The sequence below is a fragment of the Neovison vison genome, chromosome 11 (genome assembly GCF_020171115.1).
Source record: "Neovison vison isolate M4711 chromosome 11, ASM_NN_V1, whole genome shotgun sequence".
Lineage (NCBI taxonomy): Eukaryota > Metazoa > Chordata > Mammalia > Carnivora > Mustelidae > Neogale > Neogale vison.
Genome location: NC_058101.1, coordinates 119,704,703 through 119,776,114, shown reverse-complemented (window position 1 = coordinate 119,776,114; position 71,412 = coordinate 119,704,703). Strand labels below are relative to the sequence as shown.

Sequence of the window (71,412 nt, the reverse complement as noted above, 5' to 3'; positions counted from 1 at the left end):
AAATTCCTATAAACTATAGATAGGATAGAAGCAGATAATCTTCTGATAAGTGTTTTAAATATCCAGCATCATCTATAATAAGAAAAAAACATTAAAATTTTAGTTTAAGACATTTATGGAGGAATATCTGCTCCTATATTACTAGGTGATATTACCTCCATATTTGCTTTTCTTGTATTTTAGGTATAAGGAATACTATTGAAATACTTTTGTCTAAAAGAAATATTTAGCAAAATAGTATTAACAGATACCACTTACTGAGTATCTACATTATATCACTCAATCCTCCAAACAATCATGATGTTAGGTGGTATTATTTCCATTTCACAGATGAAAATGATATTTAGAAAAATTGTCCCAAGGTTAATTCAGAAAGGGACAGAGCTGGGATTTGAATCCAGGTCTGCCTTGTTCATAAACCTCTTCTGTATTGTATTCCTTACTAAGGAGAAGAAGTTTTGTTACTTTAAGCATGCAGTTCGGAAGATTATACATCGCTTAAGGACTACTCACATTATCCATATTGATAGAGTTTATGACTTGACTTTAGGGCCATGTGTGGTTTAGCTAGCATTGTTGGAATTGAAATTTTGGCTCAGAGACATTTTATTTGGTAATATCTTAAGGATAAGTGGCAGCAGCCAATATTTGTCTTGCTAGCAGGTGTTCTGAAGCTTTTGAAAGCATTTCAAACTCAAACGGAAGCAATATGCTGGACTTACAGAGTAAGACCATAATTATCTACAACCTAAATATTTGGTAGCTAAAGAGGGCACTTGAAAATTCTAACCACCTTTAGAGGCTAAATGCTATATTTTCTTATAGTATAAGAAATGGTGGGTAGTATTACACTCTAACATATTTGTGAAGTTTTAATAAACTGATTTAAAAATGCATCCTTTGAAGAAAGCATTTGTAATGAATTTGAATAGGTTAATTACCTGCTTTCATCAGTACACCTTTCCTCAAACTATTAATTTATCAATATGGACATGACCTGAGACTATTAAACTCATAAGGTAAAAATATTTTTAAAATGTGTAATAGTGCTTGAAACGTATTTGGAGATTGTACTTACTGTATATAACTTCTGACATAGAGAATTATTTCTGCCAAAATAAACATTACAGACTATAGTTATTATATGAAGGTATTTTTGCTATAAGTTTTTCTTTGCTTCCACTCATGTCTCCAATCCTACAGTTAATTTATTGGTGTTGGGTTGTATTGGTGTAATCACGCGTACTGGGAGGTAGAAAATAATGTGGTTCTGTTACACCCGAAGTGCTGATAAATTGAACCCTCAACTGGGTTTTCTGCCACAAAGAGCTTAACTTCCCCCATCTGGCCTTCCGATGGCCTGATAAGAGCATTTGAAATGGTAAGAAATACTAAGTAAATGTTTTAGGGCAGTGAAATTTGTCAGAAGGAAAACTTGGGTGAAATCCAATTTCTTTCTCAAAATTGGGATTGGGACTATTTTGACTCAGCTTCTCTCAAGGTAGATTAAAATAACTAAATACTGTATAGACTTCATTGACATTAATTCAGATATTTAAAAAAGGAACATACCTACTTTTTGTATGTATTTTAAATGAAAGCAAACTTGGATGAGAAAGTGGGAAGTTTCAAGGTTTGTAGCCTTGCCATCCAGCAAAGCTGATGCTTCAGTGTTACGGAGATGTGTTGCCTTGCCTCGAAATCAGGCCATTTCTAGATGTGGTAGTTTCACAGCAGACTTTTTTCACTGCTTACCATGAATTGTCCATAAAACAACGAGGTTGAGAAAAAATTTACTGTTTGAAATTTATTAACCTATTATTGCATATATTTCTGTAAGCTGAAATTTTGTCACATACCATGGACATTATGAAAATAATACATTTTTAGATCTACAGAAATTGTGATCTAAAGAGCCTAGAGTTTATAATTCAGAAGTTCTAATTTGGGTAAGTCAGTTGGGTTTGACTATGCCATATGTTTTTATAGTTCAGGAGAATTATTCTTACCTTTTCTGAGATTAAATGTCACTTACGTTTATCAATAAAATCATAGAAATAAAGTCTTACCCCAATGAAACCCTAAAAAAAAAAAAAAAGATTTCTTCAGTCCATTAAATAGGTTTGTAGTTTACAATAGCTTAAAAGTTAATGTGAACTTACCCCGAGTTGGTTCAAAATAGAAGTGATTAACTGAAAGAAGAAAAGTCAATGATCAGTGCTAGAGCTGTCAGTGGGTTTATTTTTAACTTGGTCCACATGTAAGCTAAAATATTTTCCATATGAAAAATCTTTGTTTTGTTGAAAAATTAATTCCATTTTTAGTGCTTTATTTATATGGTGTAAATTTTAAAATAAATATACAATATCTAGATTTAAATTTCCTTAATTCAAAAAACTATTTTCTTATAACTATATTCACTATAATCTAAAAGATAGGATTGATGTGGGTGGTTAAGAAACTTGCTCTGTGGGGGCGCCTGGGTGGCTCAGTCAGTTGAGCATCTGCCTTTGGCTAGGGGCATGATCTCTGAGTCCTGGGATCGAGCCCCATGTTGGGCTCCCTGCTCAGCGGGGAGCCTGCTTCTCCCTCTCCCTCTGTTTGCCACTCCCCGCTGCTTGTGCTCTCTCTTTCTCCGTCAAATAAATAAATAAAATCTTAAAAAAAAAAAGAAAGAAAGAAAGAAAGAAACTTGCTGTGTGGGCGCCTGGTTGGCTCAGTTGGTTAAGCGTCTGCCTTCAGCTCAGGTCATGATCCTGGAGTCCAGGGATCGAGTCTCACATCAGGCTCCCTGCTTAGTGGGGAGTCTGCTTCTCCCACTGACCTCTCTCCTCTCATGCTCTCTTTCTCTCTCTCACACACGCACTCTCTCTCAAATAAATAAAATCTTAAAAAAAAAACCCAAAAACTTGCTGTGTACACATCCAGGCAAGTGCTACTTTTCTTAAATTATGCAAGCTCCCTATGTGAATGATACTTGAACCAAAATTTTAGGACAACTATGAATACTTTGCTTTGAGGGTCTCCTTAGACAAGCAGTTTCACTGGAAAAGTACTGCTTTGTAGCTTCCACAGGTCTTCCTGTTTTAATAGACCGGCAGCTTGCTGAAGAAATTGACCACTGAAAGAAGGCTAATCCCTCTATTTGCAGAGCTGTCCATCCCAGCACATATGCAAGAACATGTAAGCTAAAAACTGTCCCAATTTTCTCTTAGGCAAGAGTAATACCTGAGGTAGTGTTTGTTCTCTTGGGCCTGCTTTCTGACTTAACTAGGAACACTGGGAGAAAAAAAATCTTATGGCTCTGAAGATAAGGCAGTTCTATAAGTTATGCTGTCAGAATTCTTCACAGAATGAGTAGTGGCCAACAGCACTTTTTTTTTTTTTAAAGATTTTTAAAAATTTATTTATTTGAGAAACAGAGATCACAAGTAGGCAGAGAGGCAGGCAGAGAGAGAGAGAGAGGAGGAAGCAAGCTCCCTGCAGAGAGCCCAATGTGGGGCTCGATCCCAGGACCCTGGGATCATGACCTGAGCCAAAGGCAGAGGCTTTAACCCACTGAGCCACCCAGGCGCCAGCACTTTTTTTTTTTTTTAAAGATTTAATTTTCAAGTAGTCACTCAACATGGGATTCAAGCTCATGACCCTGAGATCAAGAATCACACACCCTACTGACTAAGCCAGCCAGATGTCCCAGCCCATAAGACTTTCAAGAAGTTCAGTAAAGGAAAGTATAAATAGGTATTAAGTGTTCAGATCCAGTCATCTGAATGGGTCATGTGTCTGAGGAGTCAGTATTTTCACTGGGAGAGACTTTAGAGGTAAACTATACTTTTACCCACGGTCACACAGATAATTTAATTGCAAAGGTGGGCGTAGAAGCTTTCTAACCACAGGCCAGTGGTCTTTCAGCCATGTTTGATGTAGAGGTGAACTTGCTATTTTTGTAATCATCAGTAATTATTCATGGAAGGTAGTTTTCTAAAACCTTTTTAGTTAGAAATATGCAAGAATTTTTACTGTTTGCCATTTGGAAATGGACTATAATGTTGCTTAAACAGAGTGGATTGTAGGGCGAGCACTAGCACTTGAACTAAAGAGACTAAAGTTCTTATTGGGTAGACTCAGAAGCTGTTTGAACTCAAGTTTCTGGGACACTTAAATATTCCTCAAGATAGCTGGCTTTAAATAGTCTCAACTTGGAAAATTTTTCTCTCAGGCACACAAATGATTTGGGCCCAAGTTTTTGACATTTTTACAAAACATGCATGTCTTTGATTCTAAGATACCACCGATTGTATAACGTACATTTTAGTTAATGATGGCATTTTAAAGAAAAAGATCTTAGAATAAAAGGATGTATCTATCGCAAGGTTTGTCTTGATTTCAGAAAATGGTTAAATATGAAAAGTATGTTTTTAGAGGAAATGGAATTTTTTAGTGTTCTCTTTTATAAAATCCACTCAGGTATTTCTCCTGAGTTTTCATAAACTAAGATTCTGAACAACTTATTGTATCAATAAAGGGCCTCATTAAGAAGTTGAATTTGTAAAAAAAAAAAAAAAAAAAAAAAAAGAAGTTGAATTTGTGCATTTCAGTTAAAAAAATTATTATCTTTGGAATTTAGATTTGATAATTTTTAGTGTATTATGTGTTTATGCTAATGCATTGTTAATGAAGAAATAATCAAGTCTATTTAGTTTCTCTAGAGCAATTTACCCTGTAGATCTAAGTCTTTTGACTCTTCAATTTCACCCTCATCCGTGATCAAAGAGGTGGTTTTGTCAGTTTATGGTCTGGATGAATTGAAGAATTGACTGTAGAACTGTCCATATGCACTGAGATTGTTTTTTCGCTTTGAATTTAACAGCTGGGCTTTATTTTGTTTCCAAATGAATCAGACTAATAAAGATAGTAATTCTCATCTTATATAAGGAGTTGCATGTAGCATTTTTTGAACTTTATACTTTAATAGGGCAGATATATTTACCGTTATAAGGTCATTAAGTGTCAGGACCTAGAATAAAGGAAATAATCAAATAATGAAGGAGTTGTAATTCAGCATTTTGTCTATCTTGTCTATGTTAATCATTTTATATTAGATTGATTAATGAAAACATGCTTTTTAGAATTCTGACATTTCTAAAAATTGTCATTAAGAATCATATTCATTAATATTTTGAGTAACCCCTCTCTCCCTCCCGCCAGACCTGCTGTCTCTGGAAGCATATAGTCCACTTTGTCTTTTGTGGTCTCCAGACATAGCAGGGACTTCTTGAAAAAGTCATTAAACTTACGCTTACTAGGTTGGGAAAAAGACTATATTTTAGGATCACTTTTTTATGAAAGAAAACCTTAACGAATGTCATTTCCCATCATTATAATAGGAGTATGATTAACAAATTTAGTTTTAATATGCTTTAATTTAGATAACTTATTTTTTGATTTATGACTGAATCAATCTTATCATATGTAATTGTCCTCCCATCCAGCAAAATTCTGTCAAAAATGAAATTTAAATAATCCTTTTATAACGTGGCCACAATCTTAAATCCAGTTTAAAGGATTTCATTTTAAAAGAATGCATTTTCCTCTCATTAATGGTAGATATAAGCATAAGATTTTAGAGGGGAAATAGATTTTGTAAGTCATTCATTTTCATTATTTTATATTCTAGAAGAAAGTAAGACTCAAAGGAATTCAAGATCACTCCAGAGTATGAAATGACAGAGTTTGCATCCCTAGAATATTTGACTTCAAATGATTTTTGTACTAGTTTCCTGGGCTCCTTCCACACGATTAAGGAAAGTTTCAGGTCTTAGGTATTTCAATCTGCAAGGGTATATGAGATTTGTATATAAAATAACCCAAACCTGATAAAATACCCATAACTGAAGGTCCAAAAGAGAATGATGACTATTAATTCTTGATATCAGGTTTCTCTCCAATTAAATCTAAAGAATTTTCAAGCTATTGTTTTGTTTCATTTGTTTCATTCATTTAAATACTTTCTTAAAGGAAATTTTAAGTATACTTACCTGATTTGGATCAAAAGGAAAAGGAAGAGGAAAAGGAAGAGGAATTGGAATCTACGAAAAAAGAGGGGGAAGAAAGTGAATTGTGAATAAAACAAAATTTTGTTTTAGCTTTTTTTCTCATTAACTCATTTATCCATCCATCCTCCATCAGTATTTATTGAGCAATTATGCTCTCAAGGAGCCCACTTTCAACTTGGTGGAGCTTAGAGTCTAACGGATTTTAAATTATTTGTTTCTCTCAAGAGGTATGTGTTTTGTTTTTGTTTTGTTTTGTTGTTGTTTTGCTTAGTTAAATCGAAAGCCAAGGAATCTTACGCATTAGATAGTGCTTGCAAATTTACCAGTTTTTCTGGAGTAGTTTTTCCTTTGCTTTTTAATACCACTCTGCCATCTGGTGGAAGTTTTCATTTCAAATACTAGTGATCTGTTGCCGCACAGATTTCCCATAAGATGTTAACCGAGATTCCTACATTCTGATTATAACCCAAAACTTCAGGATTTTGCATTACTTAAATCTTACTGAATTTCAGCCAAAAAAAAAAAAAAAGGAAAACAATGCTCTAACTTTGACTGAACCAAAATTAGCAATTAATTAGCAGCTGATGATAAATGCAAGTACTTAGAAATTTAGGATATGTGAAAACATTAAAGGGAAAGACTGTTCCATTGAGGACTGTAACTTCAGTGACAAATTTCCAAAAGCCTACTTAAAGTTGCAAAATAAACCGTTTAAATTAAATACAAGCAAAAGGAAGGTGTTTATTTCATTTAGATATAAAACTCATTTATTTCATTTAGATATAAAATTATACAAAATCATGTTTGTTTTCAAAATAGGTGGTAGACAAGAAGTTGAGCAAGATGCTATTTTAATATGTGTGTTAACTTTTCAAAAGCCTCATTGTACTGGTCATTTGCCCAAACTGTCCTGTCGCTCTCAGGTCCCTCTGGCACACTTACAGTTCCCTCTGCCTGAGGCATCCCAGCCACTCCTCAGCCCTTGTGACCTGGCTCAGATCACGTCTCCTCTGTGAATCAAGTCTTTGGATCCACAGCCCAAATCCACTCTGTATTTACATCTAGAAGCACTTATCAACATACATTTTTACACTGATGCATCTCTCTCATCCTACTGGGAACATATCTCATAGTTTTTTTATTTCCTACCCTCCAGAGACCCTATCATGCAGTAGACACGTGTAAATATTAATCAAATGAACGTAACCTATCTGTACCAGTGTAACTATTCCATAGAGAGTGAAGGAATTTCTAGTATGTATTTAGCACTCTCCGGCCTTTATTTAAAAATGTTACAAGAATCCAGATATTAGGAGAGATTGGAGAGGAATTAACAGGAAGAGCAAAATAATTATATTGTTTCACCTGTGGAGAGGAAGTTACAAAGAGCTCAAAAAAAAAAAAACTTTTGAGAAAAAAAAGCGGCAAGATGATTTAGGAAAAAATACTAAAAGAGGTATTTTCTTCATGAAGAGCAACTAGGCTCTCCATAGTCAAAGGAATTCAGTATGAACACTTTTTTGATGGTAAGTGTAGAGAGAGAGAGCCATTGGAAGAAGTCACTGAATATTCAGAGGGGGAAATCTGCTGGTTCTTGTCACATTCTGCCACAGGTTATGCTGTGTGGGGGTGTGAAGAGCTGATGATGTCTGGCAACCTGAAATTAAGCCTCATATAAGTGTATGAAAATTGGGGAAATTTAACAACCATCATTTAAGTAATAAATTTTTTTTTGGAATTTGAGATTCTTCAAACCCATGTTTACCAAGGGTAGTTGTGGAGGTGGAGGTGGGGGAAACAGGATCGGAGGAAAAAATGGCGGTCCTGGCAGTGGGTAAAAGCCAAATCTCTGTAAAAAGAAACATGATGTCAGTCATTTCAGACAACTGTCAACTTTAAAAATGATGAACACGGCACTTGAAAATACAATGAGAAGTTTACCTGTTCACTGGTACTTCCTCCAAATTGTTCAAGCTTGTAAAACAACAACAGCAACAAGGTGAAGCAACATGTGGTAATAGAGTGTTCGTTATAAAGAGATTTTATGAGAGTCAGTAACAGGCCACTGTTTGGCAGTGTGCCCACCAGTGGTGCACCTTCACTTCCGAAATGAAAAGCGGTTGCCTATCTAATGGGGAAAGGTCGAATTAATTTTGTCCAGTGATTTAGAAGGTGTACTTTTTGCCTTTAAGCTTACTTCCGAATAATGTTTTTATTTACATTTCGTAAGAGTCATTACATGTTGCATGTCTCTTTATCTTCGAATCAACAGTGCTCTCAGTTTCCTTCTTAGCATTCAGAAGTTCAAAGCGAAGGGAGTGTAGTACTGTCAATTTAAATTTTGTATCCCCAAACACAAATTTTGAATGCTCCCTCACTTTGAAAGCTCCTTGGTTAGAAAGAGTGCAGGAAAGAGGATTTCTTGTCTACTTGGTGTCCTACATGTTCAGACTACAGCTGACACAAATGACACTTGTAGAAATCATTTGTATGGATGTGCGAGGCATGGCTACAGTCAACATGAGATGGTTTGGGGTAAAGATACTGTAAATGAAGCTCAATTCAAACTGCATAATTAAGACTTAGGTCACTGTGAAATAGGAGTTCTATCTTGCTAAGTTTATTTGAGAGCTGCCTATTTTTCAGTCCTAGCTGGATGAGCCAGAGGAAATCTGGCTTCATATGCATTTTTATTATCTTTGCACTACTCTGAGGTCGCTCTTACGACTTACTTTACGGACTGGGAAGCCATGGGTCAGCCCCTTGCTCAAGGTCAGATGGCAGATGGCACATGGGACTGAGATTTGTCCTGAGAAGACCACTGGGCTGAAGACGAGTGATAAATTCCTGACTCTACAGTTTTCCTGGACTCTGCCTTTCTCTTTCATGAAATGAAAAGATACAGGAAAGGCTCAGAAATACTAGCCAGAAATACTAGCCCAGAAGTACTCTCTCTAGACTGGAAATGGAGTGGACAATGGAGGAGGTGTACTCACGGGGATGGGCAGGGCAGTGGCAGCGCTCAAAAGGCCAGCCAAGACAAGGAATTGCATTCTGAAGGAAGAGTCTGGAATTGAAGGGTTAGAAAATCATTTTAGTTTTTTTCTAAGTCCTAAATAGGCTGTTTAGTTAGAGGGGTTGAAGCAGTGGTCAAGCTGTATCTGCCTCCAGATACAGGTTTTGTCAAGCTTAGCCTAATGCCTTAAAAAACTTCGCATGCCTTTAGAGAAGACATGCATTCTCTGGCTGATAACACTGCGTACAGTTCCTACTCTTCCCTATAATCTCACAGTTTAACCTATACCTGTTTGGTCCCTGAAGTTATTTGAATTTGTAACCTCTACCCACCAATCTTTAAACACCAGCGTTTCATCATGCTTAGTATTGGGGACATATCATCACTGGCTCAAATGAGATTTTCTTCTTTTTTCTTTTTTTTAGATTTTATTTATTTATTTGAGAGAGAGAGAGAGAGAGAACAAGCAGTGAGGAGGGAGGAAGAATGGGAGGGAGAGAGAGTTCGAGAAGCAGATTCCCTGCTGAGCAGAAAGCCGGATGTGGGGTTTAACCCCAGGACCCTGGGATCATGACCTGAATTGAAGGCACTTAACCCAAGTACTCCTCAAATGAGATTTCTTATATAATATACAAATAAATCCACCTTGAGCTTCTACCCACATGAGACTTACTAGACCTTTACATAGGCTGGATGCTGTTACTGACAATTACAATTTCTCAAGAAGAAAACGATAGGGGGAAAATCTTATAAGGCATAGTGGGTTGATAGATATAGTACAATATGAGTAAATATGAGTAATTCAAAAAAGCAAATCAGGGGTGCCTGGGTGGCTCAGTGGGTTAAGCCGCTGCCTTTGGTTCAGGTCATGATCTCAGGGTCCTGGGATCGAGTCCCGCATCGGGCTCTCTGCTCAGCAGGGAGCCTGCTTCCCTCTCTCTCTCTGCCTGCCTCTCCATCTACTTGTGATTTCTCTCTGTCAAATAAATACATAAAATCTTAAAAAAAAAAAAAAAGCAAATCAGTGTGGTCTTTACTGGCCAGCAGATTCAGAAAGCAAGTATTTTTACTGTCTTAAATCACATTTAATTCAAATTGATTTACCATGTGAGTTTCAAACCAAAAAACAGTGCTCTGGAATTGAATTTTGAGAGAAAAATCAGATTTATCACACTCTCATTAAGACTTCAGCATCTGAAGCAAGGTATATCTCTTTATAAAAGTCACTCATCAACTATTTTATATATATTTATTTTAAACTCAACTATGACTTATCTTCATGCTAATTTACTTTGCCTGAATTAGGCAACTTATTTACCTTTCTCGTCTTTTTCAGGTTTCTCCTTCTCCTTTCTTCCTTCGGGATCTAAACCCTTGAGTTTTCTTCTTCGATCAGTGAGCTTGTTAGAAATCATAAGTTACCCGACACGAGAAAATTTTACCTTCTTTTACCTAATGCAATAGCAACAGCCCAGAATATACTGTGTATCTTTTTAATTACCTTTGCTTCAAATGGCCCTCGGAGCAATGAAGTCAAGGAGCAGTGTGATCTTCTAGAATCTGTATCCCCATCTAGTATTTAAGTCGTATTACTAATGCCTTTATGGTCATGGGTAATGTGAGTCACAAGATTTAAAGCTAAACTGAATAACTAGTTTCAGACTAGAAGTCCAACTGCTCAAGTATCTCACACAGAGATAGGGCTTAAAGACTGATGACTGAGAAAATAACTTCATCTTCTTGGTTGGGATTAGAGGAATGTCTTTATCACAAACAAACCACAGTTAAAAATTGTGACCACAATGGCCTGGGTGGCTCAGTGGGTTGAGCCTCTGCTTTCGGCCCGGGTCATGGTCTCGGGGTCCTGAGATCAAGCCCCGTATTGGGCTCTCTGCTTGGCAGGGAGCCTGCTTTCCCCTCTCTCTCTCTCTGCCTGCCTCTCGGCCTACTTGTGATCTTTCTCTCTGTCAAATAAATAAATAAAATCTTTAAAAAAAAATTGTGACCATCAAGAATATTAAAGTATGTCTACAATATATCATGTAGGGCGGCAATATACAAGGGAGACTTAGTGGACAGAAAATTTAAGGTTCTAAAATTTTTTACTATTAAATAATATTTGTCAGTCCAAAATGACCTTATTTTCAAATGAAACATTTTAAATAAACAGGTAGTGCCTTTATAATTAAGATCACTTTTCACTATTCTAAAACATTTAAAGTGATAATTTAGTTCTAATTAATACCTCCAAACATAATTTCAGAGTTCCTAACAAATTCATAAATTTATAACTATAATTAAGACTTCTCATGTCATTTCTCTGCAGCTATAAATAAAAACATTCTGAATTTTGGAATAATTTCTAAGCTTATTTCTGTAGCTGGAGAAAATTATATATAATATTTATATTTTGATTAATCAAATTGAACTTAATTATTTAGAAATGATGGGTGTGATATGGTCTGGTTAAGAACAAGTGACTCACAAAGCTAAGAAAATAGATAATATGATTTTGATGTTAATCAGAGAAAATTATCCTGTTAAAAGGCAAGCTTTTCCAGGAGTTCCTTCAGATGAAATTTCTTGGGCAGATTCTCTCAGTGACTACAATAGACAAAGCTCTTAACAACCACAATGACACATTTTTGATTATTTAAAAAAAAAAAGACAATTGCATTGATTATCTTTCATTTCAGGTAGGAAAATATGTACCAAAATCCATTTTATTTTCTTTTTAAATATTGTTAAGTAGAGTATAGAAGGTGTCAGGTTCTTTTACTGCTTTGGTTCAGACCTTGGAAAAAGCTCTATCATGATGTCTTATTATTTTTGCAATCTAGCCTTTACTGTATTAACAGTTATCAAAGAAGAAAGAGTTCAAATGAAAACACAAAATTTCTCTTACGACTGATTTCTTGCTATCAATTTACAGTAGTAATATTTATCTCTGACTACATTGGACATTAAGACACTTCAGAGCTTTTTTACTGCCTCCATTATCTTTACATTACTTTTATTTTGAGGACACGAAATGTGTAGAAATTTTGTGGGGTCCCCTTTCCTCCCAACAGCTGCAGGAAAGTTAGAATTAGTTGTATTGAGCAGTGCATAATCATATTTTAAACTGAACTTAGTAGAAAGCACTTGAATTTATTTCTTTTCTGTTTAAATTTACAGCATGACAAAGGACATTAATAAACATCTACCATTTAGCAATTGAGTATTTGTTTCCCATAGGAAACATCTCCCCCATCCACACTCACTTCATTAAAGTAGTAGGATCTAGGAAGCACAATTATAATTTGATTTGAAGGGTGAGTTCTGAGTTGGTCTTTCACATATGGTTGTTTAAATAAATGACTGGAAATAAATTTGAGTAAGCATTTAGATTTTTATTAGGACATCAAGATGCTGAAAATAATACACCTTAACAACAAAAGAACATTATACCATTTTCTTGAAGTATACATGATATTACGGACAAAATGACAAAATTTTCTTCAAGTTTTATGATTAGTAAGTATCTCAAGTGGATGCAGAGAGTGATGACTTAAACTCCTGTTCAAAAACAGTACACAGTATTTTGCATACGTTGACTTTATTTAAAGTTTTATTTCCAAAGCTAATGTTAAATGCTTGGTGCATACACTGTTAGCAAGCAATTACTCTCATTGTCTTCTCATATATTTTGCTAAATATAAATCTACAAGTATTGCAGCTGCATATATTTTCTGGAGTGGTCAGGAACACGGGAGGATGCTGGAATGTTTGAATTCTCTCAAATCTTTATTCAAAATAGGAGGTTTTCATCTATGTCTTCTGTAAAAAGCAAAAACAAAACAAAACACACTTTCAGAAAATAGCCAGAGTAGTAATATAAACAAATAATGTCAGAGCTAGGGGATTAGAGAAACCATCTAATAAGACTGTAGGAGATCTTGACGCTGGTAGGGCATCAGCATCACCTGTGAAGCTTTTAAAAAGATACCATATGGTTTCAGTTATATGTGGAATCTAAAAAACAAAACAAATGACCAAACAAAAGGCAGAAATAGAGAAAGAACTGATGGCTGCCAGAGGGGAGGGGTGGAGAGATGGGCAAAATGGGTGAAGGGGAGTGGGAGGTACAGGCCTCCAGTTACAGAAGTCACAGGGATAAAATAAAATGAGTCACAGGGATAAAAGGTACAGTGTAAGGAATACAGTCAATGGTACAGTAATAGCTTTGTATGGGGACAGAGGGTAGCTACACTTGCAGTGAGCATAATGGTAACATACAGACTTGTTGAATCCCTATCCTGCACACCTGAAATTAATGTAACATGATGTGTCAACTGTGCCTCAATTAAAAAAAAAAAAAAAAGATACGCCCTCAAGCTGTTAGGGTATGGAGTTGACCACCCCTCAATTAGACAGGGAACACTCTTGATAATGCAAAGTCACACATCGAGGCTTATTTCCAGCTAGCTGGGGTCCAAGTATCTGCCCGGCGCAGCGGGTTTCAACAAGGACCCCGAGCACTCAAAGCCAAGGGTTTATATAGCATTTTCAAGGCACTTTTTCATAGCTACATACGTATCTTGCGCCCCACTTTGACAGTGTAACTTTCTCTAACCTTTTGCTACCCCCGCGTCACCCTGGAGCCATCCTGGCGATTAAGTGAGTTTTAGGTGTAGAAGAAATTTAACTTTATTTACATTTCCTTCTGCCTCAGCCTCCTTCAGTTTTATGGTGGGGAGGGTGACCTTAGGCCTCGAGATACTGAACCATTTGTCTCTGGAAATTTGGGCCATTGGAAAAATAGCCTTTTTGTTGTAAATCACCAGGACTTTGGCAAACCAAGGGAGACTCCTGTCTTGCAGGATTGTGATCTCTGCAAGTTAACTATTTGTTTTTCTTTAACATTTGGTCCCTTGGCACCACCACCTAACCTCCCCGGGGGTATATGATTAAGTTGTTTTTTCAGGTTTTAGCTACTTTTTCTTATCGCAAGTTACGTGCCCGGTGAGGCCTGGCTGGTTAGAGACGCTCAGTAAAATGGCTTCCCGGCTTCAGGATGGCCATTCTTATGCCAACTCACTCTTACAGTGCAGGGTGCCAGCTTTTGCTTTGCCAAGATGGCTGTACTTATGTCAGGGCTAGACTCGCGGTGGGTACAGTTTTGTTTTTCTTGGCCTCCACACCTGAAGCTGGTTTCCAGGACTTGTTTTTAAGTCTCCTGGGGGAAGGGGAGCAGGGACAGTAAAATAGGTCCTTACAAAGCCTTAACCCTGGCCTCCTGAATCAGAACTTCCAGGGATGGACCAATGGCATGTATACATTTCAAAAGCTCCATTGGTAGTTCTAATGTAGGGTTGAGAAGCACTGATAAAGGCCCAGCCAAGAAAGAGCTGAGTATACTAACCTTCAAGGATTGTTAAAACATAATAGAAATAAGTAGAAGTATAGCACCAATTAAATCCTATTTCCAACCAAGTAATTATTATTTTTTGTGCATGCACAAGAGTGAGTTAGAGAGAGAGAATGCACGTACCAGAGTCAGGCAGGGGGCGGGGGCAGAGGGAGAGAAAGAGAGAATCTTAAGCAGCCCTCACAGACAGTGTAGAGCCCAACACGGGGCTTGATCTCACAACCCTGAGGTCATGAACTGAGCTGAAATTGACAGTCAAATGCTTAATGGACTGAGCCACCTAGGTGCCCCTCCAACAGGGTAATTATAAAAGAAGTTGTTGCCACACCTATGGAAGAAGACAGCATCCCTTAGGGTTTATGAGACCACTCCTTCCTACATGGCCCACCCTCACTCAATAATTGTTGAACAAATACTTAAGCAGATGAACTTGGAGTATATTAAACTAATACCCTGTCTGGAACACCAGGTAGTTTTCCTGCCCAATACAAGTCTGTGCCTAAGAATAGGAAACATTATAAACTTTGGCATATTTCTTTTGAACAATGGCTTCATTTTGTAAAATGGACATTTTAGGCTCACTACTTGTAAATTTACTTACTGTTGTGCTCATACTTTTTGTCTTCTTTTAGTTGTTTGGATGAGAGATGTCCCTCCTGCTGACTTTAGGCTAATTCTCTGCCTGTGCCCAGGACCTCTTCTGACCTCCGAAATTCTCCCCTAATTTTCCTCTTTTGCTTCTTTTTCTTGTATCTTCTACCTTTCCTTCCTCCCGGGGCCCTTTCTATTAGCATTTAAATATGCTGCATATCCGGCCTTGAGAACAGCACCTGGCTCTATGTGGACCATCAGTAAACATCTGTTGAATGAATGAATGGGCCAGTACTCAAGCTTATTTTATTCCCTGAAGTGCTTCTCTCAACTTTATATCCCTCTTTAGCTCTATCCTGCCTTCAAACAGCCACTCTTTACCATTTCTCATATATTCTTTCTCAGTCTATAGAACCTGGCTTCCATCTCTCCCATTCCTCCAAAATCGCTCTTACTAGGGCCACCCAGGATATCCTTAGGTCTGTGTAAAAGGAATATTCTTCTTAGTCTTTTATCTTGACATCTCAGCAGCGTCTGGCACTGTGATCTCTTCCTCCTTTTCAAAAACCTCCTTTGACAAGGCGCTATCCTGTTTTCTTTCTTCCTTTCAGGAGACTTTTCATTCTCTTTCGTGAGCTCCTTCTTCCTCCTCTATCTGTCATCCAGATGTTGTTCCTTGGTGTTCAACCCTAGAGCCTTCTCCATGTAACTCAACACATTTTTCTTAGGAAAGCAATTCTCTTCTATGGTGCTAATTACTTTCTGTATGCTCATAATCCTCAAATATGTACTTAAGTTCCAAAATCCCATCTTGAAAAGCTGACCCATGTATTTATCTATCAACTGCACATGTCTCCCACGTACTTAAAAGTTCAACATGTCATAAATGGAAGTTACCATATTCCCCAAATCTGCTTCTGTTCTTGCGTTTTCTATTTCTGTGTCTCTGTTTACCTGCCTGGCCTGAGCAGGGAACCCGAGTGTCATACTTCTCTTCTTCTCAATTTCTCTACTGTCTGCTCCCTGCCCCCACATATTTCCTAGCAAACTTTGTCTTAGATATATAGATATAGATATAAAAATATCTATAGATATAGATACAGAAATATCTATACACCTTGAATATGTTTATATTCTTGAATATACCTAGAATATGTTTATATTTTAAATACATCTTGAATAGGTTTCCTTCTTTTCCCCCCACTGTAACTGGCCTAGTTCAAGTTCTCATCAACAATGCCTGAACTTACCACAAGTCCTCTCAACTCTTCTCGGGCTTCTCCACGATGTAACCAAAAGAATCGTTCTTAAATACAGATCTAGTGAAATCACTCCCTTGTTTAAAACACTTTCATGATCCTCCAGTACGCTTAGGATAATGTCTTTAACTGGTTTAGTTGGACCTGCATGATCTGACTCGTTTGCTCTGTTGGTCTCACTTGGAAGGTTCTTCTGAAGATTAATGTGGATACACGGTATGTCATGGGCACTAAATAAGTAAGACTCCTTTACCTTTTAATTAAACCTCATTTTTACACATAAGGAAAATGAGACTTGCTGAGGTTAAGTGGTATGCCTTAATTCACATAGCTAGTGAATGACAGAGCTGGAATATCTGAGTACATCTAGCTCAGATAAAAGTCAGTTAAAATTCAGGAAAACACTGGCTAAAATTTATCTCGTCCTTCTGTGGATTTCTCAGCCACGAGGGAAGGAAGGACGTGCTTAGAAATATTTAGTTTTGTTTTCCCTAGCTACTTCCCAAAGCAGTAACTTGTTTACTTATTCTGACTGAATATTAAATATCTGCTTTATTGGTTGACTATGTGATAATTCTTTCCCTGCTTCAAAATAATGTAATCATGGCCAAACCACAGTGAACAAACAAGATCATTAGGAGCTTTTCGAGTCACTGAAGTCTAAGCCCTTCCGGCTCCTCCCAGACAACCACTCTGCACAGAGCCTGAGTGAGACTACACGCTGAAGAGCTGCCAGAAGTTTCAGAACAGTGAAGCACAACTGATTTCCTTAAATAGATGGCCTCTGTTCCAGTTCCATCACTCCGTTAAAATCAAGTGCAATATTAAAAGGCATACACAAATATGTCCTGTCCCAGCTAAGTTTTCCCCCTCTTGATAATGGTGGAGTAGAGGGAGTAGGGTGGGGTGGCTCTACTTGGGTATATTTTGTCCTTTTTTAAAAATTTAAACTCAATTAGCGAACATATAGTACATATAGTACTTCATTAGTTTCAGATGTAGTGTTCAATAATTCATCAGTTGCATATAACACCCAGTGTTCATCACTTCATGGGCCAGTTACCCCAACCCCCCCCCACCTCCCCTCCAGCAACCCTCAGTTTGTTTCCTAGAGTTAAGAGTCTCTCATGATTCCTCTCCCTCTGATTTCTTCCCATTCAGTTTTCCCTCCTTTCCCCTATGATCCTCTGCACTATTTCTTATAGTCCACATATGAGTGAAACCATATGATAATTGTCTTTCTCTGATTGACTTATTCCACTCAGCATCATATCCTCCAGTTCTATCCACATTGACGTAAATGGTAAGATTTCATCCTTTCGGGTCGGTGAGTAATATCCTATTGTATATATATATACCACATCTTCTTTGTCCATCCATTTGTCAATGGATATCTGGGCTCTTTCCACAGTTTGGCTATTGTGGACATTGCTGCTATACATGTTCAGGTGCAGGTGTCCCTTTGGATCACTATGTTTGTGTCTTTGGGGTAAATTCCCAGTAGTGCAAACATTGGGCCAGAGGGTACCTCGATTTTTAACTTCTTGAGGAACTACCATACTGTTTTCCAGAGTGGCTGTATGAAAAGCCCACAGCGAATACCATTCTCAATGGGAAAAAACTCAGAGGTTTTCCCTAAGGTCAGGAACACACCAGGGATGCCCATTCTCAGGAGCTGTTCAACATAGTACTAGAATTCCTAGCCTCAGCAATCAGAAAACAAAAAGAAATAAAAGTGCTTGGGATGTCACATCCATATCGGCGAAGCAGAAGTCAAACTCTCGCTCTTCGCAGAAGACGTGATACTTTATGTGGAAAACCCAAAGACTCCACCCCAAAACTGCTAGTTTCAAATTCTGTCCTTTTTAACACAGCAATTAGAAAAGGCAGTTTCAGCTATTTTTAGGAATATATTTGAATTTATAAGTACTGTGTTTGTAGATGTTAGAAAGGAAATTGGTATTATTAATGCCGGTCTCAGTCTTACTAGCTTGTTAATTTCCTATCAGTGTTAACAGGATATAAATAGTATGTCATGGCCCACCTCCAAGAGCTCCTCCCATATTATAGCAGGGTTGTCTGTCTGACCAACAGAATATAGAAGAAGTAATGTATGTTACTCATGAAATTAGGTTATAAAAGACATTATAGCTTCAGTCTTGGATTCTCTCACTCTCTGTTTTCTCTCTGATCACCCACTCCGGAAGAAACCAGATGTTGTGCTGTTAGCAATCCCATGGAGAAGACCACATGGTGAGGAAATGAAGCCTCCCAACATAGTGGCCATGTGGGTGGGCTTAGAGCAGATCCCAAGCCAGAACCATCCAGGTAAACTAATCTTAGATTCCCGATCTTGGAAACTGTGAGATTTTAAGCTTCTAAGCTTTAGAGTAATTTGTTTTGCAGCAATAGGCAACCAATACACAACAGTTGGTGCTCACAGAAATACACATTCTTTGCTCATTACAGTTGTGTTTATTTCACAGAACAAAATTGCAGAAGAAAAGAGCTAAGCTTTTCTGCTTACCTATTTATCAATAAGTAAATTCTCCTACTCTCAGCTCTTTTCTTTAATATCAAGGCATTCTACATACCAAGAAGAATATTTTTAAAGTGAAGGTCACACAAGTTACCTTTTTGGGGAATTCTGACCTTTGATGAGCTTACTTTTCTTTATTGATTGGCTGGACATTCATCCTACTTGTATGTTGTAAACATATGTATAAAACCCTTGCTTTAGCGATTTGATGTTTACTGTTGATTTACATTGTGCAAGTGGTTCTGATTTTTCATTTTTTGAACATCTATCAAATCTTGGTCATTAAAAGCATGCTTGCTCATAAAAATCAGCCTTAACTTAGGAAAATAAAAGGAAATACATTAAGACATAACCTAGCAAAACCAATGTCTAAAATAAGTTCCTCCATCACAGGAGTAAAGAAAGAACACTTTGATGATGATGATGATGATGATGATGATGATTTTCTTATCATCATTTATATTATTATCATTACAACTACTATTATTTTTGTCATTGAAGATGCAGTCATGGATTAAAGCATAATATCTGGACACATTCTATTGTGATAGGAGGCCCAGTCTTTAGTGTATCCATTATGAATTCTAAGATTTTTCTGACATCTCCCACTGGCAGAATCAGACTTGTTCTTTTACTCTTTACCTATGATTTTTAGAAGTTTGGACCAATACTCTGGTTAAGAAAGGATATAAAATCCTTCCTTTCTCAGATGGGTAGCCTTCTGATATTTGGCACAGCTCTCGGGATTGATGTCATTTTCTTTGGTTTAGCCAACTGCTAAGACTTCGATGTATGATAAAAAGAGTATCGTAACGGAAGTAGGCAAGAACCTTGCCATGACAGTGTGTGCACCAAAGGAGTCCTACCTGTGGTGCTGCCACCTTCCTGTCTGGAGGCTTCCATCTGAGGATGCTGCAGGACCTCTCTAGGAGGGCTGCAGGGCTTAGGGCTCTGCTGGAGAAAAGGACACCCCTTTCCCCGGGCTGATGATGAATTTACCTTCTTTAATTCCAAAGCAGTGGCCCCACTCCATCAGGGTGATGTGCTTATCCTTGTTGGGGTCACACTCCTCAAAGAAGCGGGTTATGCAGTGTTCCATGGGCACCAGAGATGCTCGCAAAGGAGCAAGCTCAGAATGAGTCAAGACTCTGCAATAAAGTGAATGACACTATGTTAAAGAGTAGCTTATATATTAAAGCTAATCTTTAGGATAACCAAGGCGTTTTTCTTCCACAAGGTTGATAAGTAGGCCAAATAAATAGTACACTCATGAAAAACTGCAAATGAAACAAACTATTTAGGGGTAAGATAGACAGTGCTTGGGATGTCACCAGGTTTCCTTCCTCACTGGAAGTATCCTCCCACCATCTTAAATTTACAGGGATGCCCCCACCAGCCATCATGTTTGTACAACCTGGCTCTTACCCACTGACCACAGCTGATTATTCTAGGTGTAGGCATTTGACCCAGGTTAGGCCAATCAGATTATCTTGGGAATTTAGGATCAAGAATGAGAAAGAATTGAAGGAGTCTCTGTTGCAGGCTAGGTCTTAACACCTAAACTTGGGAACCGTGGTGTGGCCATATTCTGTTCTTTTCAAAACAGTTTTGTGTTTAGACACCTAACCACATATTTTTAGGATTGCAGTGTTCTAAATCAGAGCTGGGAAACTTCTAAATTTGTTTAGAATTATCTTCGTACAGATAACTAAGACATTATGTCAGGGCGATGACCTAGTAATGGAAAGGTAAAGAGTTTTTACCTGTCCATAGGATGTTGGTCGAGTTCACCAAACTGCCAGTGCACAGGATATACATACATGTGGTAGTTTTTCTTAAAGTCCCTTAAGAGAAGGTCAATGGAATGGTCCCCAGCCAAGAGCCTCTTTTCATCCAGGTAAATTTTCTTGACCTGGTATTGGGAAGGGAGAAAATCATCAGGGAATCAGACAAGTGTAATGGAATTACCATTTGCTAAACTTTACTTAAAGAATAATAGTGACATGACAGAGAAAAATAGGCCCAGACCATCATATGAGACCAAATAAAATACTTTCTAATCAACACTATTGATTTTCTTAGTTCTACAGAGAATAACAGCTAACATTAAAAGAAAAAAAAAACACCAAAACCCCACAACCTGTGGTTTTCAGAAGAGATTTAAGTATTTTTTGATTTTTCTTTTAACCAGATACTATTCATCACAGTAGGAAAAGGTTTTAATGAAAGGGGCTGAACTGACTCACGCAAAATTACTGATTAGTAAAAAGTCTTCTCTTTCCCCTGGTGGCATACTCCATTCTTAGTTCTCTGTGTATTTTTGTCCAATGTGTGCTTACAATCAGTCTAGCTGTTGTGTGACAACACTTGGCCATTCTCATTAGAATTTCTCTGTTTTGTATCTAATGCTCTCAAGGTTTTCATGATGATGTATTAAAGAGAGAGGACAGACATTATTTCCAGGCAATTCATGTAAAACTCTCAACTTGTGATGTTACTCATGAACTAACTGGAAGCAATTTGAATAGAACTTCTACTTATTCCCAGGGCCTTCTCCACCAACCCTCCTCCTTGTTATCATGGATGAACTTCCTGTGCACTGAATATAAGCCCGACCTTTCACAGGTGCTCAGGAGCCTGCCTAACCCTTTTCACCTCTTCAAGAACACTCAATGGCAGCTGGGCACCTTTTCTACCCCTCATTAGTTTTTCCTTCTTTACTGGATTACTGGAGAGGCATACAAACATCCTCTACCATCTCCCACTGGTAGATGGGACTCCTACTCCCTTCCATCTGCACCCCCCATTTCACTTTTCACTTTTATAGCAAATGCTGTGAAAATATTGTCTGTATTTGCTGCTTTCACATCTTTTCTCCTCATTCTCTTTTGAACCCTGCCCACTCAGGCTTTTCTCCTCTCCATTCTGCAAAAACAGCTTCTGTCAAGGTCAACTCTGGGACCACCACATGCCAAATCAGTGGCCCACTCAGTCCTCATCTTAGAGCCTATAAACAGCATTTGACAGTTAATTCACAGCTTCCTTTTTGCTTAACTTTTTCTTCAGAGCATGTTTTATCCCATCTGACTTTTCTTACACATATGTTTGTGTGTTTATTTACATTTTTATATATGTGCATATATGTTCATATTTGTAATATGTATATACATACATACATCTACACACACACACACACACACACACACAATTGTTCAGAGTCTCTTTGTCTAGAATGTAAAGTCACAAAGGCAGAGATTTTGTTTGGTTTACTGCTGTATTTCCAGTACATAAATTAATTCCAGATACCTAAGATGCACTCAATAGCTGTTTGATGAAAGAATTTTCTCTGAGAACTTCTGGAATAAATATTCTAAACTTTAAAAACTTGCTATATTACTGACTTTGCAAGTAATATAGCATAGTAAGGAATTTCTCTTATACCATAAATCTGTATGGCCTAGGAAGGCAGAAAATATGTTTAAATTTAAATACTATGTCTGGCCCTGAACTTAGAAATGCTGAATTGAGGTTTACTTTGCTCAACCAGGGCTTGCTCTGGGCGTGAGTTAAAGAGTCCTTGCTCGGGCCACCGCACTTTGAGTAGGAATGGGGTGGTTTGGCTATGTCTCAAGCCTTGTGGCATGAATGGTGACCCCTACTATTCTGTTAGTATGAATGAACTTACCAGGTGCGGGGGGGAGGCAAAGTGGGCTCTTGTTGATATGCAAAGGGAGGTAGGTCTCTCTTCCCCCACCCACACATCTTTTTTCCTCAGACCCTTTAGGTAGACACTTAGGGATCTGGCCCCCGGATGACTTTGGATAACTTACTTTATTTCTCTGCTTCTCGTTTAGATATCCAGCATGTTCAGGGTTTGCCTCATAGAGCTGCATGAGGATATTCTTGAGCCAGTCTCTCATCCTTAGGGGAAACTGAGTCACTTCAAAGTCTGTACAAACAGGAATGGCTGTTCCAAGAGGAAAGAAAGGGGATTTTTAAAAAAGATTATTTATTAATTTGACAGAGAGAGAGAGAGACAGCGAGAGAGGGAACACAAGTAGGCGGAGTCAGAGAGGGGGAAGCAGGCTTCCCGCCAAGCAGGGAGCCAGTTGCAGGGCTCCATCCCAGGACTCTGGGACCATGACTTGAGCCAAAGGCAGACGCTTAACGACTGAGCCACCCAGGCGCCCCAAGAAAAGAGATTTTAACTTAACTCCTATCTTAAGGCAAGTCGTCAAAACAGGAAGTCTAACAACATCCAGTGGCTGAGCGCTCCCTTACTGTCTTACCAGCACAACAGTGTGCTTAACCATGGCGGCCAAGCAGGACTGCCTAGTGTGCTTTATAAACACCCCAGACACGGCTTCCATTCAAGGAAATTCTGATGTGATTGCTTCAGAGTGGAGCTTGGGCATCAGGATGTTTTAAAAGATCCAAAGAAAATTTTGATGCACAGGCAAGGCTGAGAACCACTGTTCTAGAATCAGAAAGTGGGCATGTAGAGGTAGAGGACACAAGAACTCTTCATTAGGAGAAAAAAGACAAAAGTGGAAGTTAGATTATTCTGTGGTAACAAATGATGTTCAATCTCAGTGGCTTAAAAGAACAAAGGGTTTGGTTCTTTTTCTTAGTTTTATTGAGATGTCAGTGAGTTAAGTTCAAGCTTACTGTGTAAGTTCAAGGTGTACAGCCTAATGCCTGACATCCATATTTTGTGCTAGGTCTACTACAATAATTTTAGTTAACTGTTATCATCTCATCCAGTCACAAAAATTTTTACTTTTCCTTGCATGAGAACTTTCAGGATCTACTCTCTGAGCAACTTTCAGATGTACTATTTAGCAGTGTTAACTACCATCACTGTTTTGGACATTTGAGTCCAATACAAGTTGGCAAGAGGGCTCTGCTCATGGCAGTCTCTCTGGGGCTCAGGATCATGAGGACACCACCATCTCCAGACAAGGTTGGGGCAACATAGACAACCACACACTAGCTCTTAAATACATCTGCCCAGAACTCACATGGAGGCTTTTGACTGAAATTTCATTGAGCAGCTCATCTGGCCACATTTAACATCCAGAGGGCTGGGAAGTTTAATACTCCTGTGCGTAAGGAAGGAGAAGAGAACTGGAAATATTAGTGAGCATGGTTAATGTGGAGAATTACTTAGTGATAAGGAGATCCAAACACACTTGAGAGTATCTTGGGGGAAGGAAGACAATTAAGAAAACTTCTGGAAGGATATATTGTTATAAAACTTCTTGGCAGAGACTTAACATACATTGGAAAGAGGACAAGTAATTTAGCAAAATTCCAATGACTTGTCTCAGTTATTAAGTGGTAACATTATCATAGTGGTTCTGAACCCTGGCTGCACGTTAGAATTGTCTAGGTTACTTTAAAAACAAATGAAAAAACAATGCCAAAGCCCCAACCCCGTCCAACTCTATCAGTCTCTTATAATTAAAACCTGGGCATTTTTCTTTTTCTTCTTCTTCTTCTTTTTTTTTAGATTTTTTTTTTTAAAAAATTATTTGACAGACAGAGATCGCAAGTAGGCAGAAAGGCAGGCAGAAAAAGAGAAGGAAGCAGGCTCCCCGCGAACAGAGAGCCCGATGCGGGGCTCTATCCCAGGACCCTGGGATCATGACCCAAGCTGAAGGCAGAGGCTTTAACCCAGTGAGCCACCCAGGTGCCCCTGAGCATTTTTCTTTTTCTTTTTAAAAGTCTCTCTAGTAGATTTTAGGGAACATCCGAGGTTCAGAACTACATTAGCCTTTTTCCGTTTGCATGTATGAGTTTGTATATATATTATTCAGATATGCAGAGATTCACCCCAATCCTCTCAGCAATGGTGGTTGGCAGAATAATGATGGAATCTTACATTTGCAGGCTCCAAAATAATCCAGCTGTAGTTGGTGGCCTTTTTTGGTTCCTTCCAGTTTACATTTAGTAGCAAACAGATGACAGGAGCTAGCATAGGTCTGGTTGTCAGTGCCACAAACCTAGGACAGACAAGCATGAGAAAAAGCTTATGTTTCTGAATGTACACTGGGGAAAGACTCTGTTCCTTAAAGTTTATAGACTGACTGATCAACTGTGCCAACAATGTGGTCAGGTAAGTGAAGTTATTAAGATGATAACTGTCCCATTTGGTAAAAAAAAAAAAAAAATCAATTAAATTACACCAGGGTGAAGAATTTAGCTTTAGATAAGCTCACTAGAATGCAAGCTGCAGACGTTCCGAGGATACAATGAATTTTAAAATGAGTTCTAAAGATCAATGCCATTATTACCTTTTTAGGGCACTATAGAAACTTCTTGTTTTTGCTGGGTTTTGTTCCTGTTCAACATTATTTCAAGTATTAGATGATAACCAGGACATCTGCCTTTTTTTTTTTTTTTTTTTGCCAAATATTTCAATTGCAAACCACTTTCTTTTTTTTTTTTCCAATTTATTTATTTTCAGAAAAACAGTATTCATTATTTTTTCACCACACCCAGTGCTCCATGCAAGCTGTGCCCTCTATAATACCCACCACCTGGTACCCCAACCTCCCACCCCCCCGCCACTTCAAACCCCTCAGACTGTTTTTCAGAGTCCATACCACTTTCATTCAAATCGCTATTTGGGACCCTTTAGAAACCCTTTTGTAGAATACTTACCTGGTCAAGGAGTTTTGTAGGAGGACAAGTCACTGAATCTTGGCAAACACAATGGGGTTTTCCCTGTTGGTCAGCCTTACAGATATGTCCTCTTTTACACTGGAAGTTCATGCAAGAATCTAACAGAAAATTTGGGACAAGAAGCATGAGCAAAGCTGAACTGAGTATGCAATCTCCAATTCATCCAGATGATTAGCTCTGTTTGCATTAAGGAGAAAAAATTTGGGAAAATATTAGAAACCATTTTAATGGACATGTTAATGTCAAGATAGGGCCCTCTGGCATTAGACTGTTTTACACAATAGTTAAGATTTTTTGTGCAGTTTGAATTGGGAATTTAAAAACAACAACAACAACAACAAAACCAACCAAACAAAAATTAAAAAGAACAAACAGCTCTTCTTGGCCTGCCTACAATGGCCAATGTCTGGAGTCTATAAATCAAGGCTGTCCAAGTTGGTCAGAAGTTAAATAAATCACGAAATTTTTATCATGTTGAAATTAAAAATGTTTGTGATTGGGGTATGCAATTGGGAATTAGGTCTGAATTAAATAAGGTGTCTAAATTCACTAATAAGTTATGGATTTGAGATTAAATAAAGTAGAATTCATCCTTCTCAGAAGCAAAAGGATTTTGGAAAAAAGAAGAATCTAGCTTTTATACTAGTATTACAATAAGACTTCCAGTTTGTAAACACATTTGCCCATAGTTGTATATCAGATGTGTGCAAGCGAATGTCAACAACTTATGAGAACATTTCCTTGGGGAGGATTTGGGAGAGGAAATTTCTGTGAAGCAGTGACAAATGATGGAATGGGGACAGCTTAAGTAACCATTCCATTTCTTCCTTGATACTGCCACAAGCCGCCTGCTTAGCCCGTACTCACCCCTACCATGCACCATTCTGTTGTCTTCATACGAACTTTCATCTTCTTTCGATGAGCTTTCTGCTTTCTTGCCCTTTATAATAACAAGAGCAGAAACTGAAGTCTATTTAGGGGAAAGCCATTATAATTTGTATTCCAACTGCATTCCTTCACAAAGCTTTTCATACCCAAATCATTTCAGATCTCAAAAAGGTACCAGCTGTAATTGTGAAAATACTTGTAATTGTGAAAACACTTTGAGAACAGGAGCCATTTGTGTCTTCAACTGGATTCAGTGCTATATCTCTGGGGATTACTCAATCAAAGTTGGAACTAACATCTGGAGCAAAGTTGGAACCTTCCCTTTGGTTTTGGGAAAACAGTAGAAATGTAGTATTATCGTGTGATTCCATAGTTAAGACACATTTACATCAGTAATCCCTATGAAGCTGTTGATAAAGTTTTCTCATCAGATTTCCTTTTTTTATTTTTTTGAGATTTACTTTTTTATTTTAAAGAGGGAGAGAGTAAGTGTGGGGAGGAGGAGCAGAGGGAGAGGGAGAGAGAAACTCAAGCATGTTCCCTGCTAAGCGTGAAGCCCTACATGGGGCTCAATCTCACGATCTTGAGGTCAGGACCTGAATTGAAACCAAGAGTCAGATGCTTCACCAACGGAGACACCCAGGGGCCCCAGATTTCTGAGGGGTAATAAAACTCTTACCGTAAAATGGCAACAGAGGTTTCAGAAAGCAAGGTTACTGTTGACTTTGGCCACCAAAAGCTATGTCAAGTCCTACTGGGTGGCTGCTAGTGTTTTGCATGAAAGCTCCGAATGATTAAAACCCAATAACAATATGCTTCTCCCCAACTCCCACTCTGTTGTGGTTTTCTGATGATCATTTTGGTGTGTGTTTGCTTAATAAAGTTATAGCTGAAGTCTTTATTCTTAATCCTTATAGTTAAATCAACAGACATTCCTGGATCTCTTACTATGTTAGAGGCATTTTGCTAGACATTGGTGATTCAACTTGAATATTACATTGCATCTACTCTGAAGACATTGGAGCAATAGTTGTCAGTGTCTCCCAACCCTCAGATCTGTCAGAGTTTGTCATTCTAGTTCACTTCAGCCACTTTCAATTGCCTGTTTCTGTGCCTCTGTGCCCAAAATATCATGGCAATCTATCTGGCCTGCTCAAAGGAGAGACCTAAACTGCTGGGTAATTAATACCTCTCCTAGCAATTCTCAGTCTGTTTAAAGCCCTAGCTCCCTCGCTTTCCAGATGGGGTAATTCAGAGGAATGTGCTTTACGTGGCTTAATTATGTACCTTTGATTAGCTTCCTTTCCTTCCCTGTATCATGTTCCACTCCTCTTTGTTCCCTGAACTTGTCAAACTGTACTAAAATCAGGATCTGCTTCTAGGGGAACCCAAACAAAACAGGCACTTTCAGCCTACTGATGGAGATACAGAGGGAAATAAAAAATTTTGATGTATTTTCATAATGTGCTGATAGAGATAGGCATAGGAGACTGTGGGAGCACAGAGAAAGGTCATGGCTATGTCTTGATAAAGCTAACTGCTCTATCGGAAAAGCATTATTATAAAGAGTCTCACCTCTTGGTATTCTCCAGGCTCACTGGCATCTACGTTTCCATTCTCATGTGCTCTCTGTCTTTCTTTTTCTTCTTCATATTTGAGGTTATAGGCAATGGATTGAGATCTTTCAGCCTCTAAGAAGGTCTCACTTGGGATGAATTCGTAGTCATCACTTGCATCGTGTCTGGGGTCATCAACAGCATCAGCATTAGCTCCGTGATTTGTGGGCATGATGTTACCAGCTTCAGTAGGCTCCATGGGCAGATCTTCAGAAATAGACTTCTTATCTATCTCCTCCTGGTTGCTGATAACATCAGGTTTTTCTTCTTGGCTCTGCCATTCAGCATCTTGATTGTGCTTGTTAATTTTTGATGCAGTTTCATCTTCCATTTCTGCATTGGAACTATCCTCTTCTTGTTCTTGGTTACCCTGATCAAATTCATCTTTCTGCATCTTGCTTACTTGAGTTGGCTGACTGGACTCTTCCAAAACATCATCAGATTGGGTACTGTCTTCTTCCTCCTTGCTGTTAGAATGCTCCTTGGGAAGTTCTCTCTCCCTTTCTTGGTTATCGTTGTGGGTACCAACTTCTCCAGGTTCTTCTTCCCCTTCCTCTTCTCCATTGGGAATATTTGGATCCTGCTCTTGGTTTCCTTGATCACTTACATCTTGGCTATCTTTGTTGCTCCTACTCAGCTGAGGATGTAAATCGTTTATTGGTTGTTCCTTTTCTTTTTCTGTTTCTGTAATGCTTTCTTGTTGGTTAGGATCTATAGTGAAACTAATATTAGGAGCAAGGGAATCAATGTTCTCTGGGACTTTTTTCTTTTGAGGCACACCCCCATCTTCTTGAAGGTCCAATGTACCTTCAGATGGTATATACTCCAAATTCTCACTTAAGTCACTTTCACTTTCCTCTTCATCCTGTAATCTGAGCTCTGGGCTGTAACTCTGGTCCTGATCTGCTGACTGGCCATGATTTTCCTCCTTTGACTTTAGTTCTGAAGATTTTCCAGCCTTAAAAGAAAAGAAGTTTACTCTTGAAACAAATGATAATGGAATATCTATATTTTATTTATAATTCATAAGCCAACACTTAATATTATTACTCTTTATCATCACATAATATCAAGTAAACTCATATATGATGCTCTCAACATTCTATAGCTATAAGTTTAACCTGAATTCAAATTTTGTGATATGACATGATTATATAGCACCTTGGCTGAAGGTGTAAAGCTTACTCTCACAGTTCTTCTGGTGATTGGAAACAGTTGATGTGATCACTGTCTTTTAAAAATTAAACTGAGATGAGTGAGAATGAGATAATATCCTTGACTATGCTTTGAAATTGAGACCTTTGGAAAATTTTAAAACTGTAACAGTGTAACCATGTTACTTTTACCTTATGGTTTGGATGATCTACAGACCCTGCAATTTCCTTTTCATTTTCTGCATCTTCAACCCTTAACATGGGAATTGCAGTGTTGTTAGGTGTTACTAGTATTTCAGCCTGTTGGATGGAACTCAAGGAATCAGCAGTTGGTTTGGTATGATCAGACAGGAACCTTGCATTTGTCTGAAAAAATTAGAAATTAGCTCATGTTATTCATGTCTAGATGTTAACATTTAAAATTTCCAGTTACTCTTTTATTGTCATCATTATTAGTAGTAATATGCTTCATACATAATATCACTTAAAAGATACTCTCGGGGCACCTGGGTGGCTCAGTGAGTTAAGCCTCTGCCTTCGGCTCAGGTCATGATCCCAGGGTTCTGGGATCGAGTCCCGAATTGGGCTCTCTGCTCAGTGGGGAGCCTGCTTCCTCCTCTCTATCTCTGCCTGCCTCTCTGCCTACTTGTGATTTCTTTCTATCAAATAAATAAATAAAATCTTTAAAAAAAAGAGACTCTCTAGAATTTTGTTTTTGTTTTTGTTTTTTTTTTCCAATTTTATTTTCAGAAAAACAGTATTCATTATTTTTCACCACACCCAGTGCTCCATGCAAGCCGTGCCCTCTATAATACCCACAACTCTCTAGAATTTTTAAGAATATAAGCAAATGTCCATATTATAATGTTAAATGAAAACAGAATCACAAACATATTTAAGAAAATGTTATATATGCAGAGACTAGGTGAAAATGGAGCAAAAATTATTTCAATAATAGTCATCTTTGAGTTTTGGAAGTATTTTCTGTGCTTTTCAAACTTTTAAAAAATATAATATTCATACTTTATAATTTTGAGAACTGTTGTTTAGCAGAAAGTCCAAGTGAAATTAAATTAACCAAAGGATATAGCACTACATTTCCTTAAGTTAACTTTTAAGTAACTGCTGCTAATTAGCAGAAAAGATATAAACTTTTTATTCAATGTTTATTTTCTTAACACTATCAGCCTTATATCCAACAAGAAATCTTACAATAAAAAATAACTTAATGTGGAACTAATTCAAAAGTTGTGTGAAACAGTACACTTCATTCTAGTCAAGAAGAGCTATGGAGTATTATTTCAACTCGAGGGATGGCTCTATTTCTAGCAAGACTAAAGGCGTAGATGAAGAGCGGGCAGTGATACAATGGAGATGTTTAACAATGGATTTAGAAGAGATCTCCCTTCAAGTCTTGACTCTGTTATTAACAATCTGTCACTTGACAAACTGTAAATCCCTACCCTGTCATCTATCAAGGTGAAATAAGCAGAAATATAAAGATAAGTTTACACATATATAAAAGTCTGGAAATTGTAAAAAACTACCCAAGTGAAAAAATGACTGTTGTTAGCAGTGGTATGATACAGTGCTCACACTGTGAACGGTCTGATACTGTTAAGCAGGCATTCACCACAAATCTTTATCGGAGAGATACTATGGATGCGCAGATGTCAGGCAGACCTAGGTGTAAGCACAGAACTCAGATTCTATTTGCACTGACTTGTCTTTATGATTACATTCTGTTGTACCGATTATATAAGGAAAGACATGGCATACAAGATTCATTTTAGATGCTGTTTGCTCTCTTGCTTCTTACCACCTTCTCAACTAAAAGGAGTAATGATATTTGAAAAAATTTCCAAAGAAGCCATTTATAAGAGAGAAAGGAGAAAGAATGGTGGCCAGTCTGGCAGATTGCCAGCAGAGACATCATGGAAGGCAATGGAAGGAGGAGATTTTAGCTTATTAGTGGGGAACCGCGCCCCCTCTCTGCACCCTTCTTCCTCTGCTCTGCCTCCGTAAGCTGGAAGAAATGCACAAAAAGCACGGCAGCTTTTCTTCTTTCAGAAATTTTCTGAAATCAAATTCTATTTTATTATTATTCCCACAGCAATAACAACATAACATCTGGAAATTTGTGTGGAATCTCCTAACCACACAGAATCGACTTACTTCTGTAGAATTCAGGCAGGTGAGGAAAATGATACAAGATTTTTAATGGGTAAACCATATGAGAAGATATTTAGCTTTTTAGCATCTGACTGGACCTGCACAAGGAACTGTCCTAAAGAAAAAACATCTAAAATATGTCTGCATGTAGATGTGTTATTCAAACATTTAGTTGAAAGACACTTTTGATGTCTGTTTACATAGTGGCAACAGCTGCAAGGGCAAAACACATTTTTAGGAGAAAACAATGGGTCTGTGGAAGCTTCTTTCTGTGCTGAACATAATTTATCCCACTTTTGTAATTTCAGAGGACAATGTATAATTTCAGCTGGAGTAGCTCCAGCTACTTAAGCATAAACCCTAGCAGTGTGGTCATACACTCTGTTTTCTAAGAACTGCCTGGTCTGGGAGGCACGATGTTTGTCTTTGCTGACACATCTGTCAACCAAATGTTAGCCACCAGCTATCCAAAAACCAAGGACAGAAGCCTAGACGGAATAGAGAATGAGGAAGAGAAGGGATGAGAGAAATTACTTTGTTTCTTTAGAGGAGACTGATTCCTCCCTTTGGTGAAAAAGAAACAAATGGCACAAATCCTTTGGTTTGATTATAGATTAAGTGGATCATTTGGAAGATACCTAAATGATCATCCAAGCCATGGTTCTGCTAACAACAGCAACAACAAAAACTTTCAGGTAATTTTAAGGGGGCTGACATGGCCTCAAATGATTCTGGTTTGTGTGTATACAATTTATTGCTGTGTGAATGGTGGGGCCAGTGTATCTGATCATGAAGAAAAAAAAATGTTTTAGTTCTATTTTCAACAACCTTCACACCACCCCCACGATGAATTAGGAGCTGATTTATGGTTACGATTCCATTTCCTGCTCCTAACCCATCGGTTCCTGTTTTATTACAGACTCAGAATTGATCAGCCAGTATATATTTGAACTCAAAGAAAATGCTGCTGAAGGGTATGGGTACGCACTCCCAAGACTTCTCATACTAATTTCTTGGGCTTCTCATGCTAAGTGATGAATTTTCATAAGACAATTTATTTCTTCCCGTTCTCGTTGGCATTTATGCCCTGGCATATCCCCTTTCTAAAAACTGATGATCGACATTTTCAGCTTTTGATTTATTTTATCTTGTGGAAACTGGTAGTTCTGAAAGAAATATTCTTTTAGAAAGTATTTTATCTCAATTTTTCTAGTTGTTTGTTCCCTGCTTGGGAAAAAATAACATTAAAATTAAAAAGAGAATTTCAAACCACTGTATGCACACATTTTCTTTTTAACTGGAGGATGTCTAAATGAAATGTCAGGAAGGAGAGATGTAACAGCAGAAAAAAAGGACATTTACCGGGATTGCAGCTGCAGTTCCCAAAATGTATAGGAAAAAAAGCACAGTCTTCATGTTTTCTAGGCCTGTGAACCAAGAAGATAATTAGCAGTGGTGGGTAAAATTTCCTTGTGAAAAATTAAAAGATAATCTCAGCAAATATTGAGCTTGATATTGATCCTTACATTTAAAGGTGATTATTATCTTTGTGTACACTAACATATCTGGAAAAATGAATTAATGAGTTTTTACCCAATTGTGTCTCTGTGAGAATGACTCCTTGATTTTCCGGCCCAGCTGTGTTTGGCAGAACTTACCTCTCTTTATGCTTGTGTTTCCTTGAATAGAGGCGCTATGCAGATTTGGGTCTTAAGATTTGTGAGTGTTCACAGTGAAGATAAAAGTGACAAAGTGAAATAGTATAGTATGTCAGGCTGGGACAAAACAACCCGCCTCTTCGGTGGTGAAGAAACACATACATTCAATACAGAGTTTTAGGAATGAGACATTGTGCTGCCTAAAGCAGTCATCAGTGTTCATCTAATTCAGAGGTCTCACACTGGCAGTCTGTGTGGGTGGGTGGGGGCCTGCAGATGGGTTTGGTTTGGTAGGCACTGCATATTTTAAAACAGCATTTTAAAGTCCAAAGTGTTCATGTAAAAGCCCAGATCTGAACAACAACAACAACAAAAAAACAAAACAAAAACTCCACCCTCCCGCACCCCCCGCAAACCTCCCCCCGCCAGATCTGCAGTTTCTCCTGAACCACTGGGCCTCTTAGCAACCACTGGTCTTCCTGGCAACAGCCAGCTGGATCTGAGCAGAGGCTCTGCTCCAAAAGAAGAGCTGGCATTTGCCCCTGGTCTGTTTCAGTTGTTATTTGCTTTGAATTGGAGTTTGGTTTGTACTAAATGAACTTTTTCAGCTGAGAGATGAGACAAGAGAAGCTCAAAGAGGCGAAGTAAATTGGCCTCCTGGGGAATTCTCTTAAAAGGAGTGGGTGATACACATTTCCCTGTGGAGTATTTCTAAACCTGGCAATCCAAATCCATCTGGGATTAGGAACAGAGTTTCTAGTCTTTAAAAGATATTCTCTGGGTCTCCTAGAAATAGTAGGTGACTCTTTTAAATTATTTTTGCAATCTTTTATACATAAATGTATCCATAGAGCTTTAAATAATATTTTGAGGTTTATTAAGAATGTAAACAGTTTCTGCTGGTTACCTCAGTATTTCAAAACAGATGCTTAAATAGATGTTTAAAATAAATACATATTTAAAAACATATTAATGTTAAAAATTATTCTATTGATTTAATACTATAATAGCTATCGCTTAACACACATACCATATGCATGCACACAATGCACAAACATACTCTTCTCCTTCCCCATTTATCTTCCTAAACTAATAACATCACAATTCTTATTTAAATCACTATATAACATTTATAAATAATGTGTATATTCCTCACAGCTGAGCCAACTAGTAATTTCCTATGTTGAACCACACTTACATCTATTTCTTGAACAATATTTTGTTTTGTCTGGCCCTAGAAATTGCCTTCTCTTTTTTTTTCTTTTTAAAATTATATTTATTTATTTGACAGAGAGAGATCACAAGTAGGCAGAGAGGCAGACAGAGTGAGAGGGAGAAACAGGTTCCCGGCCGAGCGAAGAGCCTGATTTGGGGCTCGATCCCAGGGCCCTGAGATCATGATCTGAGCGGAACGCAGAGTCTTAACCCACTGAGCCACCCAGGTGCCCTGAAATTGCCTCCTCTTTTAATATACTTTTCCATGTATACTTATTCTTCCCCAATTTTCCAACAACATTTAAAAACTCCTTTTAATATGGCAACAATGACAACACTAGAACAACAAGAACAAACCCCTAAGAGACTCCCCAAGGCTCATTTTCCCCTTGGAGTTGTGTCTCCCAGGTGTTGGTTGTCTTGCTCCACGTGACTGATGCACCCCAGGCAGCCGGCCTGCTTTCCTCTTGGCGGGCTAGTCACCACCTCCCTGGGAATCCCCTTTCCTTTGCTCTTTTCCTGGGTTTCAGTTCTTGCTCCCTGAGTCCCATATGTTTTTCTTTTTTTGGTGTTTTCCTTCATTTCATGGAGCATATCCTCCAGAAGCTTCCAAAAGAAACAATATATACGGGACAGAAGTTTTGAGACTTTGCACATTAAGAAAACACGAGTATTTTATCCTTCACTTGATACAGAATTTTTAGATCAGAACATTGCTTTTCTCAGAATTTTAAAACATATTCCATTTTCTTTTAGTTTCCAGTATTGCTAGTGTAAGGATCTATTTAGCCAGAGAGACTCCATCTTGGTTAAAAGCCATTTTGTTATTTGTGCAGTAAAACTCAAACTGACCCTGCCCCCCTCCCCCGAGAGAAACTTACTTAGAAGCAAGTCTGGGAAACCAGTAAAATATGGTCAGCTAGTTCCTAATAACAGAGCCCAGAATACAAGGATGAGTCGGGCCATGTGGAGACATCCAATTAGTAAGAAACACACACACTTTTTCCTTAACCACCAAAGAATGTAAACCCCGTCGTTTGGGCGCCAACCTTGAGCACCAATTCTGACCAGAGTAACAGGTTAGGTCAAACAGCTGGGTAAACTGTAATTCAATTGGCCACCTGCGTGTGACCTAACATGACTACAATCTCATTGGCCACCTATGTGTGGCCAGACTTTTGCTCTATAAAAGGTAGTCTGTAAGATGGGGAGGGGTCGCCCTCTTCGGAGGCGGCCCTGACTGGTCAGTCAGTCAATACTTGAGCCTGTAAGCTGGGGGTGGTCCCTCTCTTCAGAGACAGCCCTGGCAGGTCAGTCTGACTTCTAATGCTTAGTAGAATAGAGCTTTGCATAACTTTCACCTTGTCTCAGTCTCGTTCCCCTGGCTGATCAGTCTAACTGCTAATACTTATCATAAAATAGAGCTTTAAATAATTTTCACCTTGTCTCAGTCTCATTTTGTTTAATAATGTACCTAACACTAGTAAGAATACCAATGTTGTTTTTTCCCCAGTTTTTTAAAAACGAGAATTTTTTTTTTTTTTAAAGATTTTATTTATTTATTTGAGAGAGAGAGACAGTGAGAGAGAGCATGAGCGAGGAGAAGGTCAGAGAGCGAAGCAGACTCCCCATGGAGCTGGGAGCCCGATGTGGGACTCGATCCCGGGACTCCAGGATCACGCCCTGAGCCGAAGGCAGTCGTCCAACCAACTGCGCCACCCAGGCGTCCCAAAAATGAGAATTTTTTTTTTCTTTCTTTATGTAAGCTTTTAAGTTTTTTTCCCCAAGCTTCAATATTTGTTCTTAGTATCCTAAGGTATTACAATCTCTGCTTTAGTTTGGATCCTTTAAAAAAAACAAAACAAAACAAAAAACTATTTTTTTTAAAGATTTTATTTATTTATTTGACAGACTGAGATCACAAGTAGGCAGAGACGCAGGCGGGGCTGGGAGGGGAGCAGGCTCCCTGCTGAGCAGAGATCCTGATGCGGGGCTCAATCCCAGGACCCCAAGATTATGACCTGAGCCAAAGGCAGAGACTTTAACTCACTGAGCCACCCAGGTGCCCCCTGAGAAATTTTCACATGTTAATTCTTTGATAATTTTTATTACTCTTTTTTTTTTTTTTGGTATTTTCTTTCTGGAATTCATAATAGTTAAATGCAGAATTTTGGGGTTGGTTCTCTAATTTACTTACAAATTTTGCTCCTTTTTCCCATCTTGTTCATATTATTCTGGGAAAGTTCCTCAATTTTATCTTTTCTCTCTACTACTAATTTTTAAAATGTTTTGCTCACACACTTTAAATTTATTTCCTGATGTTCCCCCTTTTAGATGTTACCATCTTTTTTCTTTAGTGTGATATATACTCTTGTTTTTGAAGATATTAATTCAATATTTAAAAAATTTTCTCTGAACCCTGTATTTTCTGTTTCCATATTATCCCTGTTTTTCTGGTTTACTTTGGTCTTTGATTTTTATGTCGAAAGCTTTTCTTGAATGTGCAATGTCTTGGTTGTATGGTAATATTTAGTAGCAAGTCACTAAAAAGCCAATTCGACGTTTCACAGTCAGGGCTTGTCATTTTGGAGAGCTACCATGGAGGGTCTCAGACAGTAACCCAACACTTTTGATGCGATGCCCTTGATGTCATTGTTAGGTTTTTTTCCTTGGGGAGCTCCCCCCCCCAGCCAGGGAAGATCTTCATACTTCCTACCCCATAGGGTGGGGTAAAAGCCTGGTTGCTCCATGCGGTGAGATGAAGGAGTGAAGGGACTGGAAATCTCTCAGGGCATACACAGACTCTCACTTAGTCCCCAGATTTCTGTGTGGCATCACATCCCACCCTCCATGGTGCCTCTCTAAAGCCCAGGATCAGAGAATAACCTTCTCTTTCCTGTTTAGGGTGAAATGGGGAGTCCTCTGTCAATTACCAGCATGAGCAAGAACTGGCATCAGTTTATCTGAGAAGCTTTCAACCAATCCCCCTGATTTCAGCTTCTACCCTTGCCTCAACTTCCAAATGACCTGGTACCTCCAATTTTGAAACTTTTTTGAGTTCTGCAGTGGGAACTGGCTTATTGGTTTATGGCACCCTTCTCTGAACATCCTTAGATTTAAGCTTTCCCTGTTCTTCCAATTGCTTGCTAAATTCCAAAAATTTGCCAATATCTTTTATCATGTCACCCTCTCTTTTTTTCTTTGTCATTGTGGGCTTATATTATTATTTTTCCTTTCCTATCATTATACTGGAATTTTAGCAGAGTGCCAATATATGCATATGTTTCATCTGTACTATCTAATGAATAGATGATTTCTATATCTTCATCTGATTTATATCTGTGTTACTACCACTGCTGCTGCTGCTGCTACTACTATTTCTAGGACAATACGAATTACTAAGGGCTTTGGTTCTAACTTCATTAGCAAATAAAGTTTTTATTAAAGAAAAGGAGCCTACAGGTGGTTGGACAAACTTCCTTAACATGTTAGAAAAAATAAGAACACACTTTTCACCTATCCCATTATTCCAACTAGGGAATAGTGTGTTGGAAGAATGGAGATTAAAGATTGAGTGTGGGGGAAAACATAAATCACTTGTAACCTTATATCACCTCAAATAAATTAATCTGTTCCATTTTTAATGAGAATAACATGTATGTATTCAGCTTGGAGACTTAAATTTAATTCCTCTAAAGGACCCCTCTGAAAATGACTGTCCATAACTTCAGGAATTCAGAGTACTAACAGAGGAATGTGTGTTCTGTTTATATCCTTAAATAAACATTATTTAGAACTAGTAATGATGAATAACAAATACTGGAAGTTTATATTATCAAAGTGCTCTGGGTTTACCAAACAGATTTACAAATGGGAGAGTATCTTCTTCAACCTTTGCAATAACCTCATGTTGTGGGAGATGACGAACGGGGCTAGAAAGGCTGTGACAGGACATGCTGGAGGCCAGAGAGCTGTTAAGAAAGAAAACTGGAACCCAGCTTTCCCGGCTCCTGTGCTGGTGCTTTCCCAGCTCCTTTGCAAATCAAGATCTCCATTTACCTCTTATACAAAGATGCATGGAAGGAGGAAAAAAAACCCTAAGCCAGTATGGGAACAAGTTGAGAATTCACTTTAAACTTTTAAATAAAGAGCTCCAAGGGTGCCTGGGTGGCTTAGTGGGTTAAGCCGCTGCCTTCGGCTTGGGTCATGATCTCAGGGTCCTGGGACTGAGTCCTGCATCAGGCTCTCTGCTCGGCAGGGAGCCTCCTTCCTCCTCTCTCTCTGCCTGCCTCTCTGCCTACTTGTGATCTCTCTCTGTCAAATAAATAAATGAAATCTTAAAAAAAAAAAAAGAGCTCCAATATCGTAAGGTTTAACATTTTGCATACACAGCAAATATATTTTTCTATGTTGAGGAAAAAGTCTAATCATAGAATGTTGGTTGGGTTATTTGATATCAAAAATCCCTTTCAATAATGCTTTTTATTGTCTAAACAAGGCAAAAACATAGAAATTCAATTTCCTTTGGATGAAGTGCATGTTTAAATGAAAATATGCAGCAACACCCCACACCCCAGATTCTAACACTTCAGGAATATTGAAAAAATACTTTGGAATGAAAAAAGCATGTAACTGTCAGGAGAACTGAATTCTGGTTCCAACACTGTCCTTCACTGGCCAAGAGACCTTGGGTAACTCACTTACCCTTTCCTAGATACAGTTTTCTTAAGTGATGAACAATGAAGCAGGTGACCTTGATGATCCTTCAGCTCTGATATTTAAAACGAGATAATTCTATGACTCTCATGAACCACAAACTGCTGTTATCTCTTTTCCTTAAACTACTAATACCATTGAAAATATATTGTATGATTTTATAGTATCAAAATGAAACATTTTATATTGTGGTATTTAATGCTTCAAGCACATAAGTGGTATCTATTTCCCATTTCTATTATTGATGATAATTTAAAATATTTTATGCTCTTAGTGAATGCTAATGTGAAAAGTCATTGAAAAATGCAGTTTCCTTCCCCTATATTCAAAATTTAACATTCATTCATTCAGTTAGCCAGTATTTATTAGATTTATGGAACTACAGTAATTTATATTTTAGATCAGCATATTACTATTCTACTAGCAGTAGGAAATGGTAAAAATACAAAATAATATAATTTAGTGCCGGCTTTCTTTATCTTGGCACTATGAACATTTCTGGGTGGGTGATTCTTTGTAGTATGTAGAATGTTTAGCATTCTTCTGCGTGTAGGATGTTTAGCAGCAACTGTGAGACTTCTACCCATTAGATTTCATAGCAAGTCCCTCATCCCCCACCAGTTATGACACCAAAAATGTCTCCAGATATTGCGAGATATCCCCTGGAGGATAAAATTGCCCTTATGGAGAACTATCAGTTTAGTACAAGGAGAATGGTGCTTTGGGGTTAGAAAGATGTGTATTTGAATTTGGTCCCGCAGCTGCCATCTATGTCATCTTTAGCAAATTACTTAACCCTCTGAGCCTCAGAGTCCCTATCTAGAATGGGGATAACATGTGTGATGGTTAATTTTAGATGACAGCCGAGCAGGGCTGCAGGATGCAGGACTCTTGCCTACATTCATCACAAATAACAATGAAATGAGGCTAAGAGACTGTTACTACATTTTCTTATAAATGGTAGCAACATAAAGAGCAAGGAAGAATCAGCACCAGTATTGTGGGTTTCAAGACTAATTTCCCTTGATTTTAGTTCTTAGAGCAATGTGTATAGTTCATTAAATTTGAGAAAAAAAATTCCCTTTAACTTGATCATATTATCTTACATAATTCCCTTTGTTTTCTTAAATGGAGTGCAGCTGAATGGATCAAGAAGAAACGTGTCACGTTGGCCAGGGAGTACATCACTCTTTCACTCTTTTATCCATTTATTAAGTGCTTACTAGACACTACCTAAGCACAGGGCCACATGGTTCCTATCTGAAGAATGGAAAAGAAGGAGGTCAAGTAAATCAATGATTTGATTTAATATAATGTGATGTATACATAATGCAACAGAAATAGGGATAAAAGGCATTTGAAATCAGATAATGCTACCCAACAACCCCAATAGCCCCAGACCATCCTGTCCAATGCTGATTGTTAAACATTTACCACTGGATAGTTCTGAGAACTATTTAAAGTCAGAACAAAGAAGAGTTAATGACCAATTGGATACTGTTGGAAGAAGAAAAGGAAGAGTCTTGGTTTGTCACAATTCTAATTTGGGCAGCTGGGTAAATGGTGGCATTCATCACCAAGATAAGGGATTATAACAGGAAGATATGATTTTAGAAGAAAGATGATAAATTAGTTTTAAATTCATTGCATTTGAGTAGTGACATACTTGGATAAACAGGTCTAGGGATAAGCACAGAGTTTGGGGCTAAAGATAGTTTTGACTGCTATTAGCATGAGAAGCTATATAGTGAGTAGGGCAGAGAGCAGGAGCTACAACCCTGGTGAATGAAGACCATTTAGTGCCATTAGAGGATGAGAAAAGCTAAAGATACAAAGGATCAGAGAAAAGAGTCACATAAGAAAGTGTTAAATGTTACAGAAAGGTCAGAGTAAACGAGGCCAGTGAATTATCCACTGCCTTTGGAAATACAGAGGTTATTGGAGAATTGAAGGAGTAGATTTGATGAAATGGTGTTGGCGTGGGCCAGTCTGCAGTGACTGGGGAGTAGAAGAAGGAATGAAGACAATGAAAGTAGACCACTCACTTAAGGTAGTTGACTATGAGAGGAATGTAAGATGGTAGCTAAATGGGAATGTGTGGTCACTGGAAATTTTTATTTGTATTAAAATGTGGTCATTAAAGTATCTTCTGTGCTGAAGGGAAAGCGTAACTAATGAATGAGAAGATAAAGAGGGAGGAGATGTGATAAACAATGATAACCCTAGTGAACTACAACTTTTGGGCCTTATTCCCTGTGACTTTGGCCTTGGTCTTATGACTTGCTTTGGCTAATGGAACAATATCAGGCATGATGCCAGCAGAAGCTTAGTAGGCGCTTACATATTGGGATTTGTCTTCCTATGAAAGCCATTCACCATGTTGTAAGAAAATTTGGACTAGAGACTAGCTGGGATCTCTGAATCAGGTGTGATTTTGTCATAGTCACTGATTTCTTTATCTATAAAACAGAAAAAAATATAGTACCTCTCCTATTTATCTTCTAGGGTTGTTTTGAGACTCAAATGTGATCATATAGTCATTTGGTAATTTCACCTGTACAAATGAAATGAAGGATATCATTTTTTTGAAACATTCATAAAGCAAAAATGGCTTAATAAGTCCAATCAGTGGCCACATAGAAGTCTGGGAAATGAAAGATGATCTTGGATGGTTCAGCTTCAGCTGAGTTCCCAGCTTGCTGGAGCCACGTGAGTGACTTTAGACAAAAATCACCAGAAGAACTACCCAGGTGAGTCCTGTTCAAATTGCAAAATCTAGTGAAAATAAGGGGATTGGTTTTAAGCCATTTAATTTTGGGGTGGATTGTTATGCATCACTGTTATGCAACCACCCCAAATTTGGGGTAGATTTCAGTTATGCATAGATAACTGAAATAGGCCGAAAACAGAGAAGTTGCCTGAGTCATTGTGAAGGCAACATTGCATGTACAGTGTTTAAAGACAAAGGTCTGATTCAGAGCTCTACCACTTAATTTGCACAATCTTGGATAAAATATTTAGCTTTTTGATGCTCATTGTTTATCTGTACAATGATGATGAAGATGAAGGAAGATGATAGAATTTGTTAAATATTTGCTGGTCTATTATTAAAGCACAGGTGTTAGGTTTAACTCTGAAGAGAAGAGGAATTCTTTGTTCTTTCAGACAAAAGGAAAGAAAGCTTAACAATAAGGATATGTTGAGGCAAGGCCCCAGGAATTCATTAAGTTGCACTTAGTTATACCTCTTTTTACATTTATATAACATTTCACAGTTATAAAAAACTTTCTTGTATGTGGTCTCATTTGATCCAATAAAGAAAGGAGGTAGACAACATTTGACGATAAAGAGATGGAAGCCTGAAGAATCTAAATTACTTGGCTAAATGCGCAAGTCTAAGAAGTGAGCAAGGATTAGAATGCAGTACTTTGGACTCAGAATCCAACATTCTCCCATGGCTTCAGAACAAGCTGCAGATTAGAAATCAGAGATTCTGGCTTTGTCAAGTCTAGCCGTCTGTCTGGCTCTGTCAAGTACTAAATATTACTCTGAGCAAATTACTTCATCTCTCCAAACTTCATGTACAGAATGCAAATAATAATTCCTTGCATTGTCAGAGGGAGCTGCTGAGGTGGAGAAGCTCTTTGCGAACTCTGAAGTAACATATACATGTGACTGATTGTTATTTCCATCATTCTGCCTGGTGCATCTCATCAATATTACCGTCATAGTCATTTATGTCTTGTATTAATTGTGTTATAAAGAAAATGAATCTTTAATGTTCCTTTCCTTCTTCCCTCCATCCTTCCAGGTCTTCCTCCCCTTGGTGACCTCAAGCTTCCTGGGTGTCTTGGTTTTGGAACATTTCTACTTGCAGTTCACTCTTTAAAAATAAACTCAAATAGGGACGCCTGGGTGGCGCAGTTGGTTAAACGACTGCCTCCGGCTCAGGGCGTGATCCTGGAGTCCCGGGATCGAGTCCCACATCGGGCTCCCAGCTCCATGGGGAGTCTGCTTCTCCCTCTGACCTTCTCCTCGCTCATGCTCTCTCTCACTGTCTCTCTCTCTCAAATAAATAAAATAAAATCTTAAAAAAAAAAAAAAAAAACTCAAATAGACATGTCCTCTATTCCACACAAGTAAATTCTAGTTTTCTACATGCATCGAATCCATACTTAGGAGATAAGGATATTCCTGAATTAATGTCTTTCTGGTCTCAGGTAAGAGGTATTTTCTCATTGTTCTTAGCCCAAAGGAGCTACTACAATGCTGAGAATCCTGGCATAGCTGTGGGAAGACGTACTAAGACATGAAATAAGTACAGGGTTTGTCACATGACCTATGGTGACTAGTTGTGCAGGCTTTTGGAGAGTCAACCCAATATTTCCTATATGGTCCCTGATTATTTACTGTGTCTAGAATGGAACTATTTTTTAGTTCCATTTTTTTAGTTCTGTTTATTTTCATCCTGAAATAAAAGACAAAATTTAAAGACAGAATATGACTGTGTCATTTAGAATGACCCAAGTGGGAAACCACCTCAAATTTTCACTTATAAAGCAGATGACTGTGTTATACTTTTAAAGACTAGACTTCGTGGAACAATCTAGTGTTCAGAATGTAGAAGGCTTTGAGTTCTTGTGCTTGTGTGCCATTTTGTCCTTCAGACCAGTCACTGGGCATTTTTCCTTACTGAGCTAATTGTATTTGCCACACACTGATCAAAATAATTTCACAGCCTTTGGCTTATTTTAAGAACTGAACAAATGTGCTGATTTGTATAAAGAAGACAGAGCGGAGAACTTTCCTGGGAAATGAGAGATATTTTGAAAACAACTGTCATACTGAAGATGACAGGGAGGCTTAATTAGCTGATGCTTGCAAAGTACTTTGAAAATGAAACCATGATGTCCTTGCTAAGCATGACGAATACCATTTAATCTTAGATCAGTAAAAAGTCATATATTTTGAGACATTCAGATTTGGTATGTGTGCTCTACGAAATGCAAATTGTTTTTTGTAAAAAGAACAAATACAACTCTTGGTGAAAAATGCAGAAATAAAACAAATTTTTGAATACAAAGTTATTAGTCTAGGGACTTAAATATGGAGAGTTGATGTGAAATTAGATAATGTTATTTTGCCCAAAATTTGTGTGTCTATTTAGAGCCATCGGCATAGCCGAGAGAACACTTGGTACTGAGTTGGAAGATCTGAGTTCCAGAACTGAGCTGCCTTTGCCAGCCAAGAGACTTTTTGTCAAGTCACTGATTTATCTACAAAACAGAAAAAATATAGTACCTCTCCTATTTATCTTCTAGGGTTGTTTTGAGACTCAAATGTGATCATATAGTCCTTTGGTGACTTGACCTGTACAAATGAAATGAAGGATATCATTTCTTTGAAACATTCATAAAGCAAAAATGGCTTAATAAGTCCAATCAATACTTTGCAGAGACTTTAATTCATCCCTTTTGAGTTTTTTTCTTTGCACCACTCTTTCTTTTTGTGAGCCTAGAGAGGTTAGGGATGAGAGATGGTGGAGAACTTTGAGGAGAATCTTTTCCTTCTGTTAGAAACAGAGTGTCTCATTATCAAACTTTCATGAGAACCTCATCTGGAATTTTAAAAGATGACAGCTAGACTGAATTTTATAGGAGTGGCCTTTCGGGGGAAACCTAGGATTTGAAATTTCAAATGCCTGAAATTCTTCTACTGGATAGCCCATGTTGCATCAAAACAAACATCTAGATGAAACATTTGGTATGACGGAAACAGGTCTCCCCTTTAAGAACCAAACATCCACGAATGTCAACTCTATTCTAACTTGCATGGGTAGCTGTCTTGAGACAACTTCTAACATTTCTTATTTCACACACATAAACATTACAGGATGGTAAAGATAGCTGTCAGTTGTCTGCTGTCCCTCCTATTGAGAGGTCTAATTCTCTGCCACTTGAATCGGATTGGCTTTAGTTACTTCACCAAAGGACTGAGGTAGCAGTGATGTTCTAGGACTCTGGAGTTTAGCTCATAAGAAGCTTTGGAATTTTGACTTATTCACCTAACTATAGCTTTATTGAAAATGTAGGTTTTTATCATTAACTGTTATACATAATAGGTAATATAATGTCCTGTATTTTTTGAGATTTTACTATATGCCAGCTATTATGCTAAGCACTTCACCTGTGAACCGTCTGTTATTCCTGTCACTTCACCTCCACTTCATAAAGAGTACCCATCCAAGTGAGAGCTTCTGGAGTTCTGTGCCACTGTGCCCAGTCACGAATGACAAACATGCAAGATTTCAAAAGGAATTGTTTCTCAGGGACATTTTCAAAGATTTCTCTCTCTCTCTCCAGCTTGGAAGAAATTAGTACATTCTTCCTCTTCTACAACAAATAATTAAAGGATTACTTTAATTATATTTAGAGGATCCCACAGGCTTATCTTAGGCAAGACTGTGCGACAGCTATGTTTCCGCACCTCTTCATCATTCCTCCGCGAGCTCCTCATCTGATCGTACCACTCGCCACTCACTAATCTCACTGGGTCTCATTTCACAACTATACATGATGGACCCATGAAGGCAGTGCTCTGTTCTTGCCCTCAGGCATTTGCTAGCCCTTCTGAAAGTTTCTACCATGGCCCATGTTAAAAATGATTCCAGGGGCGCCTGGGTGGCTCAGTGGGTTAAAGCCTCTGCCTTTGCCTCAGGTCATGATCCTCGAGTCCTGGGATCAAGGCCCGAGTCGGGCTCTCTGCTCAGCGGGGAGCCTGCTTCTCCCTCTCCCTCTGCCTGCCTCTCTGCCTACTTGTGATCTCTCTGTCAAATAAATAAATAAAATCTTAAAAAAAAAAAATTCCAGTGGGCTAAGAGAGCATGAAGACCTAAGCAAACATGGTATCTTTATTTATTTATTTTTTTTAAAAAAACAGATTTATTTTTAGGTTACCCCCGCACCCAGTGTGGGGCTCTAACTCACAACACCAAGATCAAGAGTCACATGCTCCATTGTGTGAGCTAGCCAGGCACCCTGCAAACATGGTGTCTTAAAACCAGTTACAGGTTTTCACTGACATATAGACAAGGTCAGTTCTTCTGACTTTTGTAAAATTTGGGCTGTGATACCACCGGCTCCTATCATATTACATAGATGATTCTGTAACTGAAGTTGAATCAAGTATAGTAAAAATGCTTTGCTTTGGGAGCTGTTTGAGAGTGGTGTACTGTGAAAAATTATTTTGGCCATATTTATTTTTATTTGCGGAATCATATCACGATATCTGGTCTCTTATTTCCTTGTTTCTCTGTGCATGCAGGGTTTTCTCATATTTACATTTATTTTTTCCTCCCCTCATTTTTCACATATACTTAAGCTTAAGCTTTAAAGTTCCCCACTTGAATGTGCTCCTTACAAAGCCTTGTACCTAATTTTGATTTTTCTATTTTAAAAAAGAAGACCTGGGACGCCTGGGTGGCTCAGTTGGTTGGACGACTGCCTTCGGCTCAGGTCATGATCCCGGAGTCCCGGGATCGACTCCCGCATTAGGCTCCCGGCTCCATGGGGAGTCTGCTTCGCTCTCTGACCTTCTCCTCGCTCATGCTCTCTCTCACTGTCTCTCTCTCTCAAATAAATAAAATCTTTAAAAAAAAAATAAAAAAGAAGACCCAATACGTAGAGTAAACTTCTGGTTCACAAATTCTGAATCTACTCCTGAGTATGGCACCCCTGAAGGCCTGTGGCAGGACTTAATAATACCTGAATGATTTGCTCCATGTTGTTACTGGCATGACAATTCACCTTCGAAGCCTAGCCCATGATATGATCAGATATATTACTCCTATTCTTTCTTTGCCTTTAGCTCTTTTCTCTACAACCCACCCCCAAACTCTAGCCCCAATTATTTCATTCCCTACTTCCCTGGAATTTCTTTCCCCTGAATGTCGGGTTCTTAGCTTTCTGCTCTATTCTTATTTGACTTTCCCTTATTGGTTAAACTCAACAAGCACAATAGAAAACCTCTTTGGATTCAATGGAAATTGTCTCTCTTTTGTTAACAGAGTAAATCGGTTGTTAAGCTCTGCTAGCTGGGAGAGGAATTTCAAGTGCTTTCAGCTCTGTGAATGCACCAAGAACTATTCACTGGGGTAGTTCTCTTCCAGGATTAAGAAAAACAGCAAATCATACCTAAGAACAGTTCCAAGTAGCCTCATTCTCATGGTGTTGGGATCTGCTGGGGAACAATGGTGGGCTTTGATGAGTAGTGTTTGTGAGAACCACTAATGAAAGGACTCACTCCAAGCAGAAGTCCCTCCAGGATTCAGCACATGGTTGAAGTCTCTCATGTGCCTTGGTGAGGGCCAACACATTAAACAGGGAAAACAATGGCTTTTCCCAATGGTGCACCACTACACACTGCCTTCTCTGAAAGAAGCAGATACAACAACCTTAATGAATCTTATGGCTGAGGTTTGAGAAGTTCTTTGAAAATAGGATGAAAAGCCTGGGCATATTCATGCCTTTCAAAGGGAAGCTCCAGAAGATTCATTCTAGGAAGGAGAGGACACAGCTGGTCTACAGCTGTTAATTCTACCTCTCCCATACTGGGAAAAGATTTCCCCCCAACTGAGTATCTAGAAACCTTCCATCTGCTCCTCCAGATCCACTCTACATTCACTCTCCAAGCCTTCTCCAACCTGAGCTTTCCCAGAGCCTGTGTGAATTACATCTTCAGGTTCTCTTGCCTGATGGTTTCTGTTGGGTTCAGCAGGTGGGGTGCACTGCGGGAGAAATGTGAGGGAAGGAGGAGTGCATTTTCTCAGCTCCCTCTCTGTGACTATGTCCCTCTCTTGAAGGTCACATCTCCCCTCAGTGACCCTCTCTATGCAGCATTTTCTGTCTGAGTGTAGAAAATGCTCCCTCCCCTGGCATGTACAAACTTAGTTCTTATTTGCCTGTTCTCAGAACCCCTGTGGCTTCTCTATACCCTGCTCACACTGATGAGGGAACAGAAGGCCCATTGAGGACAAAGCAAAAGCTGACACCCTCCAATCTGACCCCATCCCCACTCCTGGGTGGGACATCTGTGACATTCTTTAGGAATCTTACCACCCATCTTAATGTTAATACCTTGCTAGAGGGCAAAATGACCTTGGCAATGGCAATGCCTCTGGTATCCGGTATCTTGTAGGTCTTCTTCTTTTTTTTTTAATTTTTTTTCAATTTATTTATTTTCAGAAAAACAGTATTCATTATTTTTTCACCACACCCAGTGCTCCATGCAATCTGTGCCCTCTATAATACCCACCACCTGGTACCCCAACCTCCCACCCCCCACCCCCCCTACCCACCCGCACTTCTTCTTTAGCATATGAAAGTTCTGTGGAAACATCCCTTTTCCTTACATCCTTCAGCCCCACGTTACAAACCTGCCACCCCTCCTAACCCCAGGGCAGCAGCTCTTCCTGCCCACGGATCCTGTCCCTGAGCTTTAATAAACCACCATTTTGCACCAAAGATGTCTCAAGAATTCTTTCTTGGTCATCGGCTCTGGACCTCACCCCACCGAACTTCACGTATATTCTAGAACTTCATCAACACCTGATAAATAGTCCCTTAATACATTCTCTCAAATCCCCAAATTCAGTTTTTCTGCCTGGATCTATCATGTCCTTGCTGGAACCTTGACCAAACAACACTTGATTCAAAATTTAGGATTCACGGTTTTGAATATTTTCAGATCCTCTGCCAATGAAGCTGCCTCCTGCTTCCCCGTGCTGCCCTGTTTCAAGTCGGTCTAGTAGTTGCGCGGGGACCCACTTGGAACCCTTGAGCTGGTATGAAGATTATTTTAAGCTGAGGGCATTTGAGATTCAACAGATGCAGAAAGAAGCCTTCTTGGAACTTCCTTTATCTGAATAAAAGCAGAACCTTCTGAGAAATGAGAAATGCCATAAATTCCCTCTTCAGGGTAGCTTCTACTCCTGGGAGAGAGACCAAGAGTAAACCTACCATAAATTCCTCTCCAGGAGAGTTTTATGGCTCTGAAGAAGAAAAACCACTTACATAATAGAACATTTTCACAAACTCTCTTATCTCCAGTTTGTTCTACAAAGCCATTTGTCTTTCCTAAAGAAATGTTTTGTCCTTTCATAGAAGCTGTTTCTTCCCCCACTCATTCCTTTCTCCTACTAAGTAAGTATAAGCCTATATAAGCCTTAAACTTTAACTGTTTAAGGAGCCAGCTCCTGGTTGCATACAGATAAATCTTTTTCTCCTGTTAACCTGTCTTTTGTCAGTTTAATTTGCAGGCCCCAAACACTGAACATAAGAGGATAGAGGAGAACGTGTCTCCTCCTCTGTAGTGCCTTACCTGGGGCACATTCTTCTTTTTAAATGGAACATAGCAGTCCTCATCTTTGGAAAGAATCTAAAGCTACAAGGTATTCAAATGTGATTAGCACTCAATAAAGATGGTTCTGCTGATATAATCATAAGATTTGAAAGGTGGATTGAAGAGTTTTAGAAAGAAATATGGGCCGGTAGTTCTGGGAGTATTTTGTATTGGAACACGACTTTTTTTTTCCACTTTAAAGTACTCTCCCATTTTGCTTTTCATGCAATCTCCAGAATGTTAGGACACCAGGATTAATCTGGAACCTTAGGAAGTAAATTAGTCTCTCTGTTCTTTCCTCCTCTATTTTGTAGTCCTTTCCTATGCCAAAGGAAATCCAATTCATTAACTGAGGCTGACTAAACATTGTAAACATCTGTTCTAAAACCACTGTTTTGTGGTAGTTAGTCCGAATATGTAGAAAATTGCCTAATCAAGAGTAGTTTAGGGGTGCCTGGGTGGCTCAGTGGGTTAAGCCTCTGCCTTCAGCTCAGGTCATGAACTCAGGGTCCTGGGATGGAGCCCTGCCTGCATCAGGCTCTCTGCTCAGCGGGGAGCCTGCTTCCCTCCCTCTCTGCCTGCTTCTCTGCCTACTTGTGATATCCCTCTCTGTCAAATAAATAAATAAAATTAAAAAAAAAAGAGTAGTCTAATTAGCCACATTGAAACGAAGTTGTATTTTGGATGAATAACACTATATAAGGGAGTCTGCTGTTAATTCTTTTTGGACAATGACTATTTTCAATAGCTTCATGGCACTAAAATGTACATACTACATCAATAACTATGCTATGGATCTTTAGAGATATTAGCCCTGTTATCAAGATGCTGGGAAGTGTGAGGTGACTCAGCCACCTCCAGCCAGGATTACAGCCTCAGGCCTTATTTGGCCACCATCCAAATACCGAGGATTTGGGAAAAATAAAACAAAGAACCAAACATAAAATAAGCATGGACTATTGTCTGTCACCTTGTGGGAAAAGAAAAGAAGTTAATCATATCCAGAGCTCAGACTATAGTAAACTTCTGCTCTTCTATCCACAGTATTTTTTTTTTTTAAAGATTATTTATTTATTTATTTGACAGACCGAGATCACAAGTAGACAGAGAGGCAGGCAGAGAGAGAGAGGAGGAAGCAGGCTCCCTGCTGAGCGGAGAGCCCAATGCGGGACTCGATCCCAGAACCCTGAGATCATGACCTGAGCCGAAGGCAGCGGCTTAACCCACTGAGCCACCCAGGCGCCCCCCCCCCTTTTTTTAAGATCACTGGGAGTTTAAATCAAAAGTTTTCCCAGTTTATGGGATGCCCGGGTGGCTCAGTGTTAGGTTAAAGCCTCTGCCTTTGGCTCAGGTCATGGTCCCAGGGTCCTGGGATCGAGTCCTGCATCAGGCTGTCTGCTCAGCAGGGAGCCTGCTTCCTCCTCTCTCTCTCTGCCTGCCTCTCTGTCTACTTGTGATCTCGGTCTGTCAAATAAATAATAAAATCTTAAAAAAAAAAAAAAGAAGTTTTCCCAGTTTAAAACAAAAGCTTCCAAAATCTACCTACTTATATTTTAGGAAATTGCTGAAAAGTTTCCTGGGAAGAGCTTAACCTGCACTCCACTATGAGGTCCTCAAAGGTTACTGTAATGTGCTGACATTGGGGATCAGGGAAGAGAAAGAGAGGGAAAAAAGAGAGGGAAAGAAGAGGGAAAGAAGAAGAGGGTTCAGCATTCGTGTTTCGAGTCTACTGAACTCCAGCAGAATGCTGCATGGATTTAGAGTTAGCTCCAAGTTGTTTGGTTCCCAATAACGCGTTGAGGAGACCCTCTGAACTAATGGCTTGAGAGTTAAAAATGATTCCAGTGAGCTAAGAGAACATGAAGGTCTGAGCAAACATGGTGTCTTAAAACTAGTCACAGGTTTTCATTGACCTACAATCACCATCAATTATTCTGACTTTTGTAAATCTCAGTCATCCTTGCTACTGGCTCCCTATCATATTATTTAGATTAGGTAACTGAAGTTGAGTCAACTATAGTAAAAATGTTTTCCTGGGGGCACCTGGGTGGCTCAGTGGGTTAAGCCACTGCCTTCGGCTCAGGTCATGATCTCAGGGTACTGGGATAGAGCCCCACATTGGGTTCTCCACTCAGCAGGGAGCCTACTTCCCCCCTCTCTCTGCCTGCCTCTCTACTTGTGATCTCTCTCTCTGTGTCAAATAAATAAATAAAACCTTTAAAAAATGTTTTCCTGTTGGAGGTATTTTAGAGTCATTAAATGGTGACTCTTATCTTTGTTTATATATTTATATTAACTTTATAGATGGGGCACTTTTAAGTGAGCCTATAGTAATTTTATCTTATAAAAAAAAAACCCCATTGCTCCACTCATATCTAATGAAAAACCCAATAGATAACTGGATGCTCCTTCTAAAAATTTTGCCCATTTTTGGGGGGTAAGCTGCAAATCTAGATTTTATACATATTCTATGACTACAGTGATTTGTAGTAGTGATAGATACTTGATTAGAACGTGGTTAAAATTTTTATTGTTTCAGCAATTACAGATTTATGCCAACCAGGTAGTTGGAAAATATGTATTCCCACAAATTACTATTTTGAGAACTGTCTCTGTTTATCTTATTTAGGGTTCAGAATTTGGGATGACCCTTCTTCCAGCAGCACTGCAGTTTCTCATTATCCACAAGAGAACAGGTACCTGAAAGGGCGGCACAGGACACTGAAGATATCAGGAACAGATTATAGGAGGATACTGGGCTTAATAACTCACTTTTTTCTTGCTTAACATATTCCAAATTCAATTAAAAAAGTCATCTTGCTGAATCAAAAATCTGTGTGTGCAGAGTGGCTCACAATTTGCTTTGCCCAACTTATGGATGCTTGAGAAAATCCTGAGAAACTCCAGCATCAGATATAAAAATATTTTTCCTTTTTATGAGGATGGGAGTCATGATAGATTATGACCACCATTCCTACTCAAGGCAAAAGAAGGTCACTGCAACCTTTCTGCACAGTTGCCTAAGAGAAGGCAGAACACAAGCACACCCCCAGCTTGAAGCCTCTTTGTTTGGCTTCCTCTTGTATCAAAAGGATTGGCTTTCACCCTGGGAGAGGTTGTAATTGGATTTTAGCATGAAAGGAGGTTGTAATTAGATTTCTCAGCAGGTCTACAAGCTCTGTCACTGGAAAAACAAGGAAAGGGCCCTGGGTATCCTTTCCTCTGGCTGGGAAGGTAGCCCAGCTGAGCCCAAAGGGACTGGACTGAAAGGCACAGCAAAATAGGTCATGGGTGTGTCAGCCACCCCAGATTGATGGAGCTATGTCAGCTCTGGCCTCTACGCCAATGCCTGGTCCTTTAGATGGAGGGTGGAAAGCAGTGCATGTGATAGCTAAATATGGCTTGGAATGCTGCTTTGTTAAGAAATACTTCTGAATGGAACTCTCCGACTCTTGGTCTCTCTAGCTCCTGATATCCAGAAATTTCTGTCTCTTAGAGAAGGGAAGGGAGCCTAAAGTTTGGTACTCCCTAGAATGTCACTCTCCATCTAGATTTAGGACTGAACTTACACAAACCAACGAATGTATTCTGGGTCCTCTGATTCATTTTGGGTTCTTATTTGTGACTGGCTGCATTTCAGTTTCTAGGATATTTTCTAGAGCTTTAAATTAGAATAAGATTGGGTCAGAGTAGACTTTTGTATTTCAGTTTCAGTTTCTATAGTTTGGTAGGACATTCGTTCAATTGATTCATTTGATACACTAATTAAATTAAAATTTAATTTAATTTAAATTAAAACTTAAAAAAACTTAAAAAGATAAATTGTATTTTTGAAGTTCTGCGTGTTCTCTTGTGGCTTAAATCTACCTGTTTGAACCATCTCTCTCCACTGGGTACTCCTTGTGTCACTATATACTTCTTCTCTCTATCTCCCTTCTCTTTTCTTTTCTCTTAAGCAGTAACAAGCTGTCTGACCACTGCACTAGGAACGGGTACATAAGCTATCCATTCCTCTAAGGGAGGAACAGGGTTGGAATCTACTCTTTTCTATCTCTTCTGCTGACCATGTAAATAACTCCTTAGAAATTTTAGTGCCGGTAGTTAACTGTTTGAAGTGAATTTTCCTCATGTTGCCTGGAAGTCCCCAGGCAGCTGAGCTGCCCCTATTTCCCTATTCCCCCAGGATGTTTGTTCCTTCACAGGCAGCTTCAGCCAAACTTACAGGTCCTTCCCCTTACCCGAGGCCAAGGAAACTAAAAAAACCTTCCTTCAACATTACTGGTTTTCAAGGCAGATTATGACTATTGATCTGTTCATCTTACCTTGTCTAAAGTCCAACAAACTGAGAAAGACACATCATATATACCCTAGAAAAAAGAAAGGTTTGCTTTGACTGTTTTCTCTATTTTGTTTTTCTTCTTACGCTTGGCATGTTGTTTCTTAGGCCATGTACATCCATGCTTCTAGATAAGGCCAGGTAGATCTTCTGCTGAATTCACTTATGTCAGAGGAAAACTGTAGGCTCCTATTTTTAGTAATTATTAAAACTATGGAAGGGGCACCTGGGTGGCTCAGTGGGTTAAAGCCTCTGCCTTCGGCTCACGTCATGATCCCAGGGTCCTGGGATCGAGCCCCGCGTCGGGCTCTCTGCTCCGCAGGGAGCCTGCTTCCTCCCCCCATTCTCTCTGCCTACTTGTGATCACTCTCTCTGTGTCAAATAAATAAAATTAAAAAAAAAATAGAAGAATTTCCTTTCAGGGAAATGTAGCAAACAAAATGATTATCCTAGGTATTTCATAATCAAACTCGAATGGACCCCTTTCCTTCACTCAGTCTTTATAAGATAGCCAAAGGCTTTGTTATTAGAGAGGAAACCCTTCAGTCACCCTTCAGTTACCCTTCAGTTACCCTTCAGTCATTTTGGCTGACATGTGCATATGGTTACCTGATCCAGAGTTACCGCTGATGTTTCAGGGCTTTTAAGGTATTAATGAGTCTCTTGGGAGAGCTCTGTAGCTTGACGTTACAGTTATCTGAAGGATTAAAAAAAAAGATTCTCTTCTATTTTGAGTTCTCTGCTGAGTCACCGTCTGCATCAAGGTGCCCCAGCCCTGTGAATGATACAGATTTTCTGGAGCTCTGACTTTCAACTGGCTGTCATTCTTCCTAACCCAATCTACTACCGTGTGGGGCCAAGTGAGGGTTAAACATGGTTAATGCCAGTTGGGGCATTGAGTCTAACCAGAATTTGACAGAGATGGTAAAGATATGCATTAAACATGAATCAAGCAGGGGGAAAAACATTTAGTGCTCAGGGAAGAGGGCATCATGAGGAGAGTTGCTTAGGATTTGCATTTCCCATTGTTCTACTCTTTGCTCTCACAGGAGCTGGCCTTCTCTCTGTTCCTCAAATAGCCCATGATCCTCCTTGCTACAGGGTATTTGTCCAAGGTATCACAGAATTCTCTTGCCAGCTCCCACTCATCCCAACACTACCACCCAACACACACACATAGAGGGGCATACGAGCACACACAGAGACACCAGAGAGTAACACCCATTTAGCTTTAGATCAGGGAAAGCCATCACTGACCTTCTGCAGGGGTCAGGCTGCTGACATACTTTCTTAGAACAAAGGTGCTTTGTCCTCTTAACACTTATTTCAGCACATAATTTTTTTTTTTAAAGATTTTATTTATTTATTTATAGAGAGAGAGAACACAAGTAGGCAAGAGGCAGGCAGAGAGAGAGGGGGAAGCAGGATCCCTGCTGGGCAGAGAGCCCCATGTGGGGCTCGATCCCAGGACTTCAGGATCATGACCTGAGCCAAAGGCAGAGGCTTAACCCACTGAGCCACTCAGGTGCCCAGCATATAATATATATATATATATATATCATATTCAAATATACTGTTAATTTTTCACCCCCAGAATTATGTTATGAAAAGGAGGGATTTGCCTTATATTCTAATGCTTCTGAGATCTCTCACATTAAAGACCAGTGTCTCAATGACTTCATTTTGAACAGCAAAGTACCATTTCAGGAAAACAGCCTGAAATGATCTCAAGCAATGCTTATTTTTGTCATGCTTAAGGCGGTCATCTTCACAATAAAAAAAGGAGATAAAGGTCTTTCAAGCAGATGTGGTAATTATTCTTGAGGTATGATTTCATTATTGCAAGTGTTAGAACTGCAGTTTTAGAAAACCACACCTTACAGACTCAAGTGGTTTCAAATAAGTACTTCTGATGTGGGAAACAAAGGCAAAAGAGAAATTAAATTTCTTTACTTCTTACAGCCCATTGACAAGTCCTTGAAACAGGCAGAAGTGACATTGCTGTAGGAACTCAACTGCTTCAATGTAACACTTTGGTAAGGACAAAAGGCAATCTTAGCCTGACCCCCCCAGGATCCTGTAAGTCTACTTTAACATATAAAAATTCCTTTGGAAACTTCCTTTATCTCTCCTCTTCAAGATACATGTTGGCAATCATACTCAAAGCATATGGACCCACCGATATGCATCTGAAGGGTCTCATGACTGAGACTTTGTTTTTACTAAACAGTAATAAATGACCTTTTCCTAATAATAGCTGGCCCCCTCAAGGTCCTGGATACCTTGTTTTCAAAATACCTTGGAGGCTTGTGTTATCCTTAAGCCCCTCCCAACCTGAAAGTATATAATAATCAGCCACTAGTCATGACCCCACTGCAGCTCTTTCTGCCCAAGGTCCTGTCCCCGTGCTTTAATAAAACCAGCTTTTTGCACTGAAGATGCCTCAAGAATTCTTTCTTGGCCCTTGGCTTCAACCCTAAGATCTTTCCCACAACACTTGAAAGAGGGCTGGGAAAAGCAATAAAGTAATTAACACATAGAGACCATTACCATAGAAAGAATTCATGCTTGGGGATCCAATTTGCAGCATTGGCAGATTTTTGAGAAGTGTGTTATAAACAACTTGCAGAAAACTGATGATGCACTAGTCTGTATTAGAAAATTACAGAGTGGGTTCAGTGAGTACATCTTAGGCATCTTAAGTATACATTACAACATGCTCTCCATTCGTGCATTTATTTTATTTTATTTTATTTTTTAAAGATTTTATTTATTTATTTGTCAGAGAGAGAGGGCGAGAGAGCGAGCACAGGCAGATAGAGAGGCAGGCAGAGGCAGAGGGAGAAGCAGGCTCCCCGTTGAGCAAAGAGCCCGATGTGGGACTCGATCCCAGGACACTGGGATCATGACCTGAGCCGAAGGCAGCTGCTTAACCAACTGAGCCACCCAGGCGTCCCTCCATTTGTGCATTTAGATCCTTCGTGCATTTAGGCCTTTGGCTGAGGATCTGTTCATTAGAAAAATAAAGCTGGCTTTGTATTTGAGGTCACCTTGTGCACAAGCACTTGGGCATAAGCACTTTTATTAATGTGATGATTTGTTGAATGACAGTCTCCCTACCCACACAGTAAGAGCCACCAGAGCACAGCCTCTCTCTCGACTCACTCCTGCAGCAGCGCCTCTGGCACTTCTCGTGGTACGGAACATTGAATACAGGAATTGTCTGAGACAAAAGATTACTTGTTTACATAATTGCATGGCATGGACAACACTGGAGAAACTAAAACAGAAATTTTAATATAAAGCATCTTAATAAAAGCTAAGATATTTTAATAACCTTTTATTCTACTGCTACTCAGAATGAGAATTTTCTTTATTCTTTATAAATGTAAGAACCCTTCTTTCTTTTTTTTTCCTCTTCGGGCATTCAGTGGTTCACATCTATATGATGATAATTCTGAGGGCTGTGTTCATTACAGTTACTCATTGGGAATTTCCGAGTTGGAAAAAAGCTATTGCTCTCAGAGTTAGACACAGCGATGAAAAGTATTAAAAGAACTACGACTTACTGAGCACTTACACCCATTCTTTCAGTTAATCCTTCAGCAGTCTTATGAATTGCTGTTATGCTCCTTTAACAAACAGGGGAAATTGAAGCCTGGAAGCCCAGTAGTCAACCTTGACCACTGGTCAAGCCCTGGAATAAGAGCCTTACAAGCACAACCTCATTCGAGTCCCACAACAGTTTTATGACTATTATTAGCTCTGTTTTACGGTTGAGAAGACAGAGGCAAGGGATAGAAGACTAGAGTGCCAGGCATGAGCCCAGGCAGGCTGCCCCAGGATTCTCCCGGATAACCATTCTGCTGTGGTGTGTCGTGAAGATGGGAGGAGCCAGTGGGAACTAGGAAAATGGATTTATTCTGGCTGTGCAGTGTGTGCTAGGAAGGGAGGTTATTTCTTTCTTCCTTTGCCTTCCCATTTGTTTTTCCCCCTGCACTCCAGAGGAAACTGGTCACTGTTTCGGTAGCTTTCTTGTTCATTTTCTTAGCATCGATTCATTGACTCTTCTAAAGGAAACATTTAGCTCCTGCAATTGGTGTACATAAGTGGGTTGCATAATAGGAAGGAAACAAGCCAGGACTGGAGACTTCTTTTCTAAAGAAGGATTTTAGAGCCAACTAAGAGTTATTTCACAGACTGGGTCATGAAACTCAAGTCTCTCTATACCCTTTCATTGCTATGACGACAGGCTGCTCCTGCTACATGTAGCCAGAAAAAGCAGCTGACATTTCAATGCGAGGAGCATAGGGGAGAGGTTTACAATAACAAAAAACAAAACCCAAACCCTTTCATTTGAATTTCAGTTAGAAAGGGGAAAAAATAACCCCAGGACAAGCCCAAACCCCTATTCTCGCCTTTAGAAAAGATAAGAAAGGAGAAATATTGGGGGCCTTCTCCCCTGTCCAACTAGGCCAACAAAGCAGAATTGACTGCAAAGCAGCATTTCGTCTCTCTCTCTCTTAATGGCACTCTGAAACAGAAAACTCCCTTTGGTTTCGTTTGACTGGCCATTAAGAAGCAACTAATTGATGAAGGAGTAAAAGACAGTAATAAATACTTCACATTGAGCCCCTACACCCCAGGGGAGTACAACAGAGTCAGATTTATTTTTGTATTTCTTTGGGTAAAAAAAGAGAATTCAAAGAATATTTCCTTCCTGATCCCCAATTTTGTTAGCAGAAAAATCACTTCAAGGGCCTAATTGAACACTTTCTCCTGGCATGCCCTTCTGTCAGGTGCTGTACTTAGTATTTAAAAAATACCTCATTTAATTCCCACAACAACCACATTTGTGGGTATTATTATTGCTACTTGCTTAATAGATGAGTCCGTAAAAGACCTTGAGGGAAAACCTACAGTAAATTTCCTTCTTACAGAGTTCTCTTCGGGACCTATAGATAGGGTAGTGTGTTCTTATTAGCTATGACTGATTGATTACTTCATATTGCACCAGGCATAGCTGTTTTCTTGACTTAATGTCACCACAGATCTCTGAGGTGGCAACTAATTTTATGACCCTCATTTCCACAAATGAGAAGCCTGAGGCTCAAAGATTCATTTGCCCGAAGTCACAGGGCCTAGCAAAGCCCAGATGGAAACCAGGTCTGTATGTTTCCAGAGCCCCGATCTGACTCACTTTATTAAACCATGTCCCTATAGTCAGTCAAGACCCCACACTCTGTTCCCCAGAATTCTGTCCATCTTTCGGTGCCCAAGACAAAAACCGGGCTGGCCCCAGCTGGTACTACCACTGCAAGCTGAGCCTTTGGTGGAAGATGCCCGGTGGGCCTGTATGAGCCAGACACCCCAGCTTCGCCAGGCATCTCTTGGACTGGCAGGCCAACTGCGGAAGTTCCTCTCGGTTTAAGGGGCCCCTTTCTCCTTCACTGAAGGTTGTTCCAGAAGGATATGTGGAGGGAAAACTGTAGTTGTTTTTGTTCTTTTTGGTGGAAAATGATTCCTAATACATTCTGGAAATTGTGCTAAACTTGAATAGCAATGCTTGTGTACTGTTACAAATTAATGGAATAAAAATGACAAGCTGTCAAGAGGAAATGAAATGAATAGTGTTCGGCATTGTCTAGAAACATCGCCCTTCATTTCCATTATCACTGTTTTTTTACGTAGTTGATAAGTGGAGCTGCACATGAGGAAGACTGGGAACTGAATCCCAACAGACCTGGAAAAGAAGCCTCAGTAACTGCTGAATGGCTGTACAGAAATTCCATAAAAGAAAGAAAAGGGCAAGATTCATTAATAACACGTATGTATTCTTTTGGTTAACTGGACAATAAGTGGATGAAATAGACTGCTCTGCTTTGCTAGGTCTTGCTGAATGAACAGAAATATAAACTTAAGTCTTTCCTAAGGAGACTGTCTTTTTTTTTTTTAAATAGTCAACGTTAACAGTAGTCATTACCATCAAAGTTTAGGTGAATAAGCTCTGAACTGAAAAAAGGTTGGCATCCAAGAGAAAGGGGAGAATTAAAAAAAAAAAAAGATTTCTGCTGAGTTGGACTGAGTGAACATTTCTATTCCGTGTACTTAGGCTGTGGGCCAGAAGAAAGCTCAGATACAATGCCAAGGTGACATACTTAACCTCTTTGCAGATTAAAGGCAGTGCAAAAGAGATACTCTTTCCGCAGTACCTCTTGGTTAGAGTATCAGCAGCATCAATCTGCAGTTGAAAGCATGGTTTTCTCCTGCAGGGGGACTCTAATACCTGGGAGAATGAGTGAGCGTGACTTGCATTATTGCTTTTCATTTCAACAGAGCCAGAAATGACAGTACCTCACGCTAGAGGACTTACCAGAATCTCCTTAGCTCTTCGGCTCCCCTCGCTCCCCTCTCCCTCCCCAAATAAGACATCATTACGAATTAGAAAAATTTTATGTGTGTGCATCTTTAAAAAATGGTAGAAGGAGACAAGAGATAATTAGTTGTAAAAGTATAAAAGGGAGTTAAGAAATGAATAATAGTCATAATAATTAAAAAATAATCAAAGATCATAGTAGGATAGGAATTTTCCTACCTTTTGGAAAAGGAAAATGTTCCATTTCTACATTGCTATTAGGTACAGACTAGGACAACGGTGATGAAATAATTTCAGGTAATTTAAACATGGAAAACACTTTGATTTGAAAGTTTAAAAGAAACCACATCCCTTATGATTTATTTAATATATTTAGCAAAATATTTCTACAAAACCCATTCCCAGATTCAGACGTCATCAAGATCTGAATGCTAATGTGACCAGCAATGGTTCTACATTTGTGTTTGTGGGTGACATTAAAAACCATCATTTATTACAATTTACTATTTAATCTTGGAGAAGAAAAGGAAACATGAATATGAGAGTTAAACATGCCTATTTAGCTTTTCTGTAAATCACACAAAAGGATTTTTGTGGTTTTTTTGGTAAATAAATGGCTTTGTACTAGGAAAAAAATTTTAGACATCTTCATCAGATCATACAAATTAGTATAGCAAGTGCAATGAGATGATACAGTAAACTTATAAAAATTTACCTTCAGGGATGTGACTGGACCCAGAGCCTTCATGTAAAATTGGACTTGAATCTCCTCTTTGCACACAGCCTGGAAGTAAAAGTTCGATAAATAGCCCAACTCTTTAAAAAATCTCTTCTCTCGTTAGCTCTGCTTCTCTTCCCAGAAGCACACTGAGTCTGTTGGAGTTGAAATTCTGCTGCTCTGTCAACTAGTTGGGGTCTGAGGTGACAGACAAATGTGGAGGTTGGCAGCGGGTGTGTTTCAGGCTGTCACCGTTTTTGTTGCAGATTCCTGCAGTTCTCTGGCAGGCTGGCCTCTCGGAGGGCGCGAGGAGCTTTCCAGGCTGTGCAAGCCAACCGGGAACGAGCTCATCCCCCTGAGAGGATGGGGTTAACAGTCCTCTCCTCTAGCTCTTGTTCTCAGAGGCTAATAACTTGGCCAGAACAGAAGCACGTGGCTCTTTATGCATTTTTTTTCCTTTTTCAAACAACTCTAAGAGCAAACAGGATCCCTTTTTTGGGGATTTTTATTTTAAGACTTTGAAAAGAAACTCTGCTGTTATTTCTTCTTAAAGGAAATTGGGGGGTGGGGGTAGGGGAAGGGGAGAAGAATAATTAGAGCAGATGCATTTTTACACTGCTTAATTGGAAACTGTTCTCACGAATACAGTCTCAGTTTTAATAGAAGCGGGATACCTCAGATACTTTCAATTTTCTTTAAACGACCTTCAGAAACTTCTGGATAGATGAAGCATCACTTATTCATATTATACATCACTTGGATGCCAATTCAGAAATGGTGCGGTTCATGCATCATTATTCCCCCAACACGACTCTTTACTAAAACCCTCTGTACAAGGACTGGTTTAGGAGATGAAGTTTTCTCATGAAATAGACTAGAGTTACCCATTTTTTAAAAAATTTTATTTATTTGACAGACAGAGATCACAAGTAGGCAGAGAGGCAGGCAGAGAGAGAGGAGGAAGCAGGCTCTCTGCCGAGCAGAGGGACCGATGTGAGGCTCGATCCCAGGACCTGGGATCATGACCTGAGCCGAAGGCAGAGACTTTAACCCACCGAGCCACCCAGGCTTCCCTACCCATTTATTTTTGATTTGGCTTTAGGGTTATTTATATAGGCGTCTATTCTGTTCTACTGCTACTTCTACCTTTATTGTACATTTATTACATGTCAGACACTGTGCTACCAGTTTTTTTATGCATGATTTCAGTTGATCCTCATAAGTCTATATGAGGCGAGTCAAACTGTGATCCCATTTTGGGGTAGTGCTGTTTAAATGGTAAGGTCTGGGGCACCTGGGTGGCTCAGTGGGTTAAAGCCTCTGCCTTCGGCTCGGGTCATGATCCCAGGGTCCTGGGATCGAGCCCTGCATCGGGCTCTCTGCTTGGCAGGGGGCCTGCTTCCTCCTCTTTCTCTGCCTGCCTCTCTGCCTACTTGTGATCTCTGTCTGTCAAATAAATAAATAAAATGTTAAAAAAAATGGTAAGGTCTGCATGCTTTGAGGCCATGCAGCTTGGGTTTGCATCCTGGCTTACCTACTCCCTAACTGTATGAGCTGGGACAAATTATGTAACCTTTCTAAGCCTCAATATCCTTATCTGTAAGATGGGGATACAAATATTGGGATGATAATCATCTCTATCTCTGAGTTTCAAGTCAACGCAAGTGCCAAGAATACCTCCTGCCACCCAGCAGACACTCAAATGGTGGCTACTGTGGTTTGCGTGAGGAAACCAAGGTTTAGTACAGCTGAGTGATTTTTCCAGGTCTCCAGCTCGTGAGTTATAAAGTAGGATTCCAACCCAAGCGACCTTGGCCAATTGCTGTGCTTGCATTAGCCAACCTCCAGGCATAAAATACCTCCTTGTGAGCGAGCTGTGAGTTCCTTGAGGGTAGGGATGTGCTCCTTCTGACTGGCACAGTGCTTAGTTGACTCGAAGCGCTCCGTTGACTCTAAGCATTCCATTGACATCCCATGAATGGTTATAATTTAGATTTTTCTACACTTAATACCAAAGTCGGGCCAAAAGCAAAATAGCAACAACAAAAATAAACAAAAACCCCACCTATAGTTCTAGACAAGTCTATCCTTAGACAATTGTTTCCAACCACTTCAGAGACATTTGCCCTCTTTCTTTGTCAGAACTCCTCAAGAGAAAGGTAACAGTAATTATCTCTATTTTGCAGTTGGGGAAATTTGGAAGCAGAGGAAACTGGGCAATTTGCCTAGGAACCGAAAACAAGTCACGGTGCAGCTGGGAACTGTCTCACGTCTCTAAAATCAGGATTACTTGTTCTGAACGGCCTTTGCAGGCACAGGATGAAATGACGTGATGTCCTTTTGCCTCAGACAATGGGATGTTTTTCCTTAGCCAAGGTCTAGGGTGTGAGCCATCTCCTCAGAGGCAGGATCAAAGGAGTGGGCTGTGTTTGACTTTGCTTCTCCTCTGCCTCTGTGCACATCGGGGTCTGCGAAGTGTAGGAGACACAGGCACCATTTTTTTCTGGCATGTCCTGAGGGCCACAGGAATAGTGGTACTATTGCAGGATATGCAGGACAAGCATTTCTGAAGATTTTGCCTGGTTTGTCTATGGAAATTTTCTCTGGGACCTGAAAAATTGACTTTGTATTCTAACCACATTCCCCATTTATTTGAGATAGCTTGATGAGACTGATTTCAGGTAATTACATTAATCCAATGACAATGTGGAGAAAGTTGTAGCTGCAGGACTATGGAAAAAAGACTTGACCAATAAAAATATTCTAATACTAACATCGATTTTTTATATCTTTATGAATGATCAAAGTGAAATTTCTTATAGAAAGGTACATTAACACAGAAATAACTTGGGTAAAGCAAACTGGATTTATATCTTAAGTGAAGATATGTGACTTATCCCTTAAATGTAATTATGTAGCTACAGAGTTCATTTGTAGGTGGCAAAGCTTGGGTATTTGGATTCTGTTAGAGGTTTTCTCTAGATCTTATTAATCTATAAAATGATTAAAAAGATCCACTATATTTCTTCTAACTAGAAAACTGATTCTTTTAAAATAAAAAAACCTTGAATCTACAATGTCTTTAAAAAAAAAAAGATTATTTATTTATTTATTTGAGAGCGAGAGCGAGAGAGAGAGAGAGAGAGAGAGATTAAAAGAACTAGCAGGAAGACGGGCAGAGGGAGAAGCAGACTCCCCTTGCAGCAAGGAGCCCAACATGGGACTCGACCCCAGGACCCTGGGATCATGACCTGAGTCAAAGGCAGATGCTTAACTGACTGAGTCACCCAGACCCACCTTACAATGTCTTTTAAGTATGGCTTTACTTTGGGAAAGTTCATGGGCAGATATCCAAACTCTTATTGTTTCTAAGGCTGTCATTTCTAAAATAGTTACAGCTCATGAAGCTGAGGACAATAAACCTATAATACCCACTTAACAGATGGAGCTGGAGATTAGATTTAGAAACTTATCCAATGTCTAAATGTAATTGGAGAACTTTGACAAATCAAGTGATTACATTACTGCATAGGAACTGATCCACATAACATTGGCATTGGTCAAAAGGGTCTAATGAAAGCCAGTATCAGAGTTGAAGTATTTTTCTTTTTTTAACACTTGAGGACTAGGCTTTCTTTTGAGAACCTGACAAAAGCTGTGGGCCAGCTTCTAAATTCCATCTATGAATTACCCCCTTTCTCGGGGCTCCCATGAAGTTATGAACCTCTGATTTAGGAAACACAGAGAACATATGAATCAACCCTTAAGCACTGAATAAGCCTTTGTGATATACATAGCACAAATCTCTGGGTGGTACAAGAGAAATATTGTAGTTCCCGCCTAGGAGTCTAAGACATAACACATAACTCGTTTTCAGAAGGGGCGTGATTCCTTTGGAGTAGTGGAGAGTTCCAGGTAGGAAGTGGTTATGGATGAAGGAAAGTTGTGGTGAGAGCAGAGTTTTGATAATTATCTTGTCCAGGGCTTGGCCCGTAGGACCTTCTTCCATGCAATGCCAGGTATTAGTTTGCTAGGACTATCATAACAAACTACCACAGAATAGATGGTTTATTTACTTAATAGAAATTTATTTTCTCATAGTTCTGGAGGCTGAAAGTTCAAGACCAAGGTGCTAGCTGGATTGGTTTCTCCTGAGGCTTCTCTCTTTGGCTTATAGGTGGCTATCTTCTCCCTATGTCCTCACATGGACTTTTCTCTATGCTCGCACATTTCTGGTGTCTCTTCCCTTTCTTAAAAGAACACCAGTCATACTGGGTGATAGCTCCACCCTTATGACCTCATCTAACTCGAATTACCTCTTTAAAGGCTCTGTCTCCAAATTCAGTCACATTAGGTGTTAGGGCTTCAACATGTGACTTTGCGGGGGGTGTGTGGAATACAATTCAGTCCATAACACCCCATCATCTTTCATACCTTGATATTTAATTCCTTGTGGGTCTTACTCCTGGGACCCACACTCATTTCTCAGTTCTGGTTTAGCTACTGACTTCTATTCATGCAATGTCTCCCACCTTCGAGCACTACCAACATATTCTGGTCCTGATTTCAGATCTTTCATCTCTGTTTTTGTCATCAACCTACTGGGTCAATTTCTGACCACAAGTTCCGGCAGGACTTTACTCTAGCCATCCTTTCCTAGGCTGGCTCTTCTGTGGCTTAGTCATACTTTCTAGTTGGTCTTAAGCAGCTTGGCTTACAGAAACAATTAATAAGAGAGTGGCAAAATATGCACAATATTCTGCTAAATATAATGTAGCTAATGTGATTAACTGCTCTTTTTCTAGTAATAACTTTCAAAGCAAAAAAAAATAAATAAAAGGAGAAAAACTGGTTAGAGTCAGGTAAATTTTATGTCAGTCTAAGTAGTTTAGCTTTTACTCATTAGGTAAAAGGGAGCTCTGAAAGGTTTTCCCACTGAAGGTTAGGAAGAAGGGGAAGAAATTAACATAAAATAACTGTATTTAGGGGTGTCTGGCTGGCTTGGTCAGTGGAGCAAGCAACACTTGATCTTGGGGTTGTGAATTTAAGCCCGACATTGGGTGGAGAGATTACTCAAAAATAAAATCTTTCAGGCACCTGGGTGGCTCAGTGGGTTAAGCGTCTGCCTTCAGTTAGGGTCATGAACTCAGGGTCCTGGGATCGAGTCCCTCATCGAGGTCTTTGCTCACCGGGGAGCTTGCTTCAGCCTCTCTCTCTACCTGCCTCTCTGCTTACTTGTGATCTCTCTCTCTCTCTGTCAAATAAATAAAATCTTAAAAAAAAATCTTTATGGATTCTTCTCCTACCCACTTAAGCCCCCATGTTGCATCACCACTTCCATGAAACAAGATGGGATAGGGAGGGAGACAAACCATAAGTGACTCTTAATCTCACGAAACAAACTATGGGTTGCTGGGGGGAGGGGGGTTGGGAGAAGGGGGGTAGGGTTATGGACATTGGGGAGGGTATGTGCTTTTGGGTAAATTGGAAGGGGAGATGAACCATGAGAGACTATGGACTCTGAAAAACAATCTGAGGGGTTTGAAGTGGCGGAGGGGTGGGAGGTTGGGGTACCAGGTGGTGGGTATTATAGAGGGCACAGCTTGCATGGAGCACTGGGTGTGGTGAAAAAATAATGAATACTGTTTTTCTGAAAATAAATAAATTGGAAAAAAATAATAATAAATAAATAAAATCTTAAAAAAAAATCTTTAAAAAAACCTGTATCTATAAAGACAGGTTAATCCATCATAACAAATATCTCTCAAATATTAGGGACTTACAACAAATGTTTATTTTTTATTCATGCTACATGTTTACTGTAGGTCTACTGTAATTGTGCTATTCCTTGTCTTCATTCTGGGATCCAGGCTGTGCAACCAGTTCCCATGGCCGAAGGAAAAGAAATAGGGCCAACTATGCTTAGTTTTAAAGCTTTTGCCTAAGTGTGATACACATCACTTCCGACTACATTCGACCCAACAAAGCAGATCATGTGGTCACATCTTGAGTTCAGCAATGTGGGAAGGTATATTCCTTCTCCAAGGAAGAAGAACCATAGGCAAGAAAACCAGAAAATAGATTTTAATCAGAATAGAAATACAAGATAGCCCACTGAAAAAATTATTAGGAAAAAGGAAGAAAATAAAAAGGGCAGAAACAAAGTTAGAGGAAAAGGGATAGAATAAAAAGGGGAATGGGGGTAGAAGAGAGAGGAAAAAATCAGAGGCAACTCTATTGAAGATACAAACAAATAACTGAGAAAACTGGGACAGCAGAAATATAAGGGGTTAAATTAGGGAGGAGCAATACTGACCAGACGGTTCTATGCACTTGTAAGTTATGTAGTAGATTCCTAGGGCTGTCATAACAAATTACCACAAACTGGGGGGCTTTCAACAACAGAACTTTCTTTTCTCCAAGTTCTGGAGGCTAAAAGTCTGAAATCAAGGTGTCAGCAGGCACATGCTTCGTAAGAAGGCCTTAGGGAAAAATCCTTCTTTGCCTCTTCCTAGCTTCTCTAATGGTTCCCAGAAATCCTTGGCATTCCTTGGCTTGGAGCAGCATTATATCAATCTGTGCCTCCATCTTCACATGACCTTCTTCCCTTTGTGTCTCCTCTGAATCTCTGTGTCCTCTTTTCTTTATTTCTTTCTTTCTTTTTTTTTTTTAAAGATTTTATTTATTTGAGAGAGAGAGTGAGAGAGAGCACAAGAGGGGAGAAGGTCAGAGGGAGAAGCAGACTCCCAATGGAGCTAGCAGCCCGATGTGGGACTCAATTCTGGGACTCCGGGGATCGTGACCTGAGCCGAAGGATGTCACCCAACCAATTGAGCCACCCAGGCGCCCCGTGTCCTCTTTTCTTATAAAGATATCAGCCATTGGCTCTAAGGCCCACCCAAATCCAGTATGACTTCGTCTTAACTACATCTGCAAAGACCCTATTTCCAAATAAGGAACATATGGTTCATAGGCACCGTATGTTGAGACTTGAACCTGTTTTCTAGAGGGACACAATTCAAGCCACTACCAGGTGGGCTACACATCTGACTCTACACTGGGCAACCAAAGGAAGGAGGAAAATAAGATTAGTGGTAAAATTCATAAAGTAAAATAATTTCAGAAAAAAACTAGGAGACACCATGTGAAGCAGCAAATGGTACCCTTACAGTGTTCTTGCAATATCACATTTCTTTTTGCTGGTTCCTACAACACCCCTGGGTAGAAGGTAATGGGAAAGGGCTAAAGTCCAATTAAGTAAAATAAATTCTATAAGGCAGTAGCAAATGATCTGTGATAGTTTGGTTTTTATTCTTCAACGCTGACATTAACAAATCTACAGGAACACGTGTAACCACTATTTGTGATCACATTCTAATCTCTGTTCTGTGGGTTCTGTTTAAACTTAGTTTCATGCCCCACTAAAAACATTTGGACATGTACTGAGGGATGAGAGGGGTGGGTCCTTTAGGAGGGGCCAAGGATTTTGGGGAAAGACTCATTCTAAGGGAACAGGAAGCTAAACAGATATGATTAGTTCAATTACCTAGCCAGTGAAGCAGTGGGACACAAGCATATCATGGAGACATTGGGGGTTTGGTTCCAGATCGCTGTAATAAAACAAATACCACAGGCTAAAGCAAGCCAAATAATTTTTTTGGTTTCTCAGTGCATAGAAAAGTTATATTTACCCTGTACTGTAGACTATTAAGTGTGCAATGCCATGTATCTTTAAAAACAATGTATATATCTTAATTAATAAATACTTTACTGCTAAAAAATGCTAACCATCATCTGAGCTTTCAGTGAGTTGTAATCTTTTTCTGGTGAAAGGTCTGCCTCCAGGTTGATGGCTGCTGACTGCTTACGGTGGTGGTTGCTGGGAGTTGGGATGGCTGTGGTAATTTCTTAAAATAAGATGACAATAAAGTGTGCTGTGATGAACTCCTTCTTTGATGAACGATTTCTCTGTAGCATGTGATGCTGTCTGATATCATTTTACCTACAGTAGAGCTTTTTTCAAAATTGGAATCAATCCTCTAAACTCTGCACTGATTTATTAACGAGGTTTATGTAATAATCTAAATCCTTTGTTGTCATTTCAATAATCCTCACAATCTCTTCACCAGGACTATATTCCATCTCAAGAAACCTCTTTCTTTGCTCATCTGTAAGAAGCAACTCCTTATTCGTGAGAGCTTTATCTTGAGATTGCAAATAAAATAATAATGAAAATGTTCGAAATCTTATGAAGATTACCAAAATGTGACACAGAGACACAAAGTGAGCAGTGTTGGAAAAATGGTGTTGATGTGATAGAGGGTAGCTTACCCTCCTGGTGAGCATGGTAATGTAGAGACTTGTGCAATCGCTATGATGTATGCCTGAAATTAATGCAACATTGTGGGTCAGCTATACTTCAGTAAAAAAGAAATGGTGCTGACAGATTTGCTCAATACAGGGTTCCCACAAACCTTTAATTTGTAAAAAACGCAGTATCCGCGAACACAGTAAAGCGGAGTGCAATAAAACAAGATATGCCTGTATGTTATTTCCCTTAGTTTTGACCTGAGCCCAGCTCTCAGTGAATGTGAGTGCATCCTGGAAAGGGGGGAGGGTGGTGGGGAAGCTCTGGGTTTAAACAAGATAAGCCATTTCATCGAATCTCTTCAAAAACCAGGGCATAAGCAGTTTTGAGCTCATACCCATGTGACTCAGTGAAATGAAAGCACAGCAGCCTGTCGTGTATGGCTGACTCCAGAGCACAGTTACTAGGGCATCTCATCAGCACCAGCCACAGGCGACAGTGCACAGTGTAGATCCTTGGGGTGCTGGTGGTAGTGACGCTGACTGGCATGGTGGTGCTCTGCAGGGACAAGGTGCCTGATGAGGTTGGTGGCGTTAGGCAATGACTGTGGTGCCCTCGAGAGGTAGTGGGTCTGGCAAACACAGTGGAAGCCAAAGGGGGTAAGGGGCGCTGTTGGTGACAGGTGGCCCAATCATGGGCCTCAGAGCAGACTGCTGATCTCATGTAGCTTTCCAGGCAGTAAATAACCCCAGAGGAGCCATGGCAAGAGATTATGAAAGAAGACATCATGTGATAACCAGGAGTCTAGAATACATGAGAAATCCTTGAGGACATCAGGAAGGTAAGGATTGAGCACAACTTTGAGTTGGAGAGCTGAGTTTAAAGAGTCAAGTTGGAAGTAAAAGAAGGAAAGATGCTGTGGTCTGAGAAAGGAAATAGGAGATTTCTTCTGAAATTAAGTTCATTCTCAGTTCACTGAAAATTTATAACTGTTTTTATGTGGCCAGTTCATGATATTTTCGTACCTGTGTGGAGCAGATTTTCATTTAGTAGTTATGAGTTCTGTCTTTTTGCATTCCTTTTTTCTTTTTTTTCAGATTTTAAAATTTTATTTATTTGAGAGGGAGAGAGAAAGAGAATGAGTGGGAAGGAGGGACAGAGGGAGAAGGAGAAGCAGGCTTCCTGCTGAGCAAGGAGCCCAATGCAGGACTCCATCTCAGGACACCGGGATCATGACATGAGGTGAAGACAGATACTTAACCGACTGAGCCACCCAGGCACCCCTGTCTTTTTGTATTCTTGAAGTCCTTCATTACAACAGCAAGAAATATTTCCTTCCTTCCTCCTTCCTTTTCTTTTCTTTTTTCTTTCCTCTGGGAAATTTTAACCAGCATTGAAAGCTTCCAAAAGAACCCACTCTGGTAGTACTTGGCTATGAATGTGGACTGTCAAATCCATTACCAAGGTGCAAGACACTTATGTCTGAGTTCCAGCCCCAAAAGTTACATGTAAGTACATACATCTGTTGCTTTGATTCAGAATTGGTGAATTCTAAAATGCCTGCTGTTTTCTTGTACCTCCAATCTTTTATGCCTACCTTCCTATCAGGTGCCAGATTACCAAAGGACATCAGAAAGGCTCGAAAGGATCTTGCTGATGACATTGAATACTACCAGAAGTAAATTCTATTGCCTCTAATCTAAATTACACCAATCAAGCCTTCAGAGGATGGAACACATGTTCAAAATCCTTCTTCTCCCTGGAGGAAGTAGGAAGTAGCAGAGAGCTGATGAGTCAGACAGACCTGAATTCAAGCCCTAGCTCTGATGCGTCTTAGTTGTGTGACCTTGGGCAAGTTATTTAGCTTCTCTGTGTTTCCATGTCCTCATCTTTCAAATGAGGGTGATAATAATGCCTATCTTGTAAGGTAATTTGGAGGAAAAGAGAGGATGTTGGCATAATGTTTTGTCCAATGTGTGTCTGGACTAGGGCTCAATAAATAATAATAATAATAAAAAAGATAATGGTGATGATGATGATGTAGGCCCCCAATAAGGAAGCTAGACTTTGCTGGAGATTGTCCCGGAGCCTTCTGTAATAAGAATTAGCACGCCTCCTCTTTCCACATAAACTGTTAGTATCCTCTTGAGGGATGAAACACATCCTTTTAGTCAAGCTCTGCAAACACAGCAGCTGCTCACATCAATCCCTGGAGTCCCATGTCGTCTTTTCTCAGACAGAACCCTCATTGAGTTTGGGGGAGTTCGGGTTGGTTGTGTACCAGCAATGTGAGCTCTGC

At 39.3% G+C, this 71,412-nt stretch overlaps 1 protein-coding gene across 1 annotated transcript; it reads right to left on the bottom strand.

Moving 5' to 3' along the window:
* Window positions 1–12,443: 12,443 nt before the first annotated feature.
* Window positions 12,444–61,162, bottom strand: SPARCL1 (SPARC like 1). Its single transcript, XM_044224558.1, has 11 exons — window positions 60,803–61,162; window positions 32,751–32,815; window positions 29,409–29,582; window positions 28,022–29,020; window positions 26,426–26,498; window positions 25,538–25,656; window positions 24,756–24,876; window positions 22,702–22,838; window positions 20,635–20,783; window positions 19,871–20,019; window positions 12,444–12,891 (listed from the first exon to the last, which is right to left on the bottom strand). Exons 2-11 carry the CDS (start codon window positions 32,802–32,804, stop codon window positions 12,863–12,865), a joined length of 2,004 nt encoding a protein of 667 aa, XP_044080493.1. The 5' UTR covers window positions 32,805–32,815; window positions 60,803–61,162; the 3' UTR covers window positions 12,444–12,862.
* Between the last annotated feature and the right edge of the window lie 10,250 nt (window positions 61,163–71,412).

Bases quoted from the DNA above. Each gene is read 5' to 3' on its own strand.
- SPARCL1 (XM_044224558.1), bottom strand. From the start codon at position 32,804: ATGAAGACTGTGCTTTTTTTCCTATACATTTTGGGAACTGCAGCTGCA. The intron at 25,657-26,425 runs GTGAGTACGGGC...ATTTTCTGTTAG, and splicing joins CAGAATGGTGCATGGTAGGG to ATTCTTGCATGAACTTCCAG. The intron at 12,892-19,870 runs GTAAATTCATCA...TGCTTTTTACAG, and splicing joins CTGCTTTGGAATTAAAGAAG to AAGACATAGATGAAAACCTC.